The sequence below is a fragment of the Pithys albifrons genome, chromosome 1 (genome assembly GCF_047495875.1).
Source record: "Pithys albifrons albifrons isolate INPA30051 chromosome 1, PitAlb_v1, whole genome shotgun sequence".
Taxonomy (NCBI): domain Eukaryota; kingdom Metazoa; phylum Chordata; class Aves; order Passeriformes; family Thamnophilidae; genus Pithys; species Pithys albifrons.
In genome coordinates, this window is record NC_092458.1 from 65,541,368 (window position 1) to 65,613,195 (window position 71,828).

General features: G+C 43.8%; 1 protein-coding gene across 2 annotated transcripts; it reads left to right on the forward strand.

Moving 5' to 3' along the window:
- Positions 1 to 5,428: 5,428 nt before the first annotated feature.
- KATNAL1 (katanin catalytic subunit A1 like 1) lies at positions 5,429 to 52,092 on the forward strand. Of its 2 annotated transcripts, XM_071553129.1 has the most exons (11): positions 5,429 to 5,468; positions 14,681 to 14,856; positions 25,450 to 25,610; positions 28,162 to 28,330; positions 37,452 to 37,576; positions 38,072 to 38,177; positions 42,727 to 42,885; positions 43,739 to 43,865; positions 44,828 to 44,962; positions 47,291 to 47,417; positions 48,915 to 52,092. In XM_071553129.1, exons 2-11 carry the CDS (start codon positions 14,695 to 14,697, stop codon positions 49,111 to 49,113), a joined length of 1,470 nt encoding a protein of 489 aa, XP_071409230.1. In that variant the 5' UTR covers positions 5,429 to 5,468; positions 14,681 to 14,694; the 3' UTR covers positions 49,114 to 52,092. The 2 variants fall into 2 exon arrangements, with proteins under 2 accessions (XP_071409230.1, XP_071409238.1); XM_071553137.1 differs by lacking the exons at positions 5,429 to 5,468; positions 14,681 to 14,856 and adding an exon at positions 18,509 to 18,593.
- The last annotated feature ends 19,736 nt before the right edge of the window (positions 52,093 to 71,828 follow it).

Sequence of the window (71,828 nt, forward strand, 5' to 3'; positions counted from 1 at the left end):
TTATTTTCTAGTATCTCACCATGCAGAAATAGAACTAACATGTCTAAGAAATCAAATTGCTGGGCAAGCCATTAACACATATTGGACTCTGCTTTGTTTATTCTGGTGGTTTGGGCATCTAAACAGTGTGTGCAAAAAGCTGCCTAACAGCTCCCTTATTTGAAACTGCCCCTATTAAAGTCAGAAGAATATCTGCAGGGGAATGAAATAATATATACCAGCATGACTTAAAATTAATAGCTGCACCTAAGCGAACAGCCTCAGCTGATATAACTGGTTCAAACCATCAAAGCCCAGTATCCTACGGTTTTGTATCCATTTCCACTTAGCCCTCATCCCTTCAATAAAGCTGCCTATGGACCATACATGATATTGCAACTGTGCACAGAAGTAGATGCTGCAGGCAGCCCTGAATGGCAAGTCGTCAGTCATTTTACATAGGCAGACTGGACAGCTTGCCTTGTGCTCAGCAGAGGCACCAGTTGTGTCCATTTTTATTGCTGTGCTACTTACACAGAACTAAAAGGAACTCTGTTAGACCTCCAATCTTTAATAAATGCAGTAGAAACTGGCCAGTGATGTTCAAAATTATTGCAATGGGAAAGACAGACACTTCTGCAATTCCCGAAGTGTCACATCTTTACAAAAACAGCTTAAAATCCATGCTGTATCATGAACAAGTTGTACTGCCAAACAAAAGCACACCACAAGAGATTTTTTCTCAGTTGTCAACCCCAGCAGACAGAGTAAAGGAACTTTGCCACTTGATATCGTCTGGTGCTCTGTCACAGGACTGAGATGGTGTGAATAAACTTTCTTTCCCTGTCCAGGTCTTCACTTAACCATTGCTGGCACAGCTTCCTGGGCCTGACTACTTTCTCTGACATTTCCATCCAAGTCTTCCTCTCTCCTTCTTTTGACTACTCTTATTCCTTCTCCAAAGTGTAATGCTCCAACATATGCAAAATGCTTCTGCATCTTGAGTATACACAGAAAAGAAACATGATATCCTAGTTCCTATAAATTCTTCTAATTTCTGCCTGCAGACTCAAAGCAGAACAGGTGGGGTTTTTTTTCAGTGTACTATGGGCTTGCCTCAACCCATTTCAAAGATCTGTCTTCTCTTCCACCTGTACTTTCCATTAATGTGACACTGGCTTGTTCTTCATCATTTTAATCAACCTACTCAAAACTGCCATGACAGCTTTCCCTCTCTATGGCTCTGACAATACAACAAACATACCGATTGGGACTCCTCTTACATACCTTTGGGTATCTAAAGTGCAAACACTTATATTTGTGCTGATCAGCTAGGTCTGCTATTCTGGCAGACTGGAAAAAATTAAACACATTCAGGGCACAGTCCACATTGGTCAAAGCAGGAACTGTATCCCGAAAGTATCAGTCTCTCTCACTTAAGAAGAAAGCTAACTCAGAAGCAGAGGTCTAGAAGACAGTTGTCTGCGTTGACCAGATAAATAAAAACACTCATGTCCATTCCTACTCTCACTTTCTGGCTTAATTGAAATACCATTTGAGAATCAACTGCTTTCCCTTAAACTGTCCTCTATTAACAATTCACAGCACTTTGAGATGTGCCTTGTGGGAAAGATGTTGACTAAATCTTTCTGTGTTGCCACTCCATCACAGTTTCTCAAGGTTCAGACTTGGAAGTTCTTTCCTAGGAGAGGATGTGGATGTGTCATACTGATAAATACCATAACATAATAAAATCTCTGCAGAAGAACAATTAGTATGTGTGTATGAAAATTAACAGTCTACTGATGCCTTTACTGACTTGTGCATATAACTTCCCTTGGAAGGTTAATGCCCATGAACATGTAAAATGTACCTTCTTTTTCCGTATTGCTTCCCTATTGTTTTTCACTTTCCATTATTACAGCATTTCTCCACGCAGCCTGTGAGACCTTTGGTAAAGAGTTATGTTTACATGTGACCATTAAAGATTATCATGAAGGCACAATAATTCCTGTAGTCTAGTTAAATATAATTGCAATAGGAAGGCAAGACAAAAGCAAAGGGCAGTTCATAATTCATAGACTTCTCACATGTTTTCAACCTTCTCCTGCAGAACTTTGTGTGTGGGAGGAGGTTATAAATGAAGCTCTCTGTTACTTTGTGCTAAATGCCTGTGCCGGCCCTCTAGTTGATGGAATTTATGTAATGATAACCAAATCAATTCAGAAACCAGTTTTGTTAATCTGACACAGACCCTGAGATTGGATAGTTTTAAACTTCTCTGACAGTGTCTGCAATTACTCTAGCTGAAGAGACACTTCTGAACCAAACCTAATGTTTATGGCAAAAGAGTTACATTAATTTATATCAGCTTCTGATTGAACTGACTGGAATAAATCAGAGCGAGAGGGCATACAATCAGCTCTGCTGGCAGATTTGCAGATTGCTGGAAAGGGGCACGATAAGTCTCTGGGCTTTGGCTTTGAGGTAATGCCCTCCTCCACCACCACAGCTGGATCCTGCCTAACCACAGTTGCTGACACCCACCAATATCATGTCTTATCCAGAGCTGCTACGTTTATAGCCTCTATTAAAAAAAAAAAGAAAAAATATGTAAGCAATGAGAATATAGTAGAACAAGTTACAGTGGCTTAAGGTGTCATACCTCCTCCCAGCAATTTCTCACCTTCTCTTTGCCTGAGATTACTGCCTCACATCAGTCAGTGGAATGAAACAAATGCACTAGTCCCAGCTGCTTCAATACAAGGTCCAATTAGCCAAAACTTCTCACAAACATGACTTTAATGCCATATTTGGTATTAAACTGTATTAGAAACATTAGCATTTTCCAATCCAGGGACTGTTGTAGAGGCAGGAACCTTCAGTAAGGAGGTGGAATAGATAGTCAGGAAAGCAGTTATTTTTTGCACAACTCCAGTCAGACTTGATGGAGTTTGACTGCATCAGTAGGAAAGACTATGAAACTTCATGCTCATAGCTGTCATTCTTCTGCCTTAATAACAGGTTTATGAACATCTGATTATCTAGCTGGACTAGATGACCTCCTGAGGTCCCCTCCAACCTGAATTACCGTATGTTCCTTACATACACTCAGTGTGCATGGCTAGGAACCTGGAGACATGGTTCTCTCCCTGCTCACCCAGTCACTTAGCGTATCTTTGCAAACTGCTCAGAACCATGCATACCAAAATTGCCAGCAAGGTTGACACTGGTATTGCTCTGGTGCTGAGCAACTGCTTTTCAAAGGGGTGTCAGCGGTAGTGTGGGTACCCTCTGCCACAAGGAAACACCCCACTCGCTTCAAGGGTTACTAAAAACAGGGATAGGGGAAAAAAATCATCCACCAACCAACCAGAGATTATGACCAACTAACCAGCCTTCTGTGTGTCACTATTTCCTAGCTGGGGGATACAATCTTTACACTAAGTGGTTAATGTATTGCCTGATGTTATAAGAGGTACACAGTCTAGAGGGAAGGGATATTAATGGCAGTGCTGGGAACAGGCTGCTTATCATCTGCTCTCCCCAAGAAACACTGAACTCTGTAAGGTCTGCACAGCATCTATGCTTTTGGGTATGTGAAAAACCAGCAGGAATTGATGTCACGGGCAGGCAAGTTCGAAGAAATCTGGAAAAGGGGGAAGCCAGAGTTGCAGCTGTTATGAATTCATCACGATTTTGGCTCCAGTTCTAAAATAGTCACAAAGACATAAGAATCTCCACATGATTTTGAGGGAAGCAAGATCTGTAGATATACGAGTGACACATTCACACATGCTGTATTGTTTAAGAGGCATACTGAGCTTTTAGTTTCAGTCCTTGCTCTTTCACTTGTGTCATTAACATTTCGGAGAACCTCATTGTGAGGTAAAACTTCATGCAGCTGCCTTAAAGTAACTACAACAGATATTTTCCAGAGAAATCACACACTACTATCAGGAGCATTCACAAGATCATCGTCCCTGGGACACTCTCAGAGCTGTCACAAGGCAGGTTCAGGAGTAAGGACTTGCTGCAGTGGTGCAGCTGTACACAGAAACACAGCTCAGATCTGCTGGGATCTCAATGGGCTGTTCCCGCCTCCACATTCACTCTGCCTTCCTTAAGGAACTTCATCCAGCTGAACTTGGGAAATTTTTTGGAGGGGCATAACTGGTTCTGCACCACAGATCTCAGGCTTGCCTTGCCAGATGGCAACATCAGTGTTATTGCGGTGTAAATAACAAACAGGGAGGCATGGCCATGATCAGAGAGGAATGCAGGACTGCCCCTTTTGGTGGTAATACAGACATAAGCTGGCTTGCATTAACTGTGAAATTACATCCCTAGAAAGGTTTATAACCGCATGGCTCCCCTTGAAGGAGATCAGGCTGCTCATATTAACCATGAGCTGCATGCTTCAGAAATGCCAGGTCACACTGATTCTCTGCAGACAACACAGACTGGGTGGTGCCACCCTGTGAGCCTGGCTCTGATCACCAGGTAGCACTGTGGTCCAGGAACAGGGCAAATGCCCAAATCTGTTCCTTTACTGAACTATAAAAAGCAATTAAACCACTATAGCAAAGATGGAGTCCAGTGCCCTTCTGTGTGTCCATGTAGGACAAACACACGTTCTGCCTTTCCCAGATGCTTCCTCAGCCAAGATGAAGGCAGATGAGGTTTGCATGCAGTGCATGAATGAGCTCAGTGTTAATTCAGAGCTCTTCTCAGTGATGCCGAGCAACAGGACAAGAGGGAACGGGCAGAAACCAATGCGCAGGAAATACCACCTGAGCATGAGGAAGAACTTTACTGTGCAGGTGACCAAGCACTGGATCAGATTGCCCGGAGAGGGTGTGGAGTCTCCCTCAGTGGAGATACCGAGAGCTGTCTGGGCGCGACCCTGTGCCATATGCTCTGGGATGGCCCTGCCTGAGCAGGGAGGTTGGACCAGGTCACCCACTGCGACCCCTTCCAGCCTGGCCCATCCTGTGATTCTGTGTTCGGCCACTCCGACCCGCAGGGCCAGTGCTCAACAGCCAGCCCGGGCTTTGCTCTAGGCACTCTCTCCCTCCTCCCCGGCCGGGCACTACGCCGCTCCCGCAGCAAGCGGCACGCTCTCCGCCCGCCTCCGCCCGGGATGCTCCAGCGCGGAGCCCTCGCGAGCGCTGCCAAACGCGGGCTGTGCGGCGGCGTCCGCAGCCATGCCAGGCGGTACCGCAAGGTTTTCCTGAGAGGAAACCCCCTTTTCCCCCCGCCAGGGCCAGGCGGGCGCGCCCCGCAGGCCGGAGCGGCGGTGCCGGTGCCGTCCCCTCCCCGCGCGCGCCGCCGCCATGGCAACCGCCCGTCGCCGCGCGCGCGCACCCCCTTCCCCGCCCGTCCCCCGCGCCGCGGCCCCCCCGCCTCGGGCGGACAGAGCCGCAGCGCCGCGCCCCCTCCCCGCGCCCGCCCGCCCGCCCGCGGACACGCACCCCCGGCGCTCCCAGGTAACGGCCCGGCCCGGCGGCGCCGCAGCCCCTCACGGCGGCGCTGCCCCAGGCTGGCGGCGGCTCGAACCCCGCCGCGCCCAGGGAGGCGGCGGGGATGGGGGGGAAGCAGGGGGAGAGGCTGGCGAAGGGATGTGGGGGGTGTTCCCCCCGCTGCCGCGGGGCATGTCGGGAAGTGTAGTCCGCGCCCCCCCCGCCGGGCGCTGGAGGCTGCCGGGAGAGGCCGCGGCGGGGAACTACAGCCCCCAGCGCCCTCGGCGGACTTGGGGGGGGGGAGATGGGTGCAGCGGAGGAGACCCCCGTGGGGAGCGGGAGGCTCGGTGCCAACGAGGGCGCTTGGGGGGCTCGTCCGTCCGGAACAGCGAGGGGGAAGCCGCTGTGCCGCCACCCGGGCGGGAGGGGCCGCAGGGAGGGAGGCGGAGGGGAATGCGGGGGGTGTGCGGCTGCAGAGGGGAGGGGAGTGCGGCAGAAACCTGGGTGGGTGCGTGCGGCTCGGGGTGTGGCGGGGAGGAGGGATGGGGTGGCGTGTGGATGCCGGTGGAGGACTCCATTGGAGGTTGAGGACAGAAAGAATACCAGGAAAGGGGCAGAGATACCCACATAGGTGGGTGGATGGAAGAGGAGAGATGTGCCGGAGGAGGAGTGGCGGAGCAGATGGGAGGGGAGGGCTGAGCAGAGGGCAGAGCAGACCGGAGGCCAGGTGATGGGTAGGCACTGGTCAGGGCTTGGAGAGTTTCCCCAAGTTAAGTTTATAGTTTCCAATTTCATGTGTCCTACAGCCACGCTTAGGCGCTGCTGATCTTATTGCACTAGGTGTTCTAGCCACAGTGCTACCTTTTTAAAACAATTTTTCTACATTTCTAGCGCCTTCCCCCCCCCCTCCCCCGCCCCCCAATTACTGTCATGATGTCAATATTGGCATTTGTCCCTTTTCTCTGTTTCCTCTATTGACAGTTCTTCATTTTGTATTCTCCAACTGCTATGAGCAGGAATAAAATTACAGTTTCAGTATCAAAAAATACATATTTATGAGTCGTATATTAGTAGGGTGTTATTTTTTCTTCATGAAAATCTGTATCTTAAAAGCATCAGTGTGTTAGTACTCCCTTGTATGTGAATATTGAATGCCTACTCCTATTACATGTCACAAATATAGATTTCTTTTATTTTTATTGAAGCTGCAGGTTTTTGAGTGGTTTCTTTATTTTTCAGTTTACCCCATCCCCTATGTCAGCTACATCCTAGGCAGGCTTAGAATTCTTGCAGCTTTTGGTACTTCCCAGCCTACAGAAGTGGAAATTGCAGATGCAACATGTGTCTATCATGCTTTGCTCTTGGAGACTTGAGGTTTTGATCAGGTAATGGAGAAGAATGGCTCCTGCCCTGAGCTAATCACAATCACTGTAGTAATCACAAAGTAAATGGAAGATAAAGAAGCAGCAACAGGTCTTTATCTGGCTTTTTGTGTAAAGAATTAAAAAAAAAAAGATTATTCATCTGGGAGTGAGCTGAGAATGTGAAGACTTGATGTCTGTAGAACTATGAGCAATATGCATATTAATTTATATTTAATATATACTGTTCCTTAGAACAATTCTAAAAAGAAAGATTCTATTAAGAAATACACATTTTTAGTCCAGATTCTAATTAAGAAATACACATTTTTAGTCCTAAAGACCCAATTCTTTGGAATTCAGAAGGGAGTTCAAAAGGTTGAAAAGTATTTAGGCCAAAATTCTGACCTTATGAGTCAGGGTTATAAACACCTGTGTGAGTGCATTAAAACTGCAATTTTTCATGGAAACTTTATCCGGGTTGCAGATTGGCTGCACTGTGAATGTAGCAGCAGAACGGAGTCTTTGTGGAGCTGGCTATGGTCTGGCAGGGCTCATGAGCAGCAGCACGAAGGGAACATGGATGTGCTGTATCCAGGGCCAGGTGCAGGAGCAGTTTTACTGCCTTTCTTGGCACAGAGCACGACCTAATAAACACTTTGAACCCAAGCTGGCTCTGCGCAGACCCATCTTACGAGTCTTTGGTGGCATGTTTGCTCTGTCAGAAGTGCTTAGACACATGATATGCAGAGAGGCAAGTGGCTCCACAAAGGACTTGAGGGATTAATAACTTGCACCAAGTTCCACTTTGTTGAGATCCAGACAGGCCCTGCAGAATCTTTCAAGTGTCTGGGCCCTGCATTCTGTCAGAGGAGGGATCAGTCACTTCAGGGCTGGTCCCACTTGAACACGGGCTTGGGTTTGATGTGGTACTAATGCCAGAAGCCCTGGAAGCTGAGCTGGAGAGGAGAAAGATGTGTGGAGCCAGCCTGGGTCCAGCAGGGCTAAGACACAGCAGAAGTTAGCAAGCCTCTTGCTGCCTGAACTGTGTGTGTGTGGAGTTACACTCCACAGAGTGCCCCACAGCATTTGTGTTAGCTGTTCTCCTTCTGTTACCCAGCCTGGGGGTGGTCCCTTGGTATAACGGAGAGCTCTCTGTACTCTGAATCCCAAGGACCTGAGTTCCAGTCTCAGTGGGACCGTCCCCTGGCAGTTCAATGCCTCCCTGCCATCCCATCCCGTCACATCTCGGATGCTCAGCAGGGTCAGCCCCGGTTAGTACCGGGTGCTGTGACAGTCCCGGGGACTTCACTGTCACTGTCCAAGCTCGCTCGGCTGTGGCAGATGGACCTCAGGACTGAAACGGTGGGGCCAGTTCTGCGCACGCTGTGCCTCACCTAAAAAACCCACTGTGCAGGCTGGAAGGGCACACCCACGTGGGGAGAGCCCTGCCCAAATCTGCGTTCGAGAAGTCTGGACATACATACCCAGTCTGGAGGATGAACACCTCATTACTCCAAGTAATGGTGATGTGACCATATGGCTATGCCTGAAGCTGGTGCATGAGGTGCCTGGAGAAGGGTATGGTTTACATTATTTTCGGAATAGCACAGCCATCTCTGTTTTTCCTCTTTCTAGTGCTTCAGAAAATTTTAGTTCAAAGGCTCTGCAAATGGACATTTCATTGTCCAGGATGGAGGTTCACCAAACTAATTAAATTTCTAATTTAAATATCTGAATTAATAATTAAAACACTGAACAACTATTTAGTGGTTTCTTATATGTTTACTTTTAACTTGTGGTGAATGTCTCTACTTTATTTGAAAACTTTTTTTTTTCACTTGCATTTGAAGTAACTCTCTGTTTCAAGTTAGCTATCAGAAGATTTCACACAAAAATAGTCTGAGGCTTGCATGCATTCTGCTTCTCCCTCCCATTCACATTTCCCCATTAACTCCACATCTGCTATTGTGGAACAGAGTTTCAGTGCAAAGAAGCCAAAACGACATAAAGCAGTTCACTGACTTGAGAGACCCTCAGTGCTGGGTTTCCTGGACCGCGGTGTGTGTGTTTATGTTTTATCTGGCTTGTGTGCAGCTTTGAAGAAGGGTGGGACATTAACCTTCCAATGACATTACCTGCTGCAACCCCAAGCGCTGCTGCTGCAGTTCTAGCCATTCCTCTCACTGCTGATACTCACAGCAAAAGGAAAAAAAGAGCACTGGTATAGTGCACTTTTCATCTTTGATTCATTTAAATGTAGTTTAAATCCAATTCTGCTGAAACGTGAGTCACGTATGTACTTAAAGATACATTTTTAAGAGGAGTGTGTGATCCTGTGAGGTCATGCTCGTTGGCTTCCACACCAGTCCATGGGACCACAGCTGCATGTTTAAACAAAGCCTTGTTAACAGGAAACGATGGATTTGACTGTGGAACTTGGCAAACCTTTTGTTTGTATTTTATCTGACAATGATCAGTTAAAATGTTGGGATTGTCGTGCAAACGTAATGCCTGATAACTGTCTGCAGCATCAGCAATTGCTTCTGAACAGGGACAGTTAATTAGTAGAAATAAAGACCAGTTGTTCTGCACCAAAGTCCAAAATAAAAGGGATAATCTTTATAATAAAGCAAGAAAGACTTACTTATTTTTTGAGTGATTGCATTTTTTAGTAACTTAAAAATCAAATAAAATACATCAAGCACATGAAAAAAAATACAGTCTGTATTTCAGTCAGAAATAGGCTTCTGTAGGCTTCTAGTAGGAATAGCATGTCATGAAGGGAAAAATGCTTTTTTCTTCCTCTGACAATGTTCCAGTTAGTGTTGCTGTTTATGCTTTTCCAGGTAGGCATTGTCATACCGTTATATGTCTCAATTTTAACAACTTTTAACTTTGAAGAGAAAACTGAAAATAGGATCATTGTACTATTTTAAGCAAAGACATAATCAAGGGAGAGGAAACTGAAACTGGTCAAAGCTGGCATACAAAACCAATATGGCCTTAACCTAAGAAGGGCAAGTTTCAAGGAAAAGCTTCCAAGCAGTAAGAGGAATTTGAGGAAAGAACAACTTCAGTTTATTGCTTAGACTGGTAATGAAAATGGGTGCACACAAAAAGAGGATAAATCCAAAAATTAAAACCTCATAACACTGGAATTCACTTCCTTGCTTTGCTCTGTGTGACAGTTGACCTGTTCGAGGCTGTGCAGTGGCAGAGAGTCATCCTGACTGTCTCTTGTAGAAGTGGAAAATGTATAGTCACACCTCAGCACTGTGTTCCAGAAGATGGTGCCTAATAGCGTGACTCTGTCTTGTGGCATTAGCTGAGTCTCTCACATTGCATTTTGGGATGCCCGACATTGTGCTGCATGGCTGATTTACAGAAAACGAGACACAGAATTAGTCACCAGTCTTCATGTACGTCCAGACCTTTCCAGATGTTCAGTTGTCCAGTCAGCAGTACCACAGAGCTGCTGTGATGTGAGAGCATATGTCCAGCAATTTCAGGGAGCTGCAGAACATTTTTGTTTTGCCTGGGTAAAATTTTGATCAAAGACACATGTCCAGAAAAATCGAGGTATGGTGTAGCCCTAACAGTGAGGAATTAACATCTGATTTGAAGAAAAGTCTGATCAGTACACATTAAATGAAGTTTGATGAGACTATTGAAACAATGGGAGTAAAGGAAAAATTGAGTAACAGCTCATTTAATGACAGTCATCTATCCTGTGCAAGAGTTGAGTGGCTGTGGAGTAAATGGGATGCTGTTGTGTTACTGATTGTGTCAAAATACATGCATAAAAAAGACATGCAAAGATAGCAGAGATGGCTTCTCTTCTGGCACTTGCAGAGTGTGTGTTTGGGATCAAACAATAGGAAAAGCCCTGCTACAGACACCCTCTGTAAGGGAGGGCATTTGCTGTCTCTGGTGGCACTGTAGTGAGGTAGTGCTCAGGGAGTTGGGCTGAAGGGGTCAGTCATCCTGTATTCATTCCCACTGGTGCTGCGTGCAAGTTTAGGATAGTATGCTAAGCAAGCTGTCCCCCTTTGCCTGTCATTCACACAGTCACTGTGTCTGCCTGTGGATATGTTTGTGTGTGTATAATGCTTTAATGTTAAAACAGAGACTGTCTGTTGGATCCTGCTCAATTGTGCATTGCTTTAGTTCTGGGAGAAAAATTCTTTTCTGACCCCAGATAGGGATCAGCTCAGCTTATGCTCCAAAGAATAGAGATTACTATCCCCTGTGACCTTTTAGCCTGGCTGCTGCAGGGTTTTTAACAAGTGGGTTTAAGACCTCATGTGTGGCAGCTATGCCGACATGAATGTCTGTAATGTCTCTTCGTGTCAATGATCCGTGAACTAAGGAATCTCCAAGGATATCTTGAAATGCAGTGGAGCTGTTACTGTCTAGTGCAGGAAAGAAATGCACAATGACAGAATGAAAAGCTGGTGTCACAAGTAATGTGTAAATTGTTCTAAATGTAAGTGACAACAGTTGTCTGTAGCTGTATATTTACTTAAAAGATGTACCTATGTTGTGATAGGAAAACCAAATATTTAAAACTGCAAGTAACAAAATGCACTATTTATGATTTCTGTTTCCTTGGATGTTTCTGATGTTGTATGAACTCTATAATATAATGTAGAACAGGTAATAAAAATCAGTACATAACATGAAAAAGCCGCCCCCTGTTTCTAGCTACTTCTTCCTCCCCACCCCTGATACTGAAGAGTGGGATGTATAGAAAACAACACAGGAAGGAATTCCTTCCTAAAAATAATTTTCCCTTCATTTTGGATGTATTTTTTTATTTGCTTTGGTTATTCTGAAGTAACGTTGCCATCACTGGTGTGTGTAAGAGATTCATATTTTGTTTAAACCATTTTTAGCCATCAGTTTAAAATGGCCATAATTTTTGCAGTGGAATCTCAGAGAACTGCCTATGATTCTAGGGAAACACTGATTTAAGACTGAGGTCTACAGTTGCTGTTTGAAACATGGCTCAGGTACATGGGTGATGTTGTATTCACTTTCTCAAGTTATATGACCTGCTTTGGTATCTAGGGTAGATGATAAGTAAAAACTGAAGTGCCTGAATCCAAGAGAGATCCAGAGGTTTTTGTCAGCCTTGCTCTGGAGGTGTTGACCACTCAGGTACACAGGTGTACATCCACCAGCCTCCCTCTATGCTTCAAGTTTCAGTGCTTTTTCATGTTTATAAGCTTGCTAGTGTGACACACCAGGCATCAAGCTCTTGCTTAAGTTTCAGTGTTACCAGCATGAGGCTAGAAGCCCCCAAACTCTTGGAAGAAATGGAAGAGTGTGGTTTGGTTCGCTCCGGGAGTTTTAGGACTATGTACAATTTTTTGCCTCCTGCTTCCCAACTCCCTTGTCTAACCACTCTGCTGAAGTTGGCACGCGTTTGTGTGGCTCCTGTGCCTTGCCTCCTCCCCATGGATTGGCCCAGCTTCCATCAGATGCAATGACAAGGAGGTTGTCTCCTCTGGTTATCAGGGGACTCTTCTGGAATTAAGGGGACTTGGATGTGAGTGTCAGCCCTCTTAAGGCAAAAGAAAGTTTAACAGGCCCACAGGATGGAAACTAGCTATGATAAAGAGACACAACAGGCTGTAAAGTAAGTATGTGTTCTGTTTAATGGAATTCTAGGAATTGAATGCAGCAGTTCCTTAGAAATTATTTACTCTCTTTTTCACCACATGTGGGGAAAACCTCCACAGATTTGAGGACTGTTTTGCTTATGGTGACAGGCTGGTTGCGTGGCAGATCCTAACTGGATGTGTTCGAAGACAGTCAATGGATTCTGCCCCAGGTGGTGTTTTGTTCATTTATAAGTTGACTAATCAGATCTGAATGGGTTGTAATTTATATTCAATTCCTATCTTTTTATCCATTTTCAGTGTAATGTGAATAACATCACTTTTTTTCCTATTAATGATCATCTTCTGTATTTAAAAATAAATGGTCTTAATTGCCTTAGAGCTAAAGCTCTCTAGCAATGTATCCTGCCTATGTCAGGATACATCAGCACTGAGAAAACAAAATTAGGGTTGTTGCCCTTTCCACCTCAGGCTTTCTCCTGCCCAAAAGTTTTTAACAGACGCCAGGAATGATGTCCGAGCTGAAATGTGCAGCACAGCATGAGGACAAGTAAGCCCTAGTATGTCCTGCTGTGCTTCATGAAGTGTCAGCTGTGTTCTTGCATCAAAGTCTTCAGCCACGTGGAAGCTGTGGGACCTGTGGGTTTAAGTGAGGGTGGGAGGTTTCCTTGGCTTAGTTACAGGGAGCAGGAGTGACAAGTTAGTGGAGCAGACATGATGTGCAGCTGCAGGCAGCAGTAAGGACAATCAGTTTGGCACCAGTGGGAGGTGGAGCATGTGTTTGCTATAGGCAGTGTTCAGGGAGGGCAGAATGAAAGTCGTGGAGATATCTATTTAAATTGTCAGAGGTTTGAATTTTACTAGGCACAAGGGAATACAAAGGCATGACACATCCTCCTTAAGCCATCTTGATCTTGCCTTGTTAGTTTATAAAATCTATTAACAATTATATAACCCACTAGGATGTAAAAGATTGTTTCTCCCTGTTCTGGCTTCTGTCCACTACTGCTTGTTCCTTCTGTGCCTGAACCATGTGCTGTGCCAGGCCCTGTCTGGTTGTATCCCCCCTTCCCTGTTTCTTCTCCATGCCCTTGGTCTTACCAAACCCTCGATGCAGCAAATGGACAACCCTCCCAAGGTGGCCTCCTCCCTCTTGGTCAGTGCAACTCTGCATTGCATAGCTGGGGATTGCAATTTTGATTTTTGATTTCCAGAGGTTTATAGCTGGGTCAGTGTCAGGGAAACCACTCATCCTGAGTCAGAGAGCAAGGGAAAGGAACTGATGCTCTTTTATGTGTGGTAAGGACCTAGAATTTGGGTAACATGAGATTCAGATAGAAGGGCAGGCAGTGGTTTGATCTTGAACCTTAAATACAGACCTAGTTGTGCAACACAGTTTGCTTCTGAATGTGTAGGTTATTGCTGTTTTGTTCTTTATATTGCTTTCTTGAATGGTTACTGGGAAAAGCTGGGCTATGGGTTTGCCTTAAAGTCACACTGCAATTTGCTACTTATATAAAAAAATTAGTAGAATCTATAGATCTTAAATAGTTTTGAGGACTAGTGGAAAGTTGTACTTTGGGAATCAGTGTTTTAAGGAATCTTAAATTTGGATTGCTAACTCTGCCATAAATCCCAAAGTGACATGTTAAATTTAATGAAAAAATTCAAATCAGCTTGTGGATGTTGGAGTACTTTGAAAGAATATTTGAACAGAATGAGGCGCTCAGGTTTGTCTGTAGTAGAGCAGTCATTCAGCCATATCATAATCTTATTAGGGTGAGGGCTCTTAAAAATGGTAAGCACAGACTTCCCTGATGCTGGTTGGCACATTTAGGGATGTATGTAATGCACTGGTATAAAAAGCAATTTAATGCCTCGTGTGATTTGTGATTCAGGGGCTGATGGCTGCTAGTATATTGTGGTGATCTACGAAGTAAGGTTTGGTTTGCAGGGTTCAGTGTGGGCAAGGCATTTAATTTTCTTGCACTTATTTAACAGGATTGGGTCCAAAGGAAGCAAAGAAGTTGTGGTTTTTACCACTATAAAAGAGTTATGATTCATGACCTGAAACCTTAGGCTAGTAAAGAGAAACTCCAGAGCTAAATGGTTGTGGAAGAGTGGGACAGGATGGGAATGGGTGGCAGAAAGACACAGTTCAGCTATGAGAGAAAAAAAAGCCCTAAAGTGTTACTGTCTGAATTACTCTACAGCATGTAACATTTATTTTGCTGATTATGTTCTCTTTTAGATTTCTGAGCGAAGATGAATTTAGCAGAGATTTGTGATAATGCCAAAAAAGGAAGAGAATATGCACTCCTTGGGAATTATGACTCTTCTATGGTATATTACCAGGGTGTCATCCAGCAAATCCAGAGACATTGCCAGTCGATCAGAGATCCAGCAATTAAGGGCAAATGGCAACAGGTAGAGTGAAATAAGGTTGCTTTTATTCTATTACTTGATATTTGAAAAGCCCATTATACTTCTCAAGCCTTTTAAAAGGTAAAAGACTTATATGTTCTCTACAGAAGTTTGCAACATTTGTTTTAAAATACTTTGTTGATGTCTTTGGGAAAATAATTTTTGTATCATTTTCAAAAGGAATTCTATTGTTTTAATTGAATCAATGGGGTTTTTTCTTTCACTTAGGATATCTGTCTGATTTCCAGTCTCTTTGTGTGCACATACGGTCTACGATTGCAAAACTTTGGCAAAAACTGAGGACTTCCTTTTACCATTTTATCTTTTGGCCATTTAATGTCCACTAAACTAAGCTGAGAGTGGGTGCATTAGAATCACTAGAATGGTTGTCTGAATACCAGTTAACTATAAGATTGTAGTATGCAAATTTGGATCAGGTTTCTGAAACTCCAGGTAATAATCTTAGCCTGAGTCTTGCACATATCCATCTCCCTGCTAAACAGAGTTACTTTTGAAGCCAGGGAAGTAATCTGCAGGTGAAATGTAAGAACCACCAAGCACCCCCAGTTAGCACTTTCAGCATTTAAGTCTTCCATATGTTTTTGGTCCCATTTTGCATGGTACAAAATGTGTTAAAAAAAAGGGAGAAAAACCATGTAAAGATGTTTTCCAGACTAAAGAATTCATGTTGCATAAATACTGTGTTTTGAAAGAATAACATAGCTACTGTAAAAGGTAAAATTTTGCAGTAGGTAGCTGAAGAGATGATTTCAAGAAGATTTTTTCTAAATATCATATGTTTAAATGTATCACTTAGAAACAGAAGCAAATTTTCCTTTTTATTGCAGTAGGTGATTTGGTTATGGTTTTGTGCTTGAAACATCTGACACTAACGCCGAGTATTTTGTGTCCTGATGGCTACAATGTTTTTATCAATCACTTTGTAATAACTACTATTCATTAGTGTTTATCATAGAACTGTAGAAGTCTGTTTATTAAGAGCTTGTCTGCTAAGCATGTGCATGCACAGGCAGCAGTGATAGTACCTCCCTTTCCTGGTAATGCAGTAAGCTGAATGTTGTGTAGGAGATACTCACATTGAAGCACTTGTATTCGAGCTCTTCCCCACCCCAGGACATGCTGTTCGTGCACGAATACAAGGTGTTTGTGCCTAGTGCATGTCCTTGGTTCCTGCCAAACTTGTCACTGACGTGAAGGTAGAGCATGAGGCTTTCTTCATTCTGCAGAGCTGCATCACTGCATTGTCTTCACATCTACAATTTAGAGTTTCCTCTAATCATACTGGTTCTTCCATTAAACATTTAACACCTCTTATCTTGTAAAGGACACTTCAAATCTTGTGCTATTGTGTGTTACTTGAACTGCTTCAGAGAAGCATGTGCACCATGGAATTTATGATGCACATTGGAGACAAGCCTCAAGTACAAAAGGACCATTAACACAGTTCCCAGGATTATTCCCTGGGGAAGGCAGCAAGCTCTGTAGCAGAGGATCTGAAGTTGGCACCTTCTTAGAAATGATTCCTTTTAGGTAAAAGAAGAATGGCCTCTGACCACGTCCCAGAAATGCTTTAGAGAACCGTCCCCAGAAAGATCAGCAGCAGATGAGGTAGTATCTGTCATGTTGTGCCCTCATGCTAATTCTGAAACTTCCCAACACAGCAGTGGAAGATGAACTTTGCCAGAATATTGCTTTGCCATTACTGGTGTCAGTCTGGGCTCAGGGACAAACACCAAAAAGTAAGAAGTGTGATGAAAAAAAAGAGAAAGGCTTCATCCCTTGGCTGTTTGCTTTCTTGTTCATTTATAGGAACAAAATGTGCCTGAAAGCAAATGATGCAGCCCTGGAACCACTTCTCCATACCTGCACCTGAATAGTTTGGTGAGACCTATAGAGGTAGATCTACTTTCTTAACCAGTCTTCATAAATAATTGTTGTGCTTTCTCACTCCTTGAGACAGACTTAGAGGAAGGCTGATGGTGTGGATGTTGGTACTACTTTCCAGCTCCAGCAGCAGCTACATCCAAACTGTCAGTCACATTCAGTAGCTGTCTTGACAGACAACCTGTTCTTAAAAGAATTTAACCCAAAAGTTGGATCACAAGAAACATTCATTCACAATGTTAAAATGTTGTACACAGTATGTAAATTTAGCAAAATTCAGGTCTAACCCACTTGTGCAGAAACAAAAGATTCCCATACCTGTGTGCTGCTTGTAAGTGGCTTGAGAAGCAAAGCAACTCTTAGGTCATGGTTAAGGCCATTAATGCAGTTGATTTTTTTACCTGAAATCCTGTCTCCTCTAGCATACAGAACTAGCCTGTTCTTTAAGTTCTTCAGTTTCTCCATCATCTGAGGAATCCAAAGAGCATGATACCAGTAGTACCTTTTGGAGGTAGAGTTTAGCAATCATGAACAGACACTGGGTGGGTAGAGCTTTTACTGCTGGGAGTGGCCCACAGTGTGAACGTCCATGTAGATAAGTGCTTGATTGTTTCTGAAACCAGTTCTTCTCTGGGATGTGCTCTCTGCATACACATTCACAATCCTGAAGCTTCTGAAGGATTCCTGGGACGCCAACTTGACAGTGTGAAGCAATACTTGACAGTATTGATGCAATTCTGCTTCTGGGAATTCAAAATCAGTGCTGACCAGTGGGGAGGGATTTTGTTATTAGCCTGGCACAACCTGCAGAACTTCACCAGGGCAAAAGATGCATGCTTGAGGGTCCAGCAAAGTAGAGATGTGAGAGCATAAAAATTCCTCTGATTCCTTGGAAAATTCACTGCCATTGATCATCGTTGACTAGCTTGTTTTGGGCCTATCAAAGGTGACCTGCTCTTGAGACCCTTACTTGTTTTGCATCCAGGGAGTTCCCAGCTTGCTCTTGGGTGGGCTGTGTGTAGGTCCATTCTTAACCTCACTCCTAGGCCTCATTTGAAAAAGTTGCTTTGTTGTGCTGTGAGGTTTGGTCACAGGTAGGCATATTTGTCCATGTAAATGCAGGCTGGTACTGGAAAGATTCAAAACCAGAAGCAACTCATCCTTATCAACACTATAAGGTAGGTTTACTCTCATGACTGGTAGTGTGAACTTTACTCATGTTGACATTCTCCCTGTTTATTCTGAGAGAGTTTCTTGGCTGTTGCAGTCTTTTTACTAGACAGCTGGCTCGTAAGAAAGAGCTGCTTCAGTGACAGTTCCGCAGCTGCAGAATGACAGCAGAGCGTGCCCTCGGGAGATAGTACTGGCTTACAACAAGGCCAGCGGCTGTCGAGCAAAACCTGCTGCATGTTATAACCATGTGCTCTGTGTTGCACAAGAGCTGAGAGCGCAGGAGCCTCAGACAGTGCTGAGGTGGGAGTTCAAAGATTCTCTGAGCACTTGGAGGAACCAGCAAGGCACCCATGGTCGCTGACAGGTGATTAGGTCCACTGTACTCTTGCTTAAAGAATAAAGGATGATTTTTACTTTTTATTATTTTAAACACATTTCAGTCAATCTATGCTTATGTTGTTTTTGTTTCATGCCTGTTTTGTTAACATTTAGTAGGTTATTTCATGATTAATTAAGGAATATTCTGTGGGTAACTCATGAATAGCTGTGATTCTAGGACCTATACCTTCACTCCATGGGATCAGACTGCATTACTGTGACCTCATCACTGTCTAGAAATGGGTTTTGGTACTACAACTAAGAAAGACAGAACTCAACTCTTGGTAATTCTTTTTATACCTGTATATTAGGATGTGTTTTCTGCTTGCTTACTGTAAATCCTTGGGGCTGGAATGTCAAAACAAAGCTGTGGGGCCTTCCCCTGAGCTGAAAGGGTTTTTGTTGGGCTTTCCAATGCCACCTAGTGCCCACACTGCTGCTTCTGTGGAGGAGGTGATGTGGCTGGTGGGGGCAGCTGGGGTATCAGAGCATACCTCTAGAGCAGTTTCACATGGTAGCTGAACCCAGCTAACATTCTGCCATGTCCAGAGAGGCCAAACTCTTCAACACCTCATCTTCCCTCAAGTCTGCACCAGTTTCCTCTCCCTCCGCTGTCCCCTGCCGTTTTTTTTCCCTGGGATTTGTGTGATCATGGCATAGTGTGCAAGTGCAGCTTGCTAATCCAGCAGAAGTGTCCTTTATTTTCTTTCTACCCTCCTAGGCCAACTTTTAGTCATTTTATAAAGCTGTTTTACTATGCTGAGATGCCAGAACTAAATCCAGAAAAGCAGCAACAGAGTGTGGTTGGGGAGAAAAAGTGAAGTGTGTTCTTCTCTTTGACAGTAGTGAGCTGCTAATTTTGCCCATGCTATATCCTGAAACTGCTTAAACATAAATAACCTAAAAGCTTGCTTCAGGTTCTCTACAACCTGAGCTGGAGCCCCCTGAGGGCTCTGGCACTCAGGGGTGTGTGTGATGGCAGACAAAGAGACTGGGTAAGTCCAGATGAGTTATTTTTCTGTTTGCAGCCTTCCTAGGTTGCGTCAGAGTAGCACTGATCACTCAAAGATGCTGCTGTATGCTCTGTAACTACAGCACAGCCTTTCTTGGCTCGCATATGGATTGTTTCTCAACTGCAAGACTCATTCTGCACCTGTTTCATCTGACTCGGTTTCTTTAAGGACTTTAGGAGTTTATCACTGCTTTTGCTTTCTGGTCCAGTTTTTTGAACATATTGAGGTTTCTTTGTTGGTTGATTTGCCAGGTGCTAACTAAGAAATAGGGTGAGTATTTCAGAGTTTGATCTGCTCAGGTCTGGCTAAGAGATGGATAGCAGATGTTAGTCTGTCTTCATCTTCCAAGGCATCAAAGAGTCACTTTCCCTCAGTTTTCAGTTACCTCTTTGCTAGTCCAGTGAGCTGAATGACAGCACTCTGGACATTGGTGCTAGAAAGTTGTTTCCCACCAAATTTTCTGCATGTGTTGGAACGCCGATAGAAGGAATCCTGTCAGTACTCCTGTAGCACCACAGTAGGAAGTGGCTGTCTCTAGTGGAGCAGTGCCCTGGAGAATTTATGCTGTGTCATTCCTTTGTACCTCACAGCAGCTGTTTGGCTGGATTTATTTTTGGACAGGAGGAATGTGTGTTAGACAGTTTTAAGGAACTAAGTTAGTAATCAATCACATTTGGAACTCAGCTGGATGCTCTCGCACTGGGGAATGTGTTTGCTGATTGTGTGATGAGAAAGCAAAGAGAACAAATCAGGGTAGGAGCAATCCTGCCTGAGCTGGATGTCTTGTGCCTTTGAAAAGATAGAATTACCCCATCTGGAATGGGCAAAAAGGCTGCTTTGCCTGTGAAATGATCAAGTTCTTCCTGTACCTAAGGCACCTTTTGTACAGAGACACGTAGAGCTTCCAGTGAAGTAAATGCAGTGTTGCAAGAACTATGCAGGGCCTTGGGTATTTAGCCTTCTCTTTGCCTCTCTCAATACTGGTACCTTGCTGACAGCTGTGTCAGGTGAAAGGGAGAGGGACAGAAATGCAAAGATTTCTTACCTCACTACTGTATTAATGTAAAGTTAGTAGCTATAAGCACCCTTGGAACAATCAAAGCTTCATGAACCCAGCACTGCCTGTCGAACACTGGACAGAACACAGGCTGGAAAGATCTTTGACCTTCCTGTGAGGACCACACTTAAGCCAAGGAGAACTTAATAGCTATAAGCATCTCCAGAAAATCAGAGCCTTATGGTCCCAACACTGCCTGTCGAACACTGGACAGCACACAGGTTGGAAGTGTCTCTGACCTCTGCTATGAGACCACACCTAATAGCCAGAAAGGACTTTATCCACAAGAGCTCCTGAAATAACATTTATTAATACAAGTATGTGACAATGACTATATGGGTTGCTTAGCTGGTGGTAACATTTAGCTGCAGGATTGTATTTAATTGATGACAAAAAAAACCAAAAGAAACTGGTACAAAACACATTCTACAGGCAACTCCAGCAGTATACCCCTCCCATGATAAACTTAACTAACAGAGGATTACTAACCAGAAACACAACAGCTCAACACCACATTTAAACACACTCAGGAACTCAAAGCAAAAGCAACAGGAAGAATATACCTGCTTCCCACTAACACATGTACACCTGGTGAGTTATAGCAAATTATAATTAGTAAGGCATGGGATAGAAGAGTAAGAATTTGGTTGCTTACCCCTACAATGTCCGATGGGGCGGGGTGTGGGGAGACAGGATAGCTCATAGGTTGCCCTCCCAGAGGTGCTGGAAGTTTTCTCCCCAGTTTTTGCTCATGCCCACTCTCTTTTTATACCCTTTTTCATTTAGGTAGGTTGAGTGATTATAAGTCAGTATTTTGGGGGTGATAGACAGATGCCTGAGGGGTGGCTCCTTGGGTCTCTGCAGGGTGCCACAGGGTGCAGCGAAGAAAGGCCATGTCATTTCCATAACACTCCATTCTTTGGTAACCTCATCAATCAGGGAGCTAATGGTTTCTGTAAGCATCCTTCCAGGGGGTTGAGGCATTTCCCTCAACTCATATCAGGGCTATCACCCCAGACGGCTGTCACATATATTCATAGAATCATAGAAACTCTTAAGTTGGAAGGAGCTCATAAGGATCACTGAGTCCAACTCCTTGTTCCTCACAGGAGTACCTAAGACTAAGCCGTATGACTAAGAGCATTGTCTAGACACTTCTTGAACTCTGCTGGACTTGGTTCCATGACTAAATTCCTAGGCAGCCTATTCCAGTGAATGACCTCTCTCTCTGTGAAGAACCTTTTCCTAATGTCCAGTCTGAACTTCCCTTGACGCAGCCTCATTCCATCTCCTCGTGTTCTATCTATGGTTCCCACAGAGAGAAGATCAGCACATCCCTCTCTGCTGCCCCCCTTGAGGAAGTCGTAGACTGCTGTGAGGTCACTCCTCAGCCTTCTCTTCTCCAAGCTGAACAAGCCAAGTGACCTCAGCTGCTACTTCTAAGTTTTCCCTTGAGACCTTTCACCATCTTACTTGCTTTTCTTTGGATGCACTCTTATAGTCTGATGTCCTTATATTGCAGTGCCCAAAACAGCACACAGTATTCAAGAAGAGGCCACACTGGTGCAGAGTAGAGCAGGACAATCACCTCCTTTGACTGGCTGATGATGCTGTGCTTGATGCACCCCAGAACAAGGTTGGCCCGTCTGTCTGCCAGGGCACTGCTGACTCATTCAATTTGCCATCAACACAAACCCCCCTATCTCTTTCCATGAGGGTGCTTTCCAGCCTCTCATCCCTCAGTTTGCACCGGTTGATCCAGGATTACATTGTCCCATGTGGAGGATACTGCACTTGCAGGGGAACTACATGGCTGATAATTACCCAGCTCTCTAATCTACCTGGATCTTTCTGTAAGTTCTCTCTACCCCGAAGGAGTCCTACAGCTCCTCCTAGCTTGATGTCATCAGCAAAGTTAGTTACTTAATGTACATTCAATTCCTTTGTCCGGACCATTTATAAGAACATTGAAGAGATCTGACCCTAAGATTGAGCCCTGGCGAACCTCACTGGTGACTGGCCACCAGCCTGATGTGATCCCATTTACTACAACCCTTTGAGCTCAACCCGTCAGCCAGTTGCTCACACAGTGTATTCTGGACTTGTCTGGGTGTGCTGGACATTTTGTCCAGAAGGATAGTGTGAGAATCAAAAGCTTTGCTAAAATCCCAAACCAGCACATCTATTGGCTTTCCTTAGTCAACTAAGTGACTGTTGGAGTTGCAAAAGTGCGAGAGGAAAGGCAAGCAGCCTTTCCTACACAAAAAAATACCTATGTGTCAATAAAATTGTTAAATTTTCTTTAGGAAGATCCATATCAGAAAGACAGATGAGAAATTCAAGAGTAAAAATGTGTGATTTGGAAGAATCAGTTCCAAGAAGGATGTATCATTTGCCTTAAGTAGGTGATGGGAGACTTTTTGCATTTCCATTGATTATTTGATGTCAGAATGGGGAGACATCTTTCAGTAATATTGGCATGTCTTTGTACTGAACCTTGAAATATGTTCCCCATCCATGTTCTTTTATATACTATATGTAATAATTCACTTTCAAATCGATGCCAATTGGGACTAAACCACCAGCCTAGATATAGTGTTTTAAACCAGAGAAGAATTTCTTTGTGCTATTGAAATATCCTAATCTGTCCTTGTAGTGGGAAAATGCCTGGAAAACAATAAATTGCAGAATAATAAATTGCTGTGGGATGTACCTGGTAGCATTTTAGAACTGTAGCTTACAAAGAGAGGTGGTACGTGTTTGTTACGGAGTGCTGTCAATTTATTCATTCACTCTTCTTTACACCTTACCTTACCAAACAGTAAGCACAGGAACAGTGCACAGCACCAAACAGTAAGTCAGATAGCACTTTTTGCCTTGAAGATGTCCCACAAAAAGTGGGGGCCTGCTGCTGCTGTTTTGAATATGTAGAATGGGACAGGTGAGGAGAGATGCCATTCTGAGAGGGGAAATGGGAATGTAAGAGAAATAGAAGGAGATAAAAATCAAGCTGGAAGAGGCACGCTCCTAGAAGTGTGCTGAATAGATAGAACACCGTGCATGTGTCCAACATAGTTAATTTCCAAGGACATAAGGAGCTTCTCTGACATCCGATCCCGTCAGATCTCAGAAGCTAAGCAGGGGCAGCCCTGGATTAGTACTTGGATGGGAGACCTCCTGGGAAATGCCGGGTGCTGTGACAGTCCTGAGGACTTCACTGTCACTGTCCAAGCTCGCTCGGCCGTGGCAGATGGACCTCAGGACTTAAACGGTGGGGCCAGTTCTGCGCATGCTGTGCCTCACCTAAAACATCCACTGTGCAGGCTGGAAGGGCACACCCATGTGGGGAGAGCCCTGGCCAAATCTTCATTCGCGAAGCCGAGCCACACACACAGGGAGAAGGAAAGGTCTCAGGCTACTTTCCACAACTTTTCTCCAGTACACACCATTAGAAAGCACAGCCATAAGGTATGATGCTGTTTAGTATCAGTTTCCTGATTTGTTGCTGTTATAACCCCAGCAGATAGGCTGGATTTGCAGACCTCCATTCTCCTGATCTGCATGATTGCTAAGAATCTGCACAGTAGGGAGAGTCTGGATTTCAGGCAGCATTGTTGACATCTGTTGATACTGTCCTCAGTTGCCTTCTTCTGTTTGCCACAAAGCGAAATCTGGTCCCAGGATTCCCAAACAATAAATTCCCGCATTCTTTTTCCAGTGGATGCATGACACGAGCACAGCTGGGTGTCTGATGTCTTTGCTTGGCTTGCTTCTAAGCTGACTTCAGGTCCTGGCTTTGGGTTCAGCCTTGCAGGGTATGCTGGCTTAGTAGTGTGCCTGGTGGCAGCCTGGAAATATCCTCACCATAGTGTTTCTTCATGAGAACTTCTAGAGCCTATGTGCCTTCCCAGTGGATGGAAATGTTCAGGATGTCTCTAAAGATCCATCTGTGAGACTGTAACAGGCAAGATTCACACTGGCCTTGCTGCAGAGTGCCAGTACTGATTTCCAGGTGTGCACAGCAGTGCATGAATTCATTTTAGCTGTACACCAACACTTCAGCAAAGAGGTGACATCTGGGTGTTATGACCCTCGAATTGGGAAAAACTAAAGTAATCATGGAGGTTGATCCCACAGGGTAGAAGGCATCATTGACTGATAGGTGGAAGATGTGTAAGATGCAGTACAAGTGCACTCAGGTGAATCGTAGCACATCCTAAGCTAATGCACTGAAATCTTGTGCTTTTGGGCAAGAATGTACAATGCAGTTTTGGGCTGCTGGTGTAACAAGACATATCACTTAAAACATAGCAAATTTCTGTGCAGATTTTACTTTTCCTAGGCTTCATGGAAAAATTGAAATGAACAAATATCAAGTAAATAATCTTGAAATTATTGAAATACTTCTAATTCCCTGATTAATGCCAATAGAAACTTCCATTATAAAATTCAGCTGAATAATTCTAGAACATGATTTATTTCTGAGACATAATTTCTTCTCATTTTTATTTTACTTACTTTACTTATTTGAACTTATGCTATGGAGTGTTGAAGTTCCCATTTTCTGTTCTAATTTTTGCGATCCACCAAAGAATTAGCTTGCACTTTAACTGTATGGTATCCCTCACAGAATTAATTTTTTATTATTATATTTTAATGATTTGCCAGTTTTATGACTAGAATCTTGGAGGCTGTAATCAGACAAGATCTTTTATGCCAATATAATAGCAAATTTACTACAGATCTGCCAACAACACCCTTACTAGTATAAAAATATGTGTGCATACATGTCAATGTGCAAACATAAATCTAAGCATCAGCACGTGTTATGGAAGAGTGATTCCTGTATTTGCAATCATGTCTGGTTGTGACCAGGAATATTAACAGAGATTCAATTGTTTATTCTGTTGTTAAAGATACACTCTCAGCCCAATAGATGTGGGGTGTGTGAATAGAAAGGGTTGCGAGTCCCTGCCTTTGAGGACAGCATATGTTTTTGTGGTATTTTCCATGTTTGGTTCTTTTAAAAGTTTGAATTATAACAATTTTTAAATGTATGTATTTCTCAAGGTCCGACAAGAATTAGTTGAAGAATATGAACAAGTTAAAAGCATTGTCAACACTTTAGAGAGTTTTAAAATGGACAGGCCTCCAGACATCTCTGTATCCTGTCAAGATGAGCCTTTTAGAGATCCAGCTGTTTGGCCTCCTCCTGTTCCAGCTGAACACAGGTAATCAGAGGCTCAGGCAGAGTGGGTGGGGTAAAGTTGGGTCACCACAGTTTTATGTTCTTTTTTAAATGCTTTTGTAACATGAAAATCACATTTAATTTACGCCTTTGTCATTTGTAATAAAGAATAAATCTAATTAATTGGGAAAAAGGTATTTAAAGTACTGCCAGATTTATTGCTGACATTGTAAGGGGAGTAACTCCTTTATTCTGGTAGGAGTGACTAAGTACCTGGAACTAGAGTCTGCTGCAGACTTAAGTGGACTTTAGGTGACAGTTCTCATTTACAGGGAGAAAACTTGTCCATTTCAGTTTATTTAAGCAGATGAATTAATTGGTGGCTGAGGAGTCTGTAAGGAGCTGGAACTGAAGGATTTTGAAGGACATAGTGCTTAGAAATCACTCCTTAGCTACAGGTATGATCTGGGTTTAATCCATTCGTTAGTTTAATTGCTAAACGTACTCAATTATACATGGTATTTCTCTTCTGTAATCATATTTAAGGTGACTTCAGTTAGCTAATAGATTTCTTAAAACAGATGCTTGTGCATTTTCTGAAATACCTATTTGCACCCTGTGCTGGTTTAAAGGCGAACCAGCAGGGGAAATGAACTCACCACGATAGAGATTATAAGTCAGACCTAAAATTTAATAATAATATTACAATAACAACACTGACACAAAAGGGAAATTGCTTTCAACTCACAAAACCCCAGCAGTATAACCCAGTGTCCTGGGGCACAAACCCAAGGGGGTTTGTTTGCCCTTGTGCTGAGACCCCTGTGGTTCCCCCAAGTCCAGAGCAAAAGGAAAAGAAAAACCTGTTGATGCAGGCGAGGGCTGTGGTCTAGGCAAGAGCAGTGATCTCCTCCTGTCGAGGTCCTGCTGCTGCTCTGGATCCAACAAGAAGTTCCTGAGGTCTTCTTACCCACCACTTATGTACTCTCAGGGAGCACCCAGTCCCTCCCCCTGGGCGGGGACTCACACAATGGGTGATTAACTCTGGGAGCCAGGGGGTGTTGAGCTGTTGATGGCCCATTAGCAGCTCCGCCCCCCTCAGGCTGGGTGTGAAGGTGATAATGGCTCCCTGGGCAGCTGCTGCTAATGGCCCATTGTCCTTGGGGAATGAATAGAGGCGGTAGAATACACAGCTTTGATCACCCCCACACAGGGTTAGCTGGTCCCTCCTGCTGAACTGGGACACACCCTAATAGAGCCTGACACAGATTATTGGAAACAACAGATCCAGTTTACAGACAAAATAACATTTATCATGCCAACATTTCTCTAACATAAGAGCAAAGAATTTTAATGTGTACGTACTCATTTAAGCAAAGGAGCAAAGTAAAATGAGAGATCTGGGTTAACAGAAAGCAATGCCAAGTTTATTTATAACTTTTCTGTGCTTTATGATTATTAAACAGATTTCAAAAAACCCCTAAGAATGTAAGTGTAAAATAGTATTAATGCTAATTACTTTTGTGAGTGATAGATATGCCTATTAGAATTTTTGTGATAATGTTATGTAAAGTTCAAGATGTATTTATTTATTCTTGTATCTTTCTTAGAGGTAAAGGTCTAATAGTTTAACTGCTTTTTTTAAGCTGAAATTTAAATCTTGAGCAAATAGGGAAGGAAAATTAGCCACTGTTCTATGCTGTGAAGTTTAAAGAAAATGCACGCAAAGCAAAATGTTGCAGTTGTATCCAGCAGTGTGTTTAAGAATGTACTATTTTTAAGCCGTATTCCAGGAAAATGTTTTTGGAGTTAAAAATTTTGAGTTACTCAAAACAAGAATCAGAACAAGATTTAATAGTGGACAGTTATTAAATATGGGTGACATTCCTGCCCATTTATTTTAGTTATGTATTTCAAATGCAATCCCTCGAGCAAAATGACTGGGACACCTTGTCTTAAAACTAAATTCTTTCTCCTTGTGCTACTGCTGAGTTCTCTTTGACATTGAGGGTGATGAACACAAATACAGGTGGTTGCAGTTCAGCTTGGTTTGCTTTTGCTTTCGAGGCAACTTTTATGTTTTGACATTTTCACACAGGGGAATGAAATCAGAGGTAGGAGGATTGTTTTAAAATCCTCACGCCTTTGTTTTGGGGCCTGTCAATGCTATTAGAAAGCCTTCTTTTTTTTCTTTTTTACCCGGGAAGTCATCTGGTTGTATGGAACTTGGGGATGTGAATGTAGCCTAATATAGTCTCCTTTTTTGGAGTCAGAGGAAACGACAATTTCAAGACTTCTACCAAATTGTTTCCTCTTTTGTTACCTGGGTGTTGGTTTGTTGTAAGATTAGTTAGGATTGCTGATCTAATAGTGTTGTTAATTTTTCCTTTTATATTATTTTCTTACCGTGGGTATCAGACAGAACCAGAAGTATGTTTCTGGATTTTCAGATATAGGAAGATGAGACCTAGGAGCCTGGTAGCTTTAGTAATAATGCCCAATGGAATTAATGAAATATTAGAATACTTCCTTCTTAAAGTTGCCCTTTTTTTTTTTGCCATTTTTAGCATGTTTTTGTTGTGCTTGCTTGTTAGGGCTCCACCTCAGATAAAACGTCCCAACCGAGAAGGGAAATCCTTGAGGAAGGACTCCCCAGGTCTGCAGCCCCGTGGGCCCGCGGGCAGAGCACACGCTGTGTCCAAGGGGGAGAAGTCTGCAGGCAGCCGTGAAAGGGAATCCAGAGCCAGAGGAAGAGATGACAAGGTAAGAACTGGGAAAGAACTGGGCAGGGAAGTGCTATGATGCAGCAGGTGACAAAGGGAAGCACTCTTACTTTTAGTCATTTAATACAGATAATAATAAAAAGCCGCAGTTAACATGTGTAGAAATTCGTAGTGCTCTCCTTTTTCCTCATGATCAAAGCATGTATCATGGGGATATTTATTGATAATGACACAAAATTAAGAAAAGTTCTTAAGAAAAGTTTGGAGGGGAGGGAAGCATAGTGATAGTGTCCTGTTGCTGGGGGTTTTCTTACTCTCTGAGTTAAGACCATGGGCTTAACTCTAGCCTGTAAGTGTCAATAGGGCATAAAGTCTCTTCTCCTCCTTTTCCTCGAACTTTTTTTTTTCTTTTCCTTAAAGGAATCCAGTTCAGGTTTTTTATAAAGGTATTCATGAAAAATTTGAAAAATTGAGGCCAGTGCCCTTCTCTAGAATTTAAGCATTATGAATGGAGTTCCACAGTATCACTGCCTCTACCATACCATGGTAAAATTTAGGTGTGCCTAGAAGTCCAGGACAGTTCTGTAAGTGCATTGATGCTAGCTAAATCTGTGCCACATTATTTGATGTTACATATTTGGAAATTATATGAGGGAGACATATTAAAAGCAAACTCTTAGCATCTTTCATTTTCTTTGGTTTATGAAAAGGGTTTTGTATTTATTATAGTGTTTAGGTCACAATTCTTTCTTCTGAACACCCATGAAAAAGAAGCAGTGCTGAGGCGAAGTTAAAGGAGAAATGGTGATTCACTATAAAGTCGTGATGTCAAAGACAGAACTCTTTTGTGGCCAGAAAAAATGTCAGAATGCAAATCACTGTTTTTGAGACACTTGTGTTTCTAAATTTAACTGTGGATTCAGTGCCAGGAACCCAAGGATTCTGTGGTATAAGTGAAACAAGCTGAGAGTGTACTGAAATAGCATTACTTTCCTGACAGACAAAGATACAAAACAGGCCTTCCTGTGGTGGCATACAGTATTGTACAGGTCAGATGAATAAGAAAATATTTAGGCCAGCTTTCTTCCAAATTAATTTGGTTAGTCCCTTTGTGATTTTTCTATTACAGGTTGTTTCTTGACTGCGCAGGAAGAACTTTTTCCATTATGAATTGTTTTCTGATACACAGAAAAAGTACTAAGTAATCCCAGCCCTTACTACCATCAGTAAGGGAGGGCCAGGCCCGTTTTCAGCAGTGCCTCTGAGTGACTGAACAGATCAAGCATTTTAGAAATATCTCTACCCCAGATCAATAAGATTTAAAGTAACAAGTGTGCATGCTGCAAGCTATAAAAAACTGGTGAAGATCTGTGAAATTATTTAAAGTTTTGCCAGCTGGAGTCATGGTGTGTGGCAGGTTCACCAGATGTGCTTGTGTAAGGCAGCCTTCAAAGTCTTAGCTCTAATGAGGGTGAACTCTGCTCTCCAGGCTTTCTGGTGATGAGCATTATAGGGCTTTACTATAAGGAGCCTACAATATGACTTGTATAACACTTGTCTCTGGGAATAATGTGATTAGCAACACTACTGCTGTGAGGTGGAGGAAGAATCACAAAGGTGTTCCCTTTAATATGATGTGTTTTTAACACTGCTTTTATCTGAATAAATTGGTCACTAGGTGGCAGAAGTAAAATATGTCTACTCCTCAAAAAATTCCAATACATGTGCTCTTGTATTCCCCTTTGTCTAGCTACTTGGTGGTTATTTTACTTCCTTTGTCTGATATATGTAAGTGAAAGTTACCCCAGGTTACAAATTCTCATATGTTATATAATGATTCTTGTAAGGGATCCATGATTTGCCTTTGAAGAAAATTTTGAATGAGAGAAGAAGTAGCCAGGCATGGGAAGTGAAAGAAGTTAATGCAGCTTTCTATATTTTACACACAGTCATGAAAACAAGTTTAACTTTCCTTTCAGTTCTATCCTTTCTTAGTTTACAAGCATTTGTTCTTCAGTTTCTGAATTTAAAGCATCAAGAAGCTTACCTCTGTAGCCTAGTATGTCAAATCAAAGAAATGTGTTAACTCTTCATGTTCAGTTAAAAATAATAGGGCACAACTGAAGCTTCAAATTAAGTAACCAGGTATCTTATCTCGTACTAAATGTTGCAGCTCTGGGTTTGGGTACTTGGCTAGGACTACTTAGAACATGAAATGAGCTAGTCATTTCCTAAGATGTTTGCTGTGGTGTAATAGGTCATATGCTGTCCTGGCTATAATATGACAATGTAATGCTTTTATTTTTTCCACGTAAATATAGGGATAGTATGTATGTTTTAAAAGTATAGTTACTGACTTACTGAGCCAGCTGGATCCTAACAAGTCTATGGGACCAGACGGGATCCATCCCAGGGTGATGAGGGAGCTGGCAGAAGAGCTTGCCAAACCGCTCTCCATCATCTTCCAACAGTCCTGGCTCTCTGGGGAGGTCCCAGATGATTGGAGGTTGGCCAATGTCACCCCAATCCACAAAAAGGGCTGCAAGCAGGACCCTGGCAACTACAGGCCTGTCAGCCTGACCTCCATGCCTGGTAGGGTGTGCTGGTTTAAAGGTGAACCAGCAGGGGAAATGAACTCACCACGAGAGAGATTATAAGTCAGACCTAAAATTTAATAATAATATTACAATAACAACACTGACACACAAGGGAAATTGCTTTCAACTCACAAAACCCCAGCAGTATAACCCAGTGTCCTGGGGCACAAACCCAAGGGGGTTTGTTTGCCCTTGTGCTGAGACCCCTGTGGTTCCCCCAAGTCCAGAGCAAAAGGAAAAGAAAAACCTGTTGGTGCAGGCGAGGGCTGTGGTCTGGGCGAGAGCGGTGATCTCCTCCTGTCAAGGTCCTGCTGCTCCTCTGGATCCGATGAGAAGTTCCCGAGGTCTTCTTACCCACCACTTATGTACCCTCAGGGAGCACCCAGTCCCTCCCCCTGGGCGGGGACTCACACAATGGGTGATTAACTCTGGGAGCCAGGGGGTGTTGAGCTGTTGATGGCCCATTAGCAGCTCCGCCCCCCTCAGGCTGGGTGTGAAGGTGATAATGGCTCCCTGGGCAGCTGCTGCTAATGGCCCATTGACCTTGGGGAATGAATAGAGGCGGTAGAATGCACAGCTTTGATCACCCCCACACAGGGTTAGCTGGTCTTTCCTGCTGAACTAGGACACAGGGTTATGGAGCAGTTCATCCTGAGAGCAATCACACAGCACCTTCAGGGTGGACAAGGGATTAGACCCAGCCAGCATGGGTTTAGGAGGGGCAGGTCCTGCCTGACCAACCTGATCTCTTTTTACGATCAGGTGACCCACCTGGTGGATGAGGGGAAGGCTGTGGATGTGGTCTATCTGGACTTCAGCAAGGCCTTTGACACTGTCTCCCATAATATACTCCTGGAAAAGCTGGTAGCCCATGGCCTGGACAAGTGTACCCTCTCCTGGATTAAGAGCTGGCTGGAGGGTTGGGCCCAGAGAGTGCTGGTGAACGGAGCTGCATCCAGCTGGCAGCCAGTCACCAGTGGTGTGCCCCAGGGGTGTGTATTGGGTCCAGTCCTGTTTAACATCTTTATTGATGATTTAGATGAGGGGATTGAGTCCATCATCAGCAAATTTGCTGATGACACCAACTGGGAGGGAGTGTCGACCTGCTGGAAGGCAGGAGGGCTCTGCAGAGGGATCTGGATAAACTTGAGAGATGGGCTGATTCCAATGGCATGAAGTTCAATAAGGCCAAGTGCCGGGTCCTGCACTTTGGCCACAACAACCCCATGCAGTGCTACAGGCTGGGCACAGAGTGGCTGGAGAGCAGCCAGGCAGAAAGGGACCTTGGAGTACTAATTGACAGGAAGCTCAACATGAGCCAACAGTGTGCCCAGGTGGCCAAGAAGGCCAATGGGATCCTGTCCTGTATCAAAAATAGCGTGACCAGCAGGACCAGGGAAGTGATCCTTCCCCTGTGCTCTGCGTTGGTGAGGCCACACCTTGAGTACTGTGTTTAGTTCTGGGCCCCTCAGTTCAGAAAGGATATTGAGGTGCTGGAGCGAGTCCAGAGAAGAGCAACAAGGCTGGTGAAGGGACTGGAGCACAAGTGCTGTGGGGAGAGGCTGAGGAAGCTGGGGTTGTTTAGCCTGGAGAAGAGGAGGCTCAGAAGTGACCTCATCACTGTCTAGAACTACCTGAAGGGAAGTTCTAGCCAGGTGGGGGCTGGTCTCTTCTCCCAGGCACTCAGCAATAGAACAAGGGGGCACGGGCTTAAGCTCTGCCAGGGGAAATTTAAGTTGGATATCAGAAAAAAATTCTTTCCAGAGAGAGTAATCAGGCATTGGAATGGGCTGCCCAGAGAGCTGGTGGATTCACCATCCCTAGAGATTTTTAAACGCAGATTGGACGTGGCGCTGAGTGCCATGATCTGGTAAATGGACTGGAGTTGGACCAAGGGTTGGACTCGATGATCTTGGAGGTCTTTTCCAACCCAATCGATTCTATGATTCTAAGTGTTTGCCTCCCTTGAGGCAAATGTCTTCTTTTACTGTTTCTCCTCCTCAGACCCATAATTTCTTTTCATTCTGACAGTAACCATCTTGGGATAAGGATTTTTAACCTGACAATGCCAATAAAATGACCTCTGGAAGTGCTATAGAAAATAATGTTGAGCTACAACTCACCAGATGGTGTCTATCCATTAAACCCTTATATTTACTTGTTCTTTCTTTTTAACACTGCTTTCAAGTGCTTCTTCCTTCTTAGTTCTGCTGGAAATTATTGGGCTTATTCTCAGGGTACCTTCTGCTAGAGCATTACCAAGAGTTTTAATTCTGTTTAGTAGTTCAGCTTAAAGAGACAGCATGAATGCTGTGTGTATTTTAGAAATTGCATAATAACATATCTAAGCACTAGAATGCTTTTTCAGGAGTACTCTTTAGATTATTTTAGATTGTCAGTGGATAAGGGCAGTAAGTATTGTGAAGGATATGAAATAGCCAAGGGCTATGCTGCCATTACCAGTGAAGTGAATATTAAAAGAAGTTACGAATTAAAAAAATTTATTTTTTTGCTGGATTATTCTCATATGCATCATCATATGTGAAATATGGTAGTTGCATTTCTGTGAAAGCATAAACCTCCATGCATGGGGACTGGAAAGATGCATAATCTCCATCTGAAACAACTGAAAGAACTGGTAGGCAAAACTGCAGATTTACTGTAAAATTCCTTTGGTCTGCTGTTGTCTCACAGGAATGGTGAGTTGTGTTGATAGTGCCTGTATTGAGAAGGGGAAAGAAAAAGTGATCAAGGCAACTGGAGTTATTAATTTTATCTAAACGGTGTACTAAGTTTTGCATCATTCACAGAAGAGGCAAATGAGACTGTTGTACAGGAAAAATTGGATGACTCTGTGCTGGAGTCATGGAAATGGGATAATGTTCAGTGGTGCAGGCTGTGTACTTGGAGACCAGAACAAGAATTTCTGCTGGGAGCTCAGCAGTAGAGAAGAAAGATTTGGATGTATCAGCAGAAACTGGATCAGGCTGACCTTCCATTTGGCACATCATCTTTTCCTGGTGGTGATGGGAAGGGCTGGTTGCCGAAGCGTGGAACAGCCCGGTGCCACCTTTGGCTTTGGTGGCAAGCGGTGGAGAATGCCCCTGGCAGTTGTTGTTCAGCATTGGTGTATAGTGGGAAGAACCTGCAGGAAAGCAAGATGTCTTCAGGGCCCAGTTCTGGTCATTCAAATAACCCCAGGGTTTTATATGTGATTGATCTGTCTGGGGTTGACTGTAAGGGGGCAGTATGATATTGCTATGGATATGAATGTAAACAAAATCCTAGGCCCAGTTTGTTGAGGTGTTACCAACAGAGAGAAGAGTTGCCCATGCCATTGTAGGATGCTCTGGTTAAACAACAGCTGGAGTATTTTGTGTGCAACCATGCTCAAGAAAGATGTGTTAACATCAGAAGGGAGAAGGAAAAAACGTTTGCCAAAGTGAATAGGCAATTGTGTTCAGCTTGTGTTCCAAAAGGAGACTTACTTGGTTTGGTCAATGAGGGGAGAGCACACACATGATGCAAGTATGTCAGGGTGGTGGACACAAGGAGAGAACTGCTGAAACTAATGCACAAACTTAGTACAGGAGTAGAAATAACATCAGTTTTGGAAATAAGATTTTTGTTCCAGTGGGTTAGTGCACATCTGACAGCTCTTCCTGATGGAAAGCCCAGCAAATTTCCAAGTATATTTAAAACAGAATTGGTTGCCTGAGATTATGTGATGGGATTGCCAAAGGGGACTGGGTGGGAGCAGTCCTTTACAGTCCTGTACACCTGTCTGCTGGCTTACCTTCTTAGAGAGAAGCCATCACAGCAACTTTATTTAAAGCTGTTTTGGGAAAGGATATGACTGAAAAAATTGTGCTTACACATGCTGACTGTATTCAGGTGACATTTAAAAAAAAATTATTTCTAGCCCAAGCTCACCTGCTGACTGAGATTGCAGGTTGGACCAATTTGGGACCAGCATTAATAAAATCTTATTATATGTGAAAACTGCAATGACTTTAAATCTTAGTTTAATTCCGGAACAGAAGGGTGAGGGTGAGGGGGTGGTGGTGGGGAGAAAACATTCAGTGTCACTACAATGACCTCCGAGGTGATGCTGAGAGCACTTCTCCCCGAGACGTGCCGCAAGGGCAGGAAAAACAGCGGCCCCTGAACCAGCTCGTCCTCCGTGATCGGGCAGCGGGGTGCGGGGATGGGACGCGGGGGGACCGGAATCGGGGCCGTGCTGCCGCCCCGCGGCTGCGCTGGGATTGCCGGCGCCCTCCTGGCCCCGGGCCCGCCTTCTCCTGTTCATTCCTGTTGTGTTCCCATGGCGGAGATGCGTCACCGTCCCGGCAGCGAAGGGCGGTCGGTGCGCGGTCTGGTCTGCCGACCCCGCGCGTAAATCCTGCCTGAGCTCGGCTCTCCCGCGGGCAAAAACCCAAAACAACTAGAACAGCCAGTTGTTTTGTGATGTGCAGAAAAATTCTTCTGCGAGGAAAACCGGACCATTGCAGAGCAAAAGTATGTAACACAACAAATGTATGTATTATGTAAGGCCAGACTTGGCGAACACAGACTTGGGCAGGGCTCTCCCCATGTGGGTGTGCCCTTCCAGCCTGCGCAGTGGATTTTTTAGGTGAGGCACAGCGTGCACAGAACTGGTCCCACCGTTTAAGTGCTGAGGTCCATCTGCCACGGCTGAGCGAGCTTGGACAGTGACAGTGAAGTCCTCGGGACTGTTATAGCACCCGGTACTAACCGGGGCTGACCCTGCTGAGAATCCGAGATGTGACGGGATGGGATGGGATGGCAGGGAGGCATTGAACTGCCAGGAGACGGTCCCACTGAGACTGGAACTCAGGTCCTTGGGATTTGGAGTCTGAAGTGCTCTCCATTACACCATGGGACCACCCCAACAGACAGCAAATACCTTTCATTTAATTGTCTGGGGTTTTCTCTTTCTTTTTTTCCCCTTCATTTTTTCCTGTGGTTACTCCTGGATTCCATTTTATTTCTTCTCAAATCTTGCAAACTCTACGGGGCTTGTTTCTCCGTTTCCTTTTTACACCCAACCATTACATTTTTTACACCAGCTTTTTGTTTAAGCACAGCTTTCAGCTTCATTTCCATTGTAAAAAGCTGATCTAGCAGTACTAAACAACGCAAGAGTTTACTTGGAAGCAAGAAAGATACACTACTCCCTCCCAGTCATTGTGGACAAACAGCAACTGGGAGGGGTGAATTTGCTACCTTTTTATTTTTCCACTTCAAGGTTATTTGTGTGTCTCCAGCTGCCTGTCAACCCTCCTTCTCCTAGGATGCTTTGTCAAGCCAACTGGGATTCTTTAACTTGCTGCTGATAGTGTTTAGAAGCTGAGTTAAGAGTCCTAAAGTAGCTCCCTATTCAGCCCCCTTCGTTAAAACAGAGCAGCTGCTGTTCAGGCATCCGAACGCTGCTGTTGCGCTGAGAGGAGACAGTGATTTCCTTCTGAACTGAGAGATGAGGAGTGTGAGCCCTGATGCTTCAAAGGAAAAGTGTTACTTCAACCCTGTATGCTTAATGGCACCATGGAAGTACTAACCAGAAACTCTGGACCATTTTGGGCAGGGGCAGAATGTGGGTTGGTCACTGAATGAGCATTGCCATGCTGCAGAAGTGATTGTAGTCTAAGAAGACTGGGTGACTTGGGAGCTTTTTAGGACTTTGGTGCAGCCCTTATATAAATATGACCTTTTGCAAGCATTTTAACAGTTTATGGAGCTGGCTTGTAATTCAGAGTTGAGAGATAGATAGTTTGTAGCTGAAGAAAGGAAATACTGCTGGGCAGGAAGCCTTTAATGAAATGAGGGCAGAGAATCTCTGTTTTCACCCACCAAAAACAAAGTGTAAATGTTTCCATGTTCCTTTTCAGTGATGATGAACGGCTTTGGTGCCAGTTCTTTATCTCTGGCTGGTAGTGTGGCAAGTGCAGCATCCTCAAAATATGCTTTGGTTGCTATGGTCTTAAGCTAGGAGTTCACGTAGTGTTAAGTCATGACATAGCCACTTTTGTGAGTCTGTTCCTGCACTCATGCCTTCAGCTGGCCAAGAAGTGTGTCAGTTGTCTAAAGAGTGATTTAGCACTGTTAAGAGAGTCTAATTTTTACTTTAAAACCAACCAACCTACCCACCATGATATGTAATGAGCTCTGATGGAGTTTTGTCACTGTGAGCTGCATCTATGAAAGAAACATGATGTTGTGGAAGCAACCACAGGTGTTTTGGGACTCTTCGTAGAGCATAGATTGTGAACGCATTGGTTTTGCTGGCCCCAGAAGTGCTGAGATTGCTTTGTTCGTGGAATTGCAGAACGGGACAGGTTGGAAGGGACCATAGTAGGTCATGTGGTCCAACCTCCCTGCTCAGGTAGGGTTATCCTAGAGCACAACATCCTAGTGCTAAAGCTTGATATTTTCCTGTGGCTTCTACAGAAGTGAACTCAACAGTCTTGTTATATATTGCTAGTAAAGTAAAGGATGTCTTGAAAGACCAATGTCCTTAAGGGTCTGTATGACTTTCACTTCCAGGGAAAGAAAATACCCCAGGAATTTGGTGATGCGGAAATTCCAAAATTTGATGGAGCAGGCTATGACAAAGACCTTATCGAAGCTCTTGAAAGAGACATTGTATCAAGGAATCCGAGCATTCATTGGTATGAGGATTTTCTCAATTCAAGTGTGTTTGCTAGTATGGAAGAGGAAAGAAATTACCCATCTTCTGACTGTTAAAACAGGGAGACAACATAATCTTCTACAGATAGGCAAAACAAGGTCTTTTGCTTAAACAGTTTATTAATTTAATTACAGTTAAGCTTTTGTTGCTAATTGATATGTGCAGTACATCCATTACAGGTACTGTTGAAATGAACATATGCTCCAGAGATCTTTAAAGATACTGCTTTGCGGTTCACATTATCCAAAATAATTTTTAATTAAGCATCTCTGGGTAACTTCAGTTGAAAAAAATTCTTTCCCTGTCTTCCAGAAGTGGATTCAATTTTAGGTCACAGTATTATAGGAGTACTCTCATGAGGCATATACTTGCATGCTAAAAGAGATGGTACTAAGTGGAAAGCTTTTCTGTTGTATAAAAATACAATAAATATTGTTGCACAGGAATCTTTTACAAGCTTCTTTGCTTTGCACAGGGATGACATTGCAGATTTGGAAGAAGCCAAGAAATTATTAAGAGAAGCTGTTGTTCTTCCAATGTGGATGCCTGATTTTTTCAAAGGGATCAGAAGACCTTGGAAGGTGGGAATTTATTTGTTTTTTAGTAAATAACAAGCTATAGTTATGCATGTCTGCTGCTGTAACCTGTAGTAGAAGGCTAAAAAGGTAAATGGGAAATATCAGGAATTTGTTCATTAAATTCTCTCATAATGATTCATGTAAAATGCACTGAAAGAAACACCTGGAAGTGTATGTGGCCTTTACAGTAAACAATATTTTTTTTCTGTATTTGCCCAGTTACAGCCTGTAGATATTATAATACTTCCTATGTGTCAGCCTGTACATGTGAGCATGTAGAGTACATTGACTGAAGCGGAAATGCTTAATAGACAGCTCTATGTAGGATTATGGTGACCAGCTGTTATGACTTCCCAGAAGAACTCAGTCCTTCGATATTCCTAATGTGCCAAGTATCTCTCACTCAGACTGCAAACTGCAGGCTGGATGGTTCAAGGAATCAAAGAGGGAGGGGGCTGATGTGATGATTTAGCTTTGCAGTTGCATTTGCAGCCGGGCATAGTTGGTGCCGGAGTGAGAGAAATTCAGACTAGGAGAATGAGTTACAAGTGGGGCAACAGGAATGATACAGGACTGAGCTGGCCTAGACCAGAGATGAGCCCAATCTGGGCCTTGCTTAGAGCTAAAAAGAAGGAGGAGGGAGGAGGCTGCTGAGCATTTCTATAAACAACAAACAAAATAATCTTGCTTCTGATGTGGGATAGATTAACACTTGTCTGGGGAATTACTAGTCCTTCGTGGTTGCTGAGAGGGATTACTGGGGAAAAGAGACTGTTGCAAATTGTCTTACTCAGAGTCTGCAAGGCAGTAGCATGTATGAGGAATGCTGTGTCCATAAGTAGTTTCTGTGGTTTAGTACACTGGTTCAGTAGCATATGTTGGTCATGCTTTACTGATTTGTCCTGTCTTTTCCTGGTTGGTCCTTGTGCTTATACAGAAGGCTTATACTTAGGTCAGACTCAACAGGAGCTAGGAGGTTGCTGCTAAAGGACTGTTCATGGACGTTTTAGTAACTTGAAGAGAGGAAGCCCAAACCTGGAATTAGTGCAAACCTAGCCCCAGGCTACAGGGCCTTTGGCGTTTAGAGTGCCTGTGGTCAGTACCACTGTCCTTGAGGTTAACCTTAAAGTTAACTGAGTTGTCATCTTGGACAAAGCCTAGATATCATGGGTTACATGTGTAGGGTGAGATTTTAGTGTATGTTGCACAGCTGAATCTCTCTCTTCGTGGCTTAGAGGAAGTTGATCCACACGCTTATTATAGACTATGGGCTCCCTATCTGTCCAGTCTTCAAAAATCTTTTAAGGGAGTGAAGAGCTGGTATGCTTTTTTCCCACTTGTTAGCATGCTTAGGGGATGCAGTGGCCATCTGTCTTTATGGCAGGTATCTCGGCAGACTGCAGGAAATGTGAAAAGTGCCACTGGCCTTGTCTCCAAGTGTTGTGGCAGTGGACAAGGGAACAATAGCCTGGTCTTTTAAAGGATTACAGTCTCCATCTCTTTGTGCGAGATTATCTTTTCCTACCGAGCAGTGTCACCTCGGAAAACCAGATGGTTGTAGACATTGAAAAAAATCTAAGATTATTTCCTTTCTTCAGTCTGAAATGCAAATTGATTTCTGACAAGTCCATGAAGAGTCTTCATTGTTAGCCTTTTCCCTGGTGACTTGTGAAGCTGTAACTCTCATGAATTTATTTTTCACACAGAACAGCACATATTTTCACTACTGTTGACCTCTGACTGTGCTATAAGGATGAGAAGTATTAAAGGGAAGGCTGTTCCTTGCAGTAATCAGTGTAGCAGCAGGCATTTGTTGAGCCTAGGAATTCAGGACAATAATTCAGAGGAAAAAGGCAGCCAAAGCTGGTTTTGGATGTTCAGACTCTCCTGAGAGCAATTCCCAAGACAGCCCTCACAGTTTGTGCCTGTATTCAGAGGACTGTGCCTTGTCTGAGGGAGCCAGCTGTCTTCCCTGATTCAACACAGGCGCTGTGTAGTTGCAGCCATGGGTTTCTGGGTGTTCATGGGTTTGCTCTTTCTTCTTCGAATTGTTTTGTGCCAAGAAAGCCTGGTGGCTTGCTGTGCTTCCCACTGCTCTGCTAGTGATTGTTACAACAACAAGAAGTAACCCTGCAGTGATTTCATCAAAACACTTACTCCCTGTGGTGCATTTCAGCTTCTTATTGGAATACTTAGGATTAACGGAGCCTTAGAGGAAGAATAAAGAAGTCTTTGTGTTTGTCAAGGATTTTAAATAGTGAGTAAGTGGCAGCCTCCTAGTTTGCAGAGAGAAAGAGCAACTTGATCCAATGTGTTTCTGTTTGTAACCATGTACATCTTGTTTTGCTGAGAACTCAGAGTTCTTTTTTTTTTTTAATTAACAGATATTTCTATTGTCTCCATCCCCAGGGAGCTTGGTTTTCCCCTGGCTTTACACCTGGTGTGGCTGCTTTGCACCTGTGTTATGCACAAATATAATGCCACCAGTATCACGTGCAAGGTAACACTCTCCATAATACTTACACAGGAGGTGCAAAGCAACCGGCTTCAATTTTGGCATGTGTAACTGAAGCCAGAATTTGACTTTCCATAATGATGGAGGACTGAACCAATATCCAAAAAATGCTGTTAGTCCTCTGTACACTAGCTCCTGCAGTAAACACAGTTTGTCAAACACATGGATCAAGTGTGATTTGAACTAGAGGTGAAGCTTGTTTTAAAATATTAAAAAACCACATCTGAAACTCAAAGAGAACAGTAAGTCATCTCTGACCTGCATATCACAAGCTGAGTAATTTTCACCCAGTCACTAAAGGGTTGTATTTGCAATATTATATCAGCATAACTTTGTAGTGTCTCAAATCTGAGTGTCTGAACATTCACAGAGAAAAGAATCCATTTACTTCTTATGCTTGCTGCTCTGAAGCTTAGGAAACCTTGGGCAGCCTGAGGAATGACATTGGACTGTTAGCTGTATAGATGGCATGTGAACATTCCTAACTTAATTTACCGATGAATGTATGTTGAGCTTGCATTAGCTGAGTGTTAAATGGCAATAAAGGTATTAAGAGTTAATGGAAAATGGAGTGCAGAGAGCCTATTGCTTTTGAATAGTACATTTTTGAATAATTGCATTCCCGGTTGATTTGTTTTTATAGATCTCTTCTGTGTTATTCTTTGTGCTTTTTGAAGTAAATTTTTGTGAGGAACAGATGAAATCTAATTTACTATATGGCTTGCATTTAACAGATATTTTATTGGTGTGGCATTTTATGTAAATTATTAATTGCAAAGCACATTATGATGTGCAATTCTAACTCTAGCTAATTTGATTACCCTTGCAATACAGTACAATTTTAGGAAACTCTTGTTAGCATGTAATAAAATCTTGGAGTTCAGAGTGAAAAAAAACCAACAAGCTGCTTGAGCACATTTTCTCTGATTTACTTAAAATCACAGTGCACTATTCTAATGTTATGCAGACACAGAACAGTGTGGTGTCCTTCTCCAGCACTGCTGCTGAAAAGGTTGGAAAGACTACCCGTTAAGATGTCTGTATTTAGAAATATTATCAAGAGTGATTAACCCATCTCAGTGCTACAATCTTATCGTGGGTTCTGAAAGCTCTCTGTGCCTAGCCAAAAACCATCTTGTGTAATGATGGGTAAGTGTGCTGAGCTGCAGAGATGTGTACTCCTTTTTCTTTCAGAGGCCACAGATAGGGTGACAGTCTGAGGACATGGATACCAAGCTGGCACTTAACAACTAGAGTTCAGTTTTCTAGTTTAAAGCTTTCTGAATAATCACTGAAGTTCATATTAGGCTTTAGTGGGACTGAATGGTAGGCTGCATGAGCCACAGTTGCTTATGTGTAAAACAGGAATAGCATGCCATCCAGTCATCCAACAGCATGATGAGGGTAGTGTTTTCATCCAGGAATTGCTAAGGTGCAGTAGTATGGCCACAGGAGTACTGAGATGGGGAGATTAAACAAGATAAAAAATTGTTGTATTCAGTAAATGCTCTTGTGCATACTTAAATATAAAAATCAACCAGATTCATACATACAATACATAGATATTGTCAGGATTTTTTTGAAAAATGCTTTTTTCTGCAGAAAAATACACAACTGAAGGAACACAACTTACTGCAAAAGTATTTGGGTTTCTGTGATGTTTTCTTCATGGCAAGCCTTTGTTCCAAAAAAATGTACTGTCTTGATCTGCCTGTGCAACCCCTCATAACTGGGAAGGGCCTAAGGTCAAGTCCAGGCTCTGTCTGATTCTACACAAGACTTTAAATGTCTTGTCTGCTTCCTAGGTGTTAGGTATAGCAACAGTTCCTGGCTTTTGTGATTCTCACTCCAGTGGAGTGGTAAGAAGAAATAACAGCACACTTCCACACTGTTATTGAAAGCAGGATTCTTGTCTTTTGCCTTCCACTGATGATGATTATACTGTTAAACAATTCAAATCCAGATCTTGGCTCATATTGAGATGTAGTGTAGTGTTTTCTTTATTTGCTGTTCATGACCTTTATTGTCACCTTTCAGGGTGTGCTGATGGTTGGTCCTCCTGGCACTGGCAAGACAATGCTGGCAAAAGCTGTTGCTACAGAATGTGGAACAACATTCTTCAATGTGTCTTCCTCTACACTGACGTCTAAATACAGAGGCGAGTCTGAGAAGCTGGTCCGCCTCTTGTTTGAAATGGTATGTCCTCGATGATGTGATCAGGGGATCACTAAGGTGAGAAAGGACATCACTCAGTTTCCTGCCCTTCCAGTAGCATGTTGGAAGCATGGAGTTCTTTGAACTGTCACCCCCTCAACCAATTAAAAAACGTGATCTCTGTGTTTTCACATATGGTATGTTGTTGAGGATTAAGAGGCAAATGGTTCATCGCCCATGTTGAGGATTGCATTTTTCAGACTAAATATAGAGTTGCAACCTTGAGAGAAATTCAGTGCTTATTTGATTGTGGAATCAGAATCTCATAGGAAGTAGATTTGAAATTGAAAGGGATTTGGAACTGTTATTCTAGAAGCAATACATGTTTTAGTTCCATTTCTTGATGGTCACAAGCCTCTCAGAGAAGCTGTGGGTGCAGTCCATCATGTGGGATATGTGAAAAACATGTCCATGTGGACCTATACTGAACAGTCATTCAGCTATTTGGGATCCTGACTGCACTTTGTAATACTCTCAGTTAAAACCTGTCTCTGTTGTGATCTGCTGAGACCCCTTCTATCCCTTGTGCTTACCCCTCACCTGCATAAAACATGGACATGAAAACTGCCTGTAATGTGATTGTGTTCCTTTTCCCCTTTGCAGAACTGTTTGCTGAGGAAAGCTAACCAACTCTGAAAGACCCCTAACCCAAAGAGCACAATTTAAAGTTATAAACTTCAGCAAAAGACAGTTTGTAAATCAGGATCTTGAATTCTTTTCTTGTGATAGGCAGGGAAGATATGTATGTAGTATGTGTAACAGGACTGGGTTGTGGTCTGGTGAGGGCCTGTGCTTGCTGCTGCAGCCTTAATAATGATGTTTTATTTGAACAAAGGCACGGTTTTATGCTCCAACAACGATCTTCATTGATGAGATAGATTCCATCTGTAGCCGCAGAGGCACATCCGACGAACACGAGGCCAGTCGCAGAGTCAAGTCAGAGCTGCTTGTGCAAATGGATGGTAACAACTGCTTAGATCTGGGTTTGGGGCTGGGGTGCTGTTTTTTCACAGGTGGGAATGTAAGAACTTGAGCCATCTGGAAAACCTAGCTTAATGAATAGGGGAAAAATAATGCAGAACTTCAGAGTAGTGTATTTTTGCAGTGTTGAAAGGGAGATAACTGAAAAGGATGTTATGCTTTATGTTTTCTAAAATGGCTATTTTAATGGTGAATTGAAAATTCATTAAAGAGACACAGACTCAAGGAGGAGCAGATAATGGATATTTGTGCATGCTAATGCAGGGATTTTATTTGTATTCAGTTTAAACAGATTTCTCCCCTTTGCTCTCCAACAGTGGAACCCCATTATGAGATCTGATTTTGCTGTAGTCTGTGGTGGCAGATAATATTACCATTTTAAATCAGATTTAGTACCTGTTTTGTAAAGGGACACACAATGAGGATGACTACCTGAGGAATACTGTATGGTGTAGAGGTTTGATAACCTCTATATTACCTTTATATTGCAGCTATTGTTTAACTACTGCTTAAAATGTTCTCAAATGTGCAGGTTCATTATGGTAAACTCAGGGTAGGAAATGTTTTGCCCCAAAGTGTTAATTTCTTTGCAATGCTCATTTGTTAAGCTGAAGAGTGATTCCTGTTTCTTCTATGACCAGATTTGACAGAGGTAGCAGTGTTGGTGGGATTAGTAGGGCTACACTCATATATGGCTGTGTTATTAGTACTGTCAAAGAAAGCCCTTCCCTGACTCACCAGAAGAATGAACTGTCCTTCTCTGTGATCATTATTGTCTTGTGTCACCTAAGCTATTGGAAGCTTAGAAAGGGACACCAGGACTACACAGAGCTGTTGCTTAACTTTGTCCAGGCTTTTACAATGTTTGTGCAATGTTTCTTAGCAAGCATCTCAATCACTAAGAACTTTGGAGTGAAATTACTGTGACCTGTTGTACTTGTAGGGGTAGGTGGTGCTCTGGAAAATGATGACCCTTCCAAGATGGTTATGGTATTATCTGCTACAAATTTTCCCTGGGATATTGACGAAGCTCTCCGACGGAGACTGGAGAAGAGGATTTATATACCTTTGCCCACAGGTATGTTTGATACGACCATTTTCCTTTTAAATACTCTTTGCAAGACAAGTTTAGAACTACTGCAGGACTGTTGGATTTGTGAGGGATCTTGATGGCTTTGTGATGAGCAGTGAAATTCAGGGGTTAACCATTTGTCTGAGTTGCTTTATTTTTAAAGAGAGTGAGAGAAAGAAAAAAAATAGTATTTGCTTGGGGGCTTAAAAACAAAGAGTTGCGGCATCTCATTGCAAGTCATTGTTGGGTTCATATATTTTGAAAGAGAGTTAGTTTTAATGAGCCTGGAATTATTTTAATGTTTAACAGTCAGACCTTGAGTGATCATCAAAGAGAGCCTTTGGACATGTTCACAAATATTGCAAATGCACTCCGTGCCCTTGCAGACAAATACAAGGAAGTGGATCCATGAATTTTCACTTTCAGGCTTAGTTCATTGCAAATCACTGCTTGCTCACCTTTATTACTCTGTTTTGAGTCACTCAGAATGCAGCAGACTGATTGCTTTCCTGCCCTAAGACATCTTGCCTTGTATTGTCTTTCCTAGCTGTCATTCACCTGTCCTATTAATTTTGAGATTTCTCTCACTTGAAGTTTGCATAGCTTCTTTTCTTCTTGGTACAGTTGCTGCCTCATCTCCCTGCATGAGCACTCAAGATAACAAGATATGTGTTCATGGTGACAGTGGTTGCAATTGAGTTTAGCAGGTCTAAGGACACTTAATAGTTGTACAGCTTGTCTTTGCTGCTTACAGGCAGTAACAGCTCCTACAGGATGCCTGTCTTTATGACCAATTAGTTTAAAATCCTATCAGCTCTTCCTCTTGTTTCTAATTAAATCAGATTGTTTTTGACACACTGTATTACATCCTGGACAACATAAGAGCTGTGATTTGGTTTTATTTCCAATCTTAGGTTCTGTTGCATTCTATTCTGTAAATAAGAATGTTAGGCTGTTCTGAGCAGGTCTGAATGATGCATTTATAATTGTGCTGTGTGATTTGATGTGTTCAGGCATTTTAATTGAAAAAGTGATATGTCGTAGATGGACCTATATATTGTGGAATTTGATGCACATATATATTCTGTAGTGTTTCATTTTCAAAATAATGCAAAGCCTTGCTTAGCCCCATAGCAACAACTAGGAGATATTCTCTGATGCAGGACACTCTCTACAGGTATGCAGTGTGTGCCTTGTGCTCTGTAAATAATAAATCCCCATTTTATAGTTAGTGCCAGTTGTATGTGATGGATAGCTCTATGCTCTTGACAGTTCTGCAAAGCACACGAAACCAGCAGCTTTAGACAAGCTTTCTGTTTTCTTTTATATACCCCCCCACCGCCCCAAAATGTCAAAGAAAGAATAATTAGGGACATCAATAAATAAAACATGATGTATTTTATTGGACATTTCCTTAAGACTTTAGCCTTTCCTACTGCTACTTCTTCTATTGCGGTTGTCCTTTTTTCTAGGTCATAAAAATTGGTCACTAGGGAAATAAAGATGCTGAGCTGATGTATTTTTTCTATACAGTAAAAGCCAGGAAACCATTCGTTCTCTTCTTTTACCATCCTTGTGCAGAGTAACTCTGAGGCCTAAGCTGTCAAATATGAATTCCCTCTTATGAGCTTAGGCTGCTTAACATATGTACCCAAATACACATATGCACATGCCCTCTGCAAGAAAAATGGTTAATTGGCTGCATAAATGCTCATTTACACAGCTGGTTATCACTGTGTGCACCCTATGTCTGTGTATCAAAGTGGGATACCAGGACATTTGTATTGTAAATATATTAATATGTGTTTATTGTATTAATGTATTTGTTTTCTGTCAGGCTTCAGCAGCTTTCTTGGGTCCCAACAGAGTAAAGTGCTTAAATATATGCTTAAAGTTCAACTTACTGTTGGGGTTTGTGCTGTCTGAAGCTCTGTTTATAGAATCATTGTGGTTCTAATGACACTGTATGAGTAATATGCAATTAAATCCTTGAACACTGAGTGAATTCAAAGGGGTGTGAGAAGAAGCAGACATTTGTAAGATTGTTCTTTTGTATTCCTGGGTATTATGTGAACAAATGCTTTATCACCTGAGACATAACAGACATTTTTAATGACATATGACTTTGGCAAATGTCTCTAGATCTTGCTGTTTTAATATACTGCTTTTAAATGTATACTGTATTTGATTGCACACTTTATTATGTCTTGGTCTCTCTCTTTTCTTAAATTGAACTCTTTTGTTTGTACTTTTCACTGAAAAATTTAAGTTGTGTTTATAAATTTTTTTAATGTAACTCTTGCAAGTTTTCAAACAAGTGTTTTTATGTTCTAGCAAAAGGCAGAGCAGAACTACTTAAGATTAATCTCCGTGAAGTAGAACTGGATCCTGATATCAGCCTTGAAGAAATTGCTGAGAAGATTGAAGGCTATTCTGGTGCTGACATCACAAATGTTTGCAGGTACCTCATTCCCCTTAATTTGTAACTAAAACTGCATGGAAAGTCATCATTGCATTATATGATAAAAGGCAATACCCCCAACAGCTGAAGCTGAAGCTTAGCAGTGTTTGTGTTTGACCCCCAAATTTTTTTACCGTAACCATGTATTACTGCTATGTGGAGTGGCCTAAAGACCATGGAGTCTTTCTGTGAGGTGTGGTTTTCCCAGATCTGAAGAGAAAAAAAATTATCTGAGCAATTTTCATGTTACTGTTGGCTGCATGTACTGTAGATGTGTATATTTGTTCCTGTAGTGCAAAACAGGCTTGGATTTTTATTTTATTACAATCACAGTAGTTTAAAAGCTGGAATTTTGTGATGCAAAAAATTCCTTTCACAGAATACTTCTCTGAGGCTTCTGTATGCTGCATGTTTGGACAGCCCCTAGTGCAGCATGGCCTTGGTGTCTGCCTGAATGTTCTAGGTGCAAGGGTGATACAAGCAGTTTATAGCATTAGTATTTAATTTATCTCCATCCTGTTCCCACAATTTATTTAATTTTTGACAAATGAGTCTTTTCTAGTGAAGGATAAGTATTTGAAGTAAATTATCAGAAGGAATTCTATTTCCCTTAAAAGTCAGGTCAAGAAAAAATGATCCTATAAGACCATGGCTTGGGAATTTTTCTTTTCTTCCCCTGCTGCTTTTCTGAAAATGTGAAATCGCTCCATGATTGTGAAAACTTGGTGTGTGTCACAAAGCAGTGAAATTACCTCTTCTCCCCTAAGGCCTGTGTTATCCCTTGCTGGGAAAAACCTGGGGAAAGAGAAAATGTAATTTCAGGCTGCCTGTGGGCCACGGTGTGAGGAAATGAGCAGTGTTCTCCATGCCAGTGGGCCACGCTGGCAGCATCCGGGCTAGAGAGGAGTCGTGGAGCAGGCAGAGTGTGAGAAGCCACAGGCACCAGGGGCCTCAGCACTGCAGGGCATGTGGTGCTGTGTCTGATGCCTCCTGCTCTGCCCTTCACAGATTCAGGTGCTATGGATGAGCAGGCAACCGAGCTGAGCTGCACTCTGAACACTTGGGTCCTTTGGAACTATACTGTGGGGAGCAGGTTGAAATCTTAAAGGAATGGGGTGTAAAAATCCAGACTACTTTAAAAAAAAGGTCTTTGAATGCAGTTTGTCTCCCACTCTGCCCTTTCCTGCTCTGAAGTTGTAAAATTTCATCTCTATGAATCATTGTAAAAGGTTTTCAGTTTTATAGTTTTAATTATCTCTGCACATTTACCATATGCTTAAATGAGTTTTGGTGCCAGTGCATTCTTTGTGTTGAATTAATGTAGTGATTTGGGAACATGGAAGCTAAGAAGTATGTGAACCACATCTTCTGTGGTAAATAGATGCTGTCTTAAGTGTTCCTGCCACTGGTTTCTAGCCAGAGAATACAATAAAAATTCATAGGGTTACAGCACATGCTGCTAGCAATTAGCTCCCATACATTGTCCTGTATTTCCAGGGATGCATCTTTAATGGCAATGAGAAGACGTATTAATGGCTTATCTCCAGAAGAGATTCGTGCACTTTCGAAAGAAGAGCTTCAGATGCCAGTTACCAAAGGGGACTTTGAGCTGGCTCTGAAGAAAATCTCCAAATCTGTTTCTGCTGCAGACCTGGAGAAGTATGAGAAATGGATGGCGGAGTTTGGATCTGCTTAATCTCAGTGACAGTTTTCCTTTGCTGGAGTTTTATGGCTTCTGTTGTTCTCACTTGCAAAAGGAGTTAGAAATCTTTTGAAAGGTTAATAAAAGGTCTGCCTCTGCCCTCATCCCACCCCCTTCTGGTGACAGGATCTTTTAAACTATTTGCCTTTAAAGGGAATGAACACAATGAGCTGATATTATAAAAGATATTTTATCTCTGAAACAGTTAAATAAGACAAACAGGAAGGGAAAAATCATAATTGTGAGGGTAATTTTTTATTTTTCAAATGAGGAGCAGTGTTACTGAACTTCCTCATAGTCATCTTTAATGGCTGGAAACAACAAATCAGCTGGGAGATGTGACTCCAGGGAAACAGACAAGGTCTCGCTGTACCCCCTGCTATTAAGTGCTGCATTTCTGTTGAGCTGTTTCTGCCTCCCTTGAATGTGGCATCTAAGTTACTATTCTCTCTCTCTCTGTACTTGGATATTCAGAGTAAAGCGTGTGGATTAATTGGCATTACACAGAGGAAATGAGGATCAGTTTTCCAGCAAGACATAGTCTTGGCCCTTCTCTCATGTACACCTGTTTGGAACTCATGTCACTTCAGACTGTATTGGTTTTACCTGTGATGACTTCTGATGGAACTGAGAACAAAAGAAGAAAGCATTGATTGCTCTCAGTCTGGTTTATACTTGGTCTCTGAATGTAGTTTGAACCTGTGTGACCAGTAGGCACTTTGAAGTTTGACCAGTAGGCACTTTGACTTAGGTTATAACTTGCACTTTTATGCTTATATATAATCCTGTGCTTTGTCTGTGCTATCTAAATGTGATTGTTATTATTATTATTGTTACTATTTTAATACTAAGAGTTCAATACAGTAAAGACACTAATATCAAGACTGTATTTAAACCTCAAGACTGTCCTTAAACATGTGGCTGTGAACTTTCACTTCTGATTAGATACCAACTCCTTCCTAGCTTTACTAGGCAATGGGGCTTGTACCTGTTTATGTTGTAGAACTGTTCATGTTTTATTTTTTAATGAAGATTCCTTACAAATGTATAAATATTACTGATGTAGTAATATTTAGAAAATAATCTGTACAATCTCATTTATGTTCTTAGCTGTTTTTTCCCTTCCCTCATGCAAGTGCAGAAATGAGAAAGGTGTATAAATTCTACCGTGAGAAATTTTCTCTAGAGTCCCGTCACACTGACTGTATGAGGTTTTCACAGACTCAGCCTATGGTAGGAACGTGAAGGAGTGGTCAGACAACCAAATTTACAGAGGAATATGCAAGCTCTCGAATTTTTTGTGAATTTATGAGCTAGGACTGAAGTATTTTCCTGGATGAGTATTGATGTGTAGTTTGGTAGGTATTCTGCTCTTTGGCTCTCTCCTGAGACTCCTAGTGGCATAGACAGATGTGATGAATTGGAGTAAGAAACAGATAGCACCTCCTCTTGAATGGAGCTATAACCTTATTTGCTTCTTTTTGCTAGTTCTTGGAAGTTCCCAATAATGTCATATATTCAGCACACTGGTCTCTTGAGCCATGACGTGTAAACCACTAAGGCAAAAACCTTAGATCACATACTTACCTATTTTGCTCAGGAAAGAGGTGGAATCACCATCTCTGGAAGTGTTTAAAAGACGGATGTGGCATTTGAGGTCATGACTTAGTTGTAAACATGTCAGTGCTGGGTTAACAGTTGGACTCAATGAACTTAAAGGTCTTTTCCAACCTCTGCGATTCCATGTTTGCTCCCAGGGAATAACTGGACCTTTATAGAGTTAAAGGTTTGAAAACATCGCTGTAGTCTGTCATTTCTTCCTTATTGAAGCTGTAGGCTGAAGCAGTTTTTCTTTGTTTATTTGTTTTATTGCAGTAGAAATTAGTAAAGCTACACAAATCTTTTGTGGCCAATGCCAGATTAGCACTACAGTGTCTCTCCCTAGAGATGCCATTGCTGCCCAAGGAGCTTAGTCTACAGAATCAAGATGGAGAAGGAAATAGATATGAGTGCCAGTAACCAACCCTATTCAGCTGCCCAACAGCAGTGCAGGGATTCAGCAGTTGCTCCATTTGCTCAGTTTCACATTGCAAGCAGCAGTGACCTTCCTACTGATGAAAGCACAGTGCTTGGCAAGAATGTCAGTCCCTAGCTCTTTGATGAACCTTCTACCTTAAGGCATTAAACTTCTCTCTTGGCTGTTAAGCAAAATTCACTGTACTGGGCATTCCCTTTAGTAGAATTATTCAGGTGCTACAGTTTTTTTCTCTGAAGGTCATGGTTTCTACCCCGAATATGTTTTTACTGAACAGATCCATTCATCTTTCTTAGCTGCAGAAAAGTGAAAGTTTTCAGGCAGTAGATGTTTATGATGGTTGTGCCCCAACATTCCACCTGCGACTTGGACCGTGCTAGATCAGGCACTCCAGAAGACTAAGACCATCCTTTCCCTACTGAGCCCGTCCTGGACAGGGATCTGGCCCTATGCGCTGACCCTTATATGTTTACCAAGTCATGCTGGCACACTCACCTGGGTGGGCTTGGAGTCTGGGTTATTAACTCAAGGGGAGCCAGCAGTGGGGTGCAGCAAGGAGCAACTGGTCCCACTGGTGGGAACCCTTGTGTAAGGATGTCGGATTCCTCAGAGAGCAATATAGGGGCATATCACAGCCTGCTGTGACAACGTGGTCAGTCGGTGTCTGTATGTGTATGGAGATCATGCGCACACATGTGGGTGCATATATATACATATATATATATACACATATACACACACACACACACACACACACACACACACACACAAAATGTGTGGTGCTTCAGCAGTTGTACCTAAATTACAGGAAAAAACATGTTTTAAAGATGTGTTTATGTGTTTTCTAAACATCTGTGAAGGCCCTCATGGGTGGCACTGTTAATTTTTGTACAATATGTAATCCACTTGTATGAAGTAATAAATATATGTGTAGAGTCTGTTTGTGTTGCTTGAGTGGGGTTACAAGTGCTTTGCTGATAACTGTTTCCAAAGGCTACCATACAATGCAGATCTCTTCAGCATGTCATGGTGCTGTTGGACTCAGCCAGGTCCTGGATGGAGAGCAGTTAAAGCAGAGTCTGGTTTTTTTGGGATAACACTGTCAGCAGTGCTTTCTCTCTTAAACTGGTCTTTTGTTGCCACAAGCTATAAAATAGAGAATGCTCCAGTGCTCAGCACATGCAAGGAGGGTGGAGGAGAGGAGAGCAGAGGCCCTGGCAGATGTTTGGTGTTAGCACCTGATTCAGACCTCAGGCAGGATTTTTTTATTGCTTGCCCCTGGGCTGGAAGTATAATCAGTCTCCAGAGAAGCTGTATCATCAGCTGCCTGCTAACCAGGAGACTTCTGTTTGGAGCTTCAATTAGGAAGGAGCTTTCAAACTTGGAAAGAGACCCTGTGTCTTCTGGGACTGAGTTGATTATTTGAATATTCTCACCAACTTCTTTATGAAAGAATGTGCACTTTCCAGTGTTTCATAATGCCTCAAACATGAAAGAGTGAGCAAGGGAAATGCTGATCAGGGGATTTCAGGAGAGGTCAAGTCTTTGCATAGAAAGTTCGGCTCACCCCAGTTTAAAAGAGACTGAAATAGCAAAGGTGCACTGACTTGTTCTGATCATGAGAAAGATGAAAGAGCTTGTGTGCTGTAAAGAAGTCCTCCATCAAAAGAGCAAAGACTTCACAATACAATCCAGGCATGAGGAGGTGGAAACAGCAGATGAAATAGTGAATTTTTTTTGTTCTGTTGTTGGAATAAGCCACCCTGAATCAGATTGTGGATTGAGATTGTTTTCAGATCTGTAGTGACAGATAAGTACATGACGAACATGCAGGTGACACTGTGCTGCCGGGGAGCAAGCAGGGAGCCTGAGAGTGCCAGAGCTGCGTCCTGGTGTATAGTGAGTGTTAGCACCGTGGTGGCAGCCAAGCCCAGTCTAAGTGAGCCGTGCACCCAGCAGTGCTGTAGGTAGGTGCAGAGTGGAACCAAGCCAGGCAGAAGCAGTTTCAGTAGCCCTCTGATAGAAGAAAGACTGTGCAAAGCCACCCATGCTGGTGATAGCAAAGGCAGAGACATGCTGCAGTTCAGAGAGTGTGGCACACGTTTTTTCCGCTGTCCACATTAAATGTTTCCCTAGAGTTCTGTGCGAAAGCTCAGCTGTGGCTGTGGATGCCTCAGTCACCTGTGCTCAGAGCCCAACTGCCACACAAGCCATGGCTAATGCAGCTGCAGCAGCAAGTGGTATTCCTGTATCCCACATCACAGGGACATGTGACCCTCTCTGCCTTCTGCACCAGCCTGGTTTTGTATGCTGGTTGTGACCTGTTTTTGTGGCCCACTTACTGCATGCATGGTGGTTCAGTACCTCTAATAGAGGAGCTTCTTTTGTACACTACAGAGCTGTGTTTTGATTACCTAAAGCACCATGCTTCTACATGTCTGCACCTAGGTGTCTTGGAAAGATTCAGGCAATTTTCCTCTTCTCTAGAAGGCCCCAACTAGCATTAAAAGCAGGTGGGATGAAATGTTTTGGCTAGCCTGGTTGCCCAATGCAAGAAAACTTACCTCAACAGCCAAAGAGGTGGCACAAGGAAAGTTCTGGCTTTGTTATGAAATGGCAAAGTGTGGAGAAGTTCCTATTCCTACTGCATAGGCGGAGTTAGGGTTGTATCATGTCAAAGCTCTGTTTTCTGGCTTTTGTGTATTTGTGATCTCTTTATTGTAGTAGGAACATTTTTTCTCTGAGGTAGAGGGAAGCTATGGGGTATTTATTCAATGTCTGCGTTAGGATTTAAGAGATCCTATGATTTGGTTAGTATCTGAAGCTGCTGGGTCCATTTCTGGCATGCTTACTTTTGGAGAAAAGCATCATGCATTCTTTCTGACTGTCTGGTTGTAAGTAAGCAGTGTAGCTTTGTGAAAAGTTACTTAAATATAATATCTAGAATATTTGTTTGACAAAGATAAAAATTCTTACTGCCAGTTTGTAACTGTGTTGTTCTCATTTATAAGCAGCCCCTTCCAAAAATTGTTCAACTGATGTAAAAGAAACTGTCTTGGAAGTAAGAGTTTTTTGAACTTGACTTTGGAGAGAAAGAAAGGTAGAAAAATATTTGACTAGAGGAAGATACCAGAGTACCCAAAACACTGAGAGCTGAAATTTCTTTTTGTGGCTTTTCTTTTTGTCTGGCAGTTGCACTGCTGGGTTGTGCTTTCTGGTTCCAATTTGTTTTGAAATAATTACCATTGTTTATCCATCTCTCAGACAGCCTTTGCAGATGAGGGTTCCACAGAGCCCTCTTTTGCTTAGTGGTTGGTATTCATGCACAGCATGTTGTGTGACATCTAATTGAACGGGCTGATGGCATGAGATCTTCCTTGTGAAGTAAAGGTCATCCAAATGGTGAAGGTGAGAGGAACTGCACTGCATACCAATTGGACTGGCAGTAACAGAATCCATAGCAACTCTACACAGGGCTTATAAATACAACCAGAAGAAAAAGGGAGTAACCTTAGGGATATGCTGACAACACCTCAATATGCATGTTGATAAAAATGGGGGCTTTTGCATGTTCGTCACTGAGAATGTATGTAAGGGAGTGGAAGTGGCTCTGTGAACAAAGGAAGCCAACTGCAGGCACTGCCAACAGGTTTCATTAGCCAGCCTTGCTGCTTAAAAACATGGCAATGTCCAGGGCTGCTTTGTTACTGCTGCTACAAAAGCTGCTTTTTCGATAGTCAAATTGAAATTCATAATAACTTGCTGCCTAAGTTGAAATGTCCTCAAACTTTGGCTTGTGCTGGGACTGGAGTGTGTTTGGAGGGCTAGAAGAGAAAGGGAATGTTAATAGTGATATGTTTCCATAGGGTCCTGGGGCTTTGTTTTGCTGGGAACCATTCGGGTGTGGAAGAAGAGATGTTGCAAATGATTCCAAGGAGTTGAGATGGTAGAAGGATGAGGAGAGAGGTGGCAGGTTCTGGAGTCAGCAGAGGAGACAGAACTGTCCCTCTCACTCCCAGTTCCTGACGCTAAAGCAGACAGCAGTAATTTTCAGTTGCTTTTGATTTGCAGCCCCCCAGTATTTTTTTGTTCTGAGATTGACAATCCCTGTATTGTGAATTAGAGAGAGCAACTTTGTTTTTCTTAAATACCCTCTGCAGACCCTTAATAGGTGCTCCTGTGGTCTCCAGATGGTTGTTTGAAAATCACGGGGCCATGTCATCCTAAGCTTGCCTGAATTTCTTATGGAAGGGAGTCTGTGATGGTTGCTGTTGATTTTATTTTCTTATTGTTCATTTGCTCAGAAAGATGAAGCTCAGTGAATGTAAGATGCTTCTGGGGAGTTTATTTACAATGTGTTTTTTTCTGTGCAGATTAGCATTTCATCAGCATATGGCACAGCCATTTAAAATAAATATTTGGCTTTCCTTAATTTATGCTTGTGTAGGACAGTCCCTGAGTATGCATATCTCTGGTGTATCTAACTAGACATTTCTACTGTGGTGCTGGGGGACCAGTCTCATTCCCCTCACTGAGGAGCCAAGAGCTGTGATTCATGTGCTCCTGCCCTGGATGGATCCACATGCCTGGGCTCTGGGGGAGCGAGGCAGGCAGTTGGCCCCTTCCCTGGTGGGGCTGCCAGACACACACAGGCAGCACTGCCAGGTTATCCTCCCTCTCTAGACCACGAGAATTTAGATTTATTTAAACCTGAGAACTTCCCAGCTTGAGCAAATGCTTGGCACCCTGTCCAGGATCCCTTCCTTCACCCACCAAGGCAGCTGTGCTTTTGCAAAACACGTCTGAGTGAAGAGTGTGTGAGCAAAATCCATCAGCTTGGGAGATGCTTGCAGAGGAGGGAATGGAACAGGATGCTGGACTGCCACCTTGTGTGCCCACCTGTACTGAGCAAGGAAAATCAGTGGGGAGAGAGGGGACAGCACTCCCCTAGGTATGCAATATGGATGTGGATGGGGGGAGAGCAGGAAACTTATTTTAAAACAAAGGAACAATTGAAAAGCTAATCAGTTTTAAGATGGAGTGGAGTCTGCTGCCACCAGCAACCCAGGAGGCCTTTTCCAGCTCTGTGGCATATCCAGATGTTTTGTGTTCTCACAGACGATTTGGCACTCCCTTCCAATCTAAGTTCACACTTGATTTGTATCCATCTGATCTTGCACTAATGTCATTGTCTAACAAATATTTCTTACTCCCTGATACTTATCCTACATCCCTGAATGAATAAATAGAATCACTATATAAAGCAACGCCTTGTGCTTTGTTGTACTGTATATGTTCCTTCAGTCTCCTGAGTCTAGATCCTCTTCAGTACCTTTTCTTTACAACTGAGCCTGTTATTTATTTAACTCAGATCACTGGTAGTGGACCTGGTGGGTCCATAAGCTACACACAGCAAGTTACCCTGTAAGGCAAAGAAAACAATAAATTACTGTCATGGTATGTTACTGTAATCAAGCAAATAAACTGAGTATATGGTTTTATGATCTACAGGAGGGCAGGAGACTTAGGTATACTATTACTGCACAGCATGCAGGGCTCACTAGACAACTGAGACATTGGTAGGCAGTGGGATACACAGGGAAGTGGGGAAAGATGCAGGAGTTCTGCAGGCAGTGCCGAGAGAAAAGATTTGGGTATTTTGTTTTCAGGGAATGCAACGAGGTGCACCCACACAGTTTGAGACGACAGCATTTCTGGGTATGTTTGTATGCTGCTCAGACAAAGAGGAAGAAAAGATCTGGGACTGGCAAACACACTCCAGGGGTAGCACAGGCACAAGTAACCAGGGATCAATGTGAGTGTGGAGTGACAGGAGCAATCACAACTACCTTCTGCCAGTCTCCATGCCTCTGCCTTTCTCCTTTATGTGCACAGAGCCCAGGCACTCACACTCATATCCCCAGTGCTGTGAATACCCAGTTACTCTGTGCAGAACCCTGCTGGTACTGGATTCTCCAGTGCATGCTCCTTGCTTTCAACCTGTCCAAAAGCAAAACCAAACTACAACCTCCCAAAGGGAGCAGTTAAGCAATTAGCACAAGAAACCCTATTATTTATCCCAAGGTGGGATAAAGCTACTGCATTTCTGCTCCTCGGTAAAGGGACTGTTTTCTGCTTTTCCTGTCAGGTTGTTCTGCTGGGGCTGTGTGTGAGTGTGCCAGCAGCCCACAGTAGCTGTCTGTAGACCATAGCTTTTCTGCAGAGGGTTTTGGGGCCACAGGAATGTGAAGGCTTTGTCTCCCATTAGATACCCAGCAACTCTGCTTCTCAAAAACTTCTTCCAACTAGAAGGATTTTATACCTTGTTTCAGCTTTCAGTCCTTCTGTTAGAAGTTGTCTGCAGGCTGCCTGGCCAGTATTTTCCTCTGATGGTGCAGAATAGTTTTAGGAAGACAAAAATAATCTGTCACACTTAAGAAAAAAATGCCTGGACAGATTTGGTAAAGGACAGGAATGAGCTTGTGTCTGAACTCACCTGACACAGTCCATCACACAGCTTCCCAAGAGGGAGTCACACTTGCTTCAGATGGTGTTGAATATGATCAGGGAAGGACTGTGGGACAGGATGAGGGATGAGGATGAGATTGGTGGTAGGAATTCCTTCTGCTGGGGCTATTCCTGGGATGATGATGCAGCTACCCAAGTAAGGATCCTTAGCTGCATTAAGCGATTTAGTTGGAGCTCCTCTTGTCCAACGGCAGATACTTGTGTCTGACCTGGTCACCCAGACTCCCTGTAGAATGGGTGAAGAGAAAATGGCAAGCGTAGGATGATGAGAGTTCTGTGACATATCTGAGATGCCTTCTCCAGGATCAGATGAACAGATCCTTCAGAGTGCCATATATTACACAGGGAGTCAAGGAGAAGCAGTTTAACTCTGAACTTCGGGTTGAAGAACCTCTGAATTGTTTGTATCTCCTCAGGGCCCTTGCTCTCAGTGTCCCGCTGGAATTGCAGCCTGGCAGTTGCCTATCTTCGGATGTCCCATGGTGTCTCAATGTCTTGAGTGCAGATATGCACCCTTGACCACCCTGGTATCAAAGTCAATCCCAAACACAGTCTCAATGCAGTTCTTTGCAGACAGCTAAACCCTCTCCTTGCTCCTTGGAGGAGGGAGGGAAAGAGAAATCTGTGAGTTATCAGGGATCTAAAGAAAGCCAAACATACAGAATTCAGACTGTTGTAAAGGTGCTTCCTCTCATAATTTCTGCCCAGCAGTTGCCAGTGGATCCACCGTGAAGGTACACTGGCCAGTGGGAGGTGTGCGATACATCCTGGCTTTTGCTGTGCCTCTGAGTAATTCCTAAATGTGTAACACGGGTATGGTCTGGCCAGGGTCAGCAAGTGGATTTCTGATAGTACCAGGCTAGGAGAGGCACTAAGAGATGGTTGCTGCCCATGAGTGCTCCTTCCTTAACAAAACCTACCCACAAATCTGAGCCTCAGGAGGGGAGGACAAGGGAGAAAGTGATTGGAAAGAGGTATTTCTTTACCCTGTTCTTTATGTTACAAATCTGTCCTGCATAGCTTCTTGTTGTCTGTGGGGCTGGGAAGCCTTTTTTCTCTCCGACACAAAACTTTTGGCTCCTTCTCAAGCTGTGAAGTTTGTCAGGATACAGACAAACTGCACTTGTCCTCCAACCAGTATGAAAATGACTTGGGTTCTTGTGTTCTCGTTCAAGCTGGGTGCACTTGAGGTGATGCGTGAAAACAGCCAGGTCTCCCGATTCTTCAGGGTGGGGTCAAGCTCTTGTCCTCATCAATTTACCCCACACAGGGCTGAGAGTGCTTCTGGGGAAGGTGATTGGCAGTATTGTTATTTACACCAAATGCACTAAAGGGAGATGATGAGTGCCCTCTGATGGTACTCTGTGCTCTAAGACAACAGATTTGTAGTTTATATCGCTTTGGTGGTTAAGTCATGGTTTCCCATAGCTGTGAGCTTTGCTAACATGCTAAAACCAAAACCTTAGGTCTGGGTTGTAGAAGGCCTCAAATGCCCTCACCTTCTCCTCAAATAAATGGTTTTGCTTTGCAGCTGGGGTACGGGAATTCACCCCACATCTCACCCTGCTGCTACAGAGTGTTGGTTGGCCCCTCGTCATCTCAGATTTTTGTCTCTGAGAAGAGGTTTGAAGCAGCGGGAGGCCCCAGAGAGGAGTGCCCATCCTGTGTCACTCAAGCCCATGCCATAGATGAGATGGCCAAGAGTCCATTGCCTGCTGTGCAGCATGGGGGCTGTGCCTGCTCCTTGCCACATGCTTTGAGGAGAAAAGGAAACAAAAAGGAAATTCCGTCACTGCCAGATAGCAGGCGGTTGGAGGCATGAGGCAGATGAAAGAATGTCACCTGCCAGGGATCAGAAATCTTTCAGAGTCTCCTCCTGGACTACATGCTTCTTGCCAGGCTGCCTGCTCTCACCCATCTGCCATTTGGTGGAAAAAGGCACAAACCCACCAACATCCTCAGGGGAGGGGAACAGAGGATCCCTTTACAGGGGTGTTGCTAAGGACAGTGATCTTCCTGTGGGCATCTCTTCAGAGATTTGTGTTGTATGAGGTGCTGGACAGGCATGCAGGAATGACAACCCCAGCCCGAATTAGCAACTGGGGACACCAGTGAGACAAGCCAAGATGGGCAAAGAAGGAGGCAAGGGCAGCTGTGGGACATCCATGATGGAAGCGGCCAGGGTGTACTGATGGTTTGTTGCTGTCCCTGATGCTACCGATGGTGTTTTCCAAGAGGCTGAGCAAACACAGCCTTTGCTGAAGGAAGCTGTCCAGACCACTGGATGCTGTCCAGACCATGGGATATGGCTTCTAGTTTGGCCAGGCAGCTCCCAGACCCAGCTGGGACACTGTGGGGCATGTGTAGCAGGGAGGACTTTGCCTGCGCTTTGTGAAGACAAGGCTGGAACCATTTCCATTTGCACCCAAAGAGTCAGCAGTGCATCTCCTCTCTTGGTTTCCTGAAGGATTTCCATTCTGACCAGGATTTCTCAGCTGTTGTTTCTACATAGCACGAAGCTGGACTGCTTGTGTCCCCAGGAAGCTCTGCTCTTCACATTCAGTTTTACCTTTACACAAATGTATTTTTTCCTTAAGAATGCATTTAGCATGTCATGAAACAAATGTTTCAGTATCTCCTCCAGTCTCTCAACGCTCATTTACATTTCAGTTTTGTTTTTTATTTATATCTCAGTTTTCCATGTAAGTTTCCTGTAAAGAGAGGAATATGAAGGTATTGGGTGTGCACTACACACTTGCTCAGCCAGCACAAATCCCTCAAACAGGGTTTTATACGCCATGTACATTATAACCCCTTTGAAGTTATAACCCATTTAGGGTCCTTGGGGTGTGGTGCACACACTGGATTGATAAATACTGAAATTTTTTAAGCAGCACAGAGACTGAACTCAGCTGAGAGGGATTCAGAGTCCTGCCAAACTTTGAAGTCTTAAAGACCACTTGACTTCTTGAGCCAACAGAAACCTCCCTAATGCAGCCATCTGCAGATCTCTGTCCTTTAAGAGAGCAAGAAATTATAAGGGAAAGAACGGGTTCAAACTACTTTCAAGATTCATAGGACCTTTGAGGAAGTTTTACGCGCTAGAATAGCTCAATAGTTGCTTTACATGCCCAGCAGCTTTCCATTTGTGTATCTAGAAGCTATAGCTGGGGGCTGGATGCAGTTCCCATCCTTGGGACTGGGTTCAGGGCACTCAGCTCTTGCTTAGAGCAGCTTCGGCTTTAAAGCCACTGCAAAAGTTTGTGTACAAAGTGCTGACTACAAGCATCCATCATGAGAAAAACTAAGAGGAATGTGATGTGCCAGGCTTGTTTAGAAACCGCAGATGATTTACAAAGTGAGCTTAATTGGAAGTTTCTCTTTGCGGCTTTCTGATGTGTTATTTTTCTGATGCAGATGTGTAGGAGCCTTTAAAAAGGTCCATGTTTACTAATGAGGAATTGTGTAATTGGGGATATATTTATTAACTGGACATGTGCAGGATAGGGAAATGACTCTTGAGCAGCAAAAGCAGTACAGGGAAGGGTCAGGGTGTCTCAAGGCATCACCAGCTGACCATAAGGGAGCATACTGCTCTCTGGGTGGAAGAAAGGGCTTCTTGTCCTCATCCCCTGGGCATCTGTCCCCAGTTCTGCTACTGCAGTTAAGAGAACATGGGGCCTTTGAGGGCCTCCAGAGAAAGGTGGTAAGAAGCAGAAGGGGGGCAAAGAAACGTAGTCTGTGGAGGAAGGTGCTCAGAATGAGGACACTTCCAGTGCCAACCACCCTCTGGGGGAAGAACATTTTTCTAATATCCAACCTAAACCTCCCCTGACACAACTTCATGCCATTCCCTTGGGTCCTGTCACTGGTCACCACAGAGAAGAGATCAGTGCCTGCCCCTGCTCTTCCCCTGACGAGGAAGTTGTAACTGTAATGAGGTCTCCCCTCAGTCTTACAGAATCACAGACTATTCTGAGTTGGAAGGGACCCAGAAGAATCATTGACTCCAACTCTTAAGTCAATGGCCCACACAGGGGATTGAACCCATGACCTTAGCATTATTACACCCAAGTTTTAACCAACTGAGCTAATCTCAGGGTCTCCTCCAGGATCAACACATCAAGATTTTGTCCAAGAACATGATGGGCAACAAGACAAAATGGAATATGAAACACATTTGTGGAATTTTGGTTTTGTGAAGCTGGTTTCTGTTGCCTCACAGGTTGTATTTGCACACACTCACTTCTATTTCCGTTCCCTAGGAATCTGTGCCTCTATTCTGTGGAATATCCTGTTGATGTTGAATTAGCATCCAAACTTATCTTTAACACCTCAAAAAGTGCAGCATCCATCAAAGTCCTTATGGTTAAAAAGTGTGCCTGATTTCTAATTCAGCTCGGTGTGTCCTCTGGTGCCCATCACTGTCTATCTGTGTGCCTTTCTCAGACTAAATTTTTATTATCCCCTTAGCATCCCGTATTTCCTCTCCACATATGTCCTTATACACATCATCAAATCACTTCTCAGTTTTCTTTCTGACAAGTTACACATGCTGACCTCTAGAAGTCTCTCCCTGTAAGTGGTTTTCCTCAGCTCTCAAACAATTTTTTATGTCTCTTTTCTTTACCCGCTCCAATTTTTTGATGTCCTCTTTTAAATATGGCACCTCAACAGGACACAGCATTCTAATGTCAGTCTGACCAAAGACATACATAGAGATAAAATCACCTTCTATTCCACTTCACAGTCCTGTTGCTTATGCACTGAAGGACCAAATTAGCTCATTCTGTTGCAGCAGACAAAAAGAAATAGGTCCCACGTTTGAGGACCAGAAGGCCAGATAGTGGTATTAAAAAAAGAAAAATAGAGCCAACATGAAAGCCAAATTACAAACCAGGGCAGAATTAATAGCACACTGTGATACTAGCTTGAAATACTAGTTGAAATAAAATGCTGAGAAAACAGTTTCTTCCACTTCAGAGCCTATTGCAAGCCTGTGCTGCCATCAAGGCTCCTGTGTGGTGACCAGGCGACACACTGGGCGCCCGATGACGTGCCAGGGCAGCTGCAGGGAGGGTGAGTGACTTCAGTATTGCACAGCTGCCCTTGGAGACCCTTGCTAAATTGTTCCCCCAGGCTCCGTGGAGATGTGAGGCAAGCTCTGATCTTTCCCAGGGTCAGCTCACAGCTGGGTAGGGACAGATCAGCCCTGCAAACTCTCTGGTGCCCTCGGGGCTTCCCAAACAGGAAGGTACCCACAGCCCTCTGTACTCTCTGTCTTTGCAAGCAAAATCTTTTACAGGCAGGAGGGTCTTTCTTAAGTTCCTTAATTCCCATGCCTAGTGACACTTGCTGAATGCAGAGTAACTGTGTCATTTGTAGATGCATTTTCAGTGCACATCCTCAGCATAAGCCTCATCTTCTGATCAGAGACAGTGACCTGACCCCAATTGCTCTAAAATCTCTGAGGGATTCCCCAAGGCAGTTCAACGGTAGTGTGCCCTGTGTGCAGTGGTCAAGTCTCCTGGTCTTTGAAGGCTTTCTGTTAGATAGTTTCTTAGTCTCCTTCTTCCTCATTTCTGTATTGTAAAATAGGTTTAACAGTCTTGGAGACACCTAAGATGCTAGATGCTCATATCTCATCCTGAGATTTTTTGTTTGTGTTGTTGCAAATGCTGTTGTGCTGCTTCTGCTCTCAGAACAAGGGTGACAAGAGGTGTCCTTCTCCCTTGCTAACCTGCTGGTTTGGGTTTTTGATCTCTGGTGCTTGGGTGCTCCTGGTACCTGGACACCAGGGACACTCTCTGTCCTGCACTTGCTGTGCGTGCTTCTCGTTGGACCCATGTGGGTGTCCTTTCCTTAGAGGAGGAATGAAAGCCAGGGAGAGGAACACTCTTACAGGGACAAGTGTTGGGGGTACTGATGGAGTGGAAAGAGCCTGGTGAAGGGTTACCAAGATGGCTGGAATATATTAAGGTACCAGGAGATGGTGAGAGAGCTGAGCTTAGTCACAGGAGAAGGTGAAGGAGAGGTCCTGTTTTTGCATACAACTACCTTATGGGAGGTAATAGGGAATAGGAATCCAGAGCTTTATAGGACAAGCATGATGAAAGGACAAGTGACAGCACAGGAAATTCTGTTTAGATATAGGCATCAGGTTGGCACCATGAGAGTGGTCAAACACTGGCACAGGTTGCCCAGAGAGGTGGTAGTATCTCTGTCCTTAGAGGTGTTCAAATCATGGCCCTGCTCAGCTTGCTGTAACTGGGCCTACTTAGAGCTGGGATGGTACCTGATGAATTCCAGAGGTCCCTTCTGACCTCAGTTTTCTGTCATTCTCTGATACATTTGAAGTAACCTGCAGGGCAGTGGCAGCAAGGGGACAACGGCCATGATCCCTTGAAATCCAGGCTATGAAGATGGCTTACTGGTGTAGGAATAGGATAAAATTTCATTTTTCTGCAGCACCACTTTTATTAAAGGAAGCAGTGTGATCTAAGCTGATTGAGCAGCATTTCACCTTGGACAAGGTCAGTGCACAAAGGAGCTGAAGGAGGGCTGTGCTGGTAATGACTCTTTGACCAGAGATGGCCCAACAGCACTACAAGCACTGCTAGGAGCTCTTGTAGAGGCAGCAGCTGCACCAAGATCCTGGAGACAGGCCTGGACACTGGGAACTCCGTATTTGTAACTTCTTGGCCTGTGATTCTGTTTAATACTCAGGTCACTGATAGTGATGAAAAGAAGACTAGTGAGCATCCTTAGGCAAAATTGGGATGATCTGAGAGGCTGTATGTGGTGGAATTCATCTCATCTCACTTTAGCTCATGGAGGCAGCATGTCCAGCCCAACTGGCTGACTGGGGTCTCCCACTCATCGTTGAAAGGAGGTGTGCTTCCCTTGGAGGATTCAGCTCGTCCTAGGATGTGTGTCTAAGATTGGTGGGTTCATAGTGTATTTGGAGTTTACTGTTCATTGGCTACAAAGTGGGAGTCTAATCTAGAGATTAGAAGAATAACCAGTTTAGACTTGGCCAGTGGAAACTATCAATTTTGATGTTTGATTACAGGTGTGCTACATCTAAAAAAGATGTGCTCTGTGAGCACAAATGTGACAGATGCATTTTGTAACTGTGGAAACCCCAAAAGAACATTTTGGAGGATACCTACAAATGTACAGACAAACCACTGCGCAGGAGTGGGCTGTTTCCAGGAAAGGTTCTGTCTTCCTCAGGACTCCTAGCAAAGCAGCAGTGCTGGTGACCCTGACACCCAACAGACTTTCATTCATTGTAAATGGCATTGATGGAAAAGCAGACTTGAGCTTGTTCCACAGGATACATTAAAGGAAATGTTACATACAGAAATTGTTCCACCATCACAAAGCTCTTCCTAGATTTTAAATTTATGATTATGCACTTTCAGCCCTGCATAATGTCATGAAGAATGACAGTGTTTCATCTCTCATTAAGTTTCTCACATCTTTGCTAAAAGTCAGTCTTTCATTTTTTGGTCATAGAGATGGAGCCAGTGTCCTCTGCCCATGAGACTGCTTGAAGGAAGACAGATTTATTTCATTTAGTTCTTCTAATGGACTGTCTTCACCAGGTTTTCCTGTTCCCCTCCATGCTCCTCCAACAGCACTTCAGCCCTAGGGCTTCTGCTCCATACTGATCTCCTAACTGAGAGGCAAGACTGGAGTACTGCACTTGCATGGGTCTGGCAGCTCCTGAAGCCACAGGTCACACAGAGACCACTGATTGCCAGAGCCTGGGAACTGCTCTGGAGGCAGTGTCTCGAAAGCAGAGCCTAATGAAAAATCTCTCTTCTTGCTGCCATAGAAACTGTACAGACTTAACAACTTGTTACTTCTCTCATCTCGAACAGCTCAGCATCTGAAGTGACTTGACCTATGAAGATATTTGCATTAAGTATCACCCATCAGCTGAAGAAATGGGATTGAGGAAATAAAAGAGAAGAATGTCCCAAAGTTCCTTTGAAAGCCACTGGGCAAAGGCAAAGCTTTCGAGAAGTGGAGGCACTTCTCTGGGATGAGAAACAAGGGAACAAAGAGGCCAAGACGAGAGTGTTGGCCACTGTGGACCTGGAAGAAGCTCAGCAAGGTTGCTCCAAGCTTTGCTGTGACACAGCAAGCTGCAGGACCAGCAGAGCTGCAGACTTGATAGGTACCATTGCTTCTGGACAGCATTTCCCATCCAGTGCTTCATTTCTTCTCCAAATAGTCATGCCAGTGTGAAGCTGCATTTCCTGGGGAACAGTGGTTGTTGCTGGAGTCCCATGTCTTGAAGAGCCTGTGGGATGTGAGGGCTCTTGGTTCCCCTCACTCCAGCCCTACCATTACCAACACCTGTGAGAAGATCAGGTCATCCACGGTGAGGGAGGGTTTTTGCAGGAGTCAGCAGCTTTGTGAGCTGAAATGTCCTGTCATTCAGCCCAACCCCCTGCTGCTTATGCTTTCAGGGGAAAAAAATTCTACAGGTTAATTTTGGGTTTTAGTGATTTTTTCCTATTAGGGAAGTGCCTGATACAAAAAAGTCCATCTGCTGTTGCTTTTTAAAACTCTGATCTTCAGAGCTCTCAGACTGGCCAGGGACTAGAGCAAGTTTTATAAATTCACAGAGATACAAGCAGGAGGAACAGGCTCTGTCAGGCTCCTCTCTCTGCAGGCAGGGAGAGCCCAGTTTAATTCTAGAAGATGCAACCATTGTGCAGACTAACCCAATGTGACATTAAGACATAGCCCTATTAATGCCATTCAGATGCTTTTGTAGTGCTCTGTCTGAGAGCATCCACCACTCTGCATATCACAGGGAATTGGTTTAGAGTGTTTTTACAAATATGGCCCCCATTTTAGCAAGTTTTGATCAACCTGTGTAAGGAGTTAAGCAGATTGTGGAAAACAAACTATATGGAGTAGAAACACCCCTTGAAACCAAGAAAACCATGGCAACACCAGAGTTTTATCATAGAGTACAAGTTAATCACAGACGAGAGTCAGATGAGGTTTGTGTCCGAAAAATTTTCTTATCTCATCAAACAGCTGGGGGAACCCCAGCTAATGCCATAGGGTGACTGTATTTACGGCCTGGGATCTCAGGGGTGAGATCCCAGCCCCTAAGTGAGAATGTGTCCTGAAAATGTGTGAATTTGTGCATCCTTTGCACCATGCTCTCACAGCTGTGGTGTAAAGCTGATGTCATGTTTTCATGATCCAGCTGCCCAGAGAAAAGCTGGAACAGTTGAGGAGTCAGGGAAGAGGAAGGGAAGTGAAGTCTCCAAGAACAGAAGGAACAATGACACTTCAATTCACTTATTGTCAACCATCTTGGCAAAAATGACATTTCCTTCACTTCAGAGAAACCAGGGGAGGTTCCTAGAATCAAGACTTCTCCAGTCAAACTCTGCTTCAAGGGCATGGAGCATGAATGAAGAGCATCCCTCCTGGTTATCAAAGCTCCCTATATGACAGGGCACAGATATTTGGGTGTTATCAGTGAGGAGATCCTGTACATGGACACAACTTCCCAAACAAGCATTAGTGTTCATGGTGACAGTTCCTTGCTGTGGTGGTGGTTGTATATGTAGCTTTCTGTCAGGAGCTCCTGCAATTGAGCAGTTTAGGCTGCTGTGGTTGGTGGTTGCTGAGCAGAGAGCACAGCCCCAGCTCTCTGGCAGCAATGGTCATACATCTGCCACAGAGTGGTGCCCTTGCCTGCAGACCTTGTCCAACTTCTTGCATCCACTGCTGTCCATGCCAAGCTGCCATTCTCTCCGTGTCTGCTTCTTCAACCTCAGTTCAGGGCTACATAGAAGAAAATGGCATCAAAAAGAACTGTTCAGCATCAGATGCTCCAACACAGTGTATTTTCTCCTGTTATCTCCTTGTCTTTTCCTGTCACAGTGCAGCTACAGGGTGCAAAGGGAGGACACAGAAGATGCCACTTAGCTCTGGTTGAGAGGTAAGGTGGTCTCACAGGCAGTGTTGGGTTTGCAGAGTCATGTCACCTCCCTCCAGTGTCTGCACAGTCACATCACCTCTCTCTCTAATCTGGTGAGTCAGTGGGGAGCACCAAGAAAGGCCAGTTCACTGCTGGGGTTTGAGCTCTGTGGTGGCCAGCAGGAAGCAGGGGCATGTCTTGGTTTATTGGTGACATGCCACACACCCACAAGCCACCATTCCCTACCAGTGAGGTAGAGGTAATTGCATCCCCTTCTTCCAGCCTTCGCTCTGGATGCTTTGAGGACCAGAGATCAGCATGGGAGGCTCAGGGCCATGAAGACCCCATAGCCTGGTCAGTGCCTGACCCTGCTGTGTTATGGGCTGTGCAGCCTGGTCATCATGTCACCATACTGGGAATACTGCTGTGCAACTGGAAAGGATGTGGTGGTAGAAGCAGCAGGAGAAGATGGAAAGAAGTCTAAAGGCATTTAGGGCCAGTACTGTGCAGCACTGATGGTTGCCTTGGAGTGCTCCTGGTGGTCCCAGGTCTTGGTGAGGACTGGGCTGGGAGGAGGCTGCCTGCCAGCACAGTGTGAGCAGCTGCCTGTAACACTAAGGATGGCTTGGAGAAGGCCTGCCATGGTGATGGCAGGAGCATAATGTTTGTGAATCATGGATACTGCTGTATTTTTGGCTTCAAGAGCTCTCACAGTGAAATTGCTGGCAATGCTGGACTAACCTTCAACATTCACTATGCTCTTTCAGGAACCTGCAACAGCTTAACTTCCTCTGGGGAGATTATAAAACAACTTGTTGTTTTATATGTTTACTTTAGTAGTAAATTAGATGAGGAACTCAGCATTTAACTGTGAATCTCAAAAAGCCCAATATTAACCATGAGCCCTGACGTCTTCCCAATGATATTTTGCAACCCTGTGGTACAGTCTGGTCAGAGTTGACCTCTTTGCTTCCAACACATCTTTCTCATAACCAGGGATGATGTTCTGCTGCCTGCAGCAAAACTTCCAGGAATAAACCTTCCCACTGTGCCCTGTTGGCAACAGACCCTACTTCTCTCTGTCTCTTCCCACTCCATTGTGGCTCTTTGCAGCAGGCACTGTTCAAGGCTCGGAGACATGGCCCATTGGAGGCTGGGATGGACAGCCTCTCTGGCTGGCAGTATCCCTGAGCACTGCTGCAGCCCAGCACACTAATGGCAGCCTGCAGAGCAGTCCGGAGGCTGCAGCTGTGCTGGGTACGGGCAAGGCTTTGGGCATCCCTGTTTGGCCCTTTTAGTTTTCCTGTTTGCCTCTGCTGGGTTTGCCCTGCCGTGCACTGAGTGAGCTTGGCCAGGTAGGCATGGATGGATCCAGAGGTTGTTGCCTGACAAAGCAGTGTTATTCATTTGGCTGAAGTCACCCCACTTGCTCAGCTGGGTGCCTCCTGCCAACGCAGTGGCATCACTGTATGTGAGTCCCGTCTGTTTGCCAAAGACTGTAAACCAGAATGGAGCTGTTTTGGGTGGGACAGCTTAGGCAGATGAGAATTATTCATGTACCCAGGGTGCCTTTGACAGAGTCACAACTTACTGTAGGTGTCATCTTTCCTCCTTGCAGGTACCACCCTGCCTCCTTGTAAGTGTGTGGTCAGAAGCAGCAAACCCCATGAGCACCTTGGCATTTGGCCATCTTTGTCCCATTCCCTCCCTGGCTTCTCACACCAAATTGGGCAGCGTCCTGCAGTAGGTGCTGGGGGCTCAGCTGTGATACCCAGGCTCAATATCACAGCTCCTGGACCTGCTTCAGGTGTTGTTGTGTTAAAGATTTTTTGTTTGTTTGGTTTTATGTGGTTTGGGTTGGGGGTTTTTTGGTTTGCTTGGTTGTTTTTCATTTTTTTCCAAATGTTGTGTTTGTTTTTTCTAATGTTTATTTTTTATTTTAATCTCATGTTGAAATTGTTGGCACCCTCTCACTGGCTGTAACAGAATAACCTGCCCACAGGCAACTCTCAAACAGAGTCTCTATTCTGAAGGCAAAGGATTTAATTCTGAATAAATAAGTTTTGGACTAAAACCATTTTTACTTTACCTAATCAGCCAGCAGCTCTGGAATGGTTTCTTCAGAGGTGGTTATTTCAGTCGTGTTTTCCATGCAGATACTGGATGCATGTGCAGTTTACTGAATAAAGATGCTGGCACAATGAAATGGTCTCCTCTGAAATATTTGAGTTTTGCACAACAAATCATTCATGTACATGGGATCTCCCAAGACAGTGTCTCCCAAGCAAATGCCTCCCAAAACTTAGATGCTTGGGAGACTCTGCCTTCTGACTGGACTGGGCTAGGAGGACAACCATAAGTGGTTTTGTTGTCGCTGAACAGTGTCTTTGTCTTGGATCAAACATTAGGGGTTTGGGGCTTGTTTTTGGCATAGCAATAGTACTTCATTAAAGAGGAAACAGATGACAGTTCTTTTTCTGTGTTAGCTTTGGCAGGAGTCAATCTTTCTCAGAAAATAACCTCTTAAATTAAGCTAACAAGGTTTCAAACTAGACAGGCTGTCAGTGTGGAGTGGGAGGGAAGAAGAAGCTGTGTCCTGTTGGTGATGCTCAGCTGTGGAGAGGGCTGCATACCCAACAGCCACACAGATGTACCAAAATTACAAGTAGAGTAAGTCCAAGTTGTCCCTGCCAAGGCCTGACCATAGCATTTGCCCTGAAACTCCTGCACTGTCATGATCATGTAGGAAATGAGATGATGCTCTGCTGCCTTAGAGCAGAGACCCTACAGGGACCAAAGGAAGTGGGGAATTCCCCAGAAGGGGATGGGAGGTGACATATGGGAAAATGCTGCCCAAACACACATTTCTATGTCTCTGGGCAAGGATCTGGCATCAACCCATCAAGGGGAATTGCTGCACAGAGCCAAAATCTGTGGCTGGTTCCTCCTGAGATGTTTGCCATGTCATGGCTGCTGCCTGAGGAAAGGTCCAGTTGAAGAACCACAGCCCTGACATAAATGAGGATGCAATATGACATGGTGGACCTCCCACATGCTTGTTTTTGGAGTCTTCAGGATATAGGACATGGCAATTCTATTTGCATCAGTGACTGGAAGGTGCCCTGGGCTGTTCTCTGACTCTGTGGCAGATAGATTTGGGTGGCCCCCATCTGTGTGATTGAGCTCTCTGTCCCCCAGAACAGGGTGATTGTATTCAAACTATCTGCTGGGAAAGGTCCTCATCCTGTGTGAACTCTCTGGGCATCCCCTGGAAGTGTTTGAAAGAATATGGTCAACATGGCTTAGCCATGGCGGGCACCGAGGTCTAGCCCCAGGGAATGCTGCCTACCATGCTCACAATGCTAACAGGGCTGTAGCCAATGAGTATCCAGCTGACAGGGTATGTGAAGGAGTATTCCAGGTTTCTGTTCAGCATAGACACATTTGACTTGTGTGAAAACTGTGAGGACCACTAATTATTCTGTGATTCCACATGCTATTTTTGTCTCAGAAAGCACTACTGACTGCTGCCTTCTCAGCAACACCCTGGTCCAGAGGGTGGTAAGGGATAGGCACTGGGAGGGGCTGAAGCTTCAAGTGTGTAAATTAATTTGTGGCAAATTATTTAGGGAAACGTGGGAGACTGTACCAGACAAGTGACAGTGCCAACAAACTACCTGTCTCTCTGCCCTTCATCTTCAGCAGATCTTTTTCTCTGAATGCCGGGGAAGGGCTGCCCCATTCAAGGTGTCCCCAAGGCACTGGCCTGCATCTCATGCTTATTTAAAAGCAATCCAGATAGGCACACAAAATGCTCAAGCAGAAACCTGCAGTGAGCATAATAAAGCTCAAGAGCTGCTATGTTCTGCACCCACCGGTTTTGTAGCCAAGTAAATAGCTCCAAGGCACTGATGACTTTAACACTGCTTTTTTCATGGCTGAAAAGCGATTCTATTTATTGAACATTTGTTGTACACTTGAGAGCTAAAAACTTCCTTTTCTCACCTTTTGCTGGAGACAAATGCACCTCTGGCATGTAACCAGGAGCCAGCTGCTTCTCTGGGGGAGAAGAAATTGATGACTCGTGGAGATTTGCTCTTTGCTCAGCCCATGGGCTGTGATGTCCATGCAGAGGCAGCTTGGTTCCTTGGGAGTAGAGTCCCTCTAGCACCACAAAGGTCTTTA

Excerpts from the sequence above, each read along its gene's own strand:
- KATNAL1 (XM_071553129.1), top strand. The coding sequence starts at position 14,695 with ATGAATTTAGCAGAGATTTGTGATAATGCCAAAAAAGGAAGAGAATAT. Across the intron at positions 25,611-28,161 it reads CCTGTTCCAGCTGAACACAG|GGCTCCACCTCAGATAAAAC; the intron begins GTAATCAGAGGC and ends CTTGCTTGTTAG. Across the intron at positions 42,886-43,738 it reads TCCGCCTCTTGTTTGAAATG|GCACGGTTTTATGCTCCAAC; the intron begins GTATGTCCTCGA and ends ATTTGAACAAAG.